Source organism: Perca flavescens, chromosome 11 (assembly GCF_004354835.1).
Source record: "Perca flavescens isolate YP-PL-M2 chromosome 11, PFLA_1.0, whole genome shotgun sequence".
NCBI lineage: Eukaryota > Metazoa > Chordata > Actinopteri > Perciformes > Percidae > Perca > Perca flavescens.
The window spans coordinates 7,515,186-7,587,274 of record NC_041341.1 but is presented as its reverse complement, the minus strand read 5'-3'; the positions used below and the strand labels follow the sequence as shown (position 1 = coordinate 7,587,274).

Here is a 72,089-nt window from a genome sequence, read left to right as displayed (position 1 = left end):
GGAAATGTTCTTCTGAAGATTATTTATGTGTTTCAGTCCCCCGGCTATCTCACCCGCTGCTTCCTCTGTTTATTCCAAACAAAAGCTCTGGAAAACTTCAAGATCTCTTCCTGTAGGACGGAGGATGTTATTCCGGGGATATCGGACTCGTTGATCTGACCCGTGGAGTTCAGAATGTCCAAATGTCATTAACTCGCATTATATCAGATGGTGAAAACAAGATGCATGTAAGTGAAAATGATTCAGATTATGATTTATTATAGTGTATGCCTGCATTCTTAAATGATCCACCCTACAATCTCCGCCTCGGCCCGATCCGGCCTACGGAAAGAGGAGCAGGGTGGGATTTGATTGATTGAAATTTCATTTTGTGTAAAAGAAAACAGAAAGGCTCATACAGAAAATAATATTACAGAAAATAGCAAGCATACTGAGATACGTTTATGTCAAACACTTGAATGAATTGTTTTGAAAAAAGTCATTAGTCAGTAGCAATAATGGAGATGTCATCACTTAACTGCTGTCTGTTCCACTTTCTTCCCCGTCTGCTTCCTGTACACAGCTTTATTGACGCACCGCTCATCACCATGGAATGACAAAGAGACTCTCAGAAAGACTTTAGACGCTCACACACTTAATGCCCACCTGGTCTGTGTATTCTAAAAAAAAAAAAGCCCTGTATGATTACAACAGAGAGATAAGAGGTCTAGACTAGCAGGGTATTACATGCATTAGTCAGTGTGTGTTTGTGTTTGTTTGGTGTGTGTGTCTCCCTGTCTAACAAGCTCAGCTGCTGTGTGAGTCGGTCACATATTTTCTTTTGCAATAGTGGAAAACTCAGCTAAAACTGTATATAGCTGGTGATTCATAACGTGCAACAATTGAAGCAAACTATTTTTGGTTACGTTCGGCTAATGTCATCACATTCCAGTCTGGGACGAAGTGTTTGACAAAGGTGATATAATACTCACACATACGCAACGGAACTTTATTTATATAGCCCTTTTTAATGCAAGCATGGAGCCCAAAACGGCTCACAGAACAAAGTGAAACCACAGATGGAAAAGAAAGCTTAAACAAAACTAAAAATGACTAACATAAGACAATAACATGTTCAAAAATAATAATTAAAATAAACACCAGGGTTAAAATTCTTTTTTATATAAAACCAATCTTTAACTATTTTAAACTAATGCTAATAACATTACTCAGGAATTAAAAGCCAAATAGAAAAAAAAGATAGGTCTTTAATTTACTTTTAAAAATACTGAAAGAGCATGTCATTCTAATATCCAAAGGCAGTTAGTTCCACATTTTAGGGGTGTTAAAAACCGGATGCACTTTCACCGGTACTTGTACATGTATGGGCCACATAAGGAACATTTAAAAAAGAAAAAAAAGCAGTGGAGGACCTTTGTGCTCTGGCTGGAACATAAAATGAAAGAAAATCACTAACCAATGCACATACAGTACTTACTAAGTGTGACTGTCTCGGGTGTTGACTTGGGGCTAAACTCACAGAGGGACACCACAGGAAGAAATTGACCGGCCACTGTGGTCCCCTGTGACTGATCGCTGATCTCGTGGCAACCCAGCAGGACAAACAGGGCACAGTGATTGTCCTAGTGTTTATCTGAACAGTAGAAACAGGAACGTGTGTGTGTGTGCTCGTTTAGCTGGAGCTGGGGGATTGATGCCGGCCTGTCAGCTACTTGCAGGCCTGTATGTTAGAAGTGGGTTCACAGTAGCGGGATTTCACATAATGATGTGGTCAGATGTGAAAATATACTGAAACCGTGTATAACGTCTGATTTACTGAGGTACGCTGTTGCTTGTGTGCGTGCGTGCGTGCATGTAGCCATGCGTGAGTGTTTTTTTGTGGGGTAATGAGCAATAGTAAAATTAGGGGTACAGGAAGCTTTTAAGAAGGAGAATGTAATAATGTCAACCTAATAGCATGCACCCACATGCAAGATTAAGATCAAAAGCCTTTTTAACATCAAGGCCAGGGGGCTACAGATTTAAAATTCTGGCATTTTTAACTCATGTTTAATCACGTATTTACTCATTTGCACTGTCCCCTTGAAATGAACTGAAGATGCAATATAGACGTGAAGGAAAGCGTCACCTCAATACTGTTGTGTAGCATTTAGGGGGTAACTAACTACACACAAACACATCCCTTGTGGTGGAATAGACAAACAGCTGTTGGCAGTCCCAAAGCCTTAGGGCAGATTGATTGGGCAGTAAAACAATGCAGAGTCAACGGTGCTCACTAGAAACATGTGGTTAGTGTGTGTGGCTGTTTTTTCTTTATATCAGTATGTGGAAAGAAAGTGTGTGTGGTAAAAAAATAAATAAAATGCAAAGACTGAGAGAGGCTGGTGTCATCGGGGTGAAAGAAATCCCTCTTGTGTCTGGCAGACAACCACACCTTGGACACACACACACGCACACACACACAGCAAATGACCACCTGACACCTGCCCCCTGTCAAGTCCTAATTGAGTTGCGCGTTGAATCTTGAGAGGAGCCTTATGAGCCGAGCTGATGACAGACCTGAAGGCGGAGCCACCTGACACACAGACATCCTGATACGCAGATGTAGCCCACGGGCAGACAGTCGGGAGTAGTGATGAAAAACAAGCTGCCGTAAAGAGAGGATTACAAGACTATATTTCAGCACATCATCCAAGATCGCCTACATCATGTTGTCCGAACATGGGCTTATGTCTGTGAAAGCTACTTCATTTGAATGTGTTTTTGTCAGCACCATCTGAATGTCTTTCAATTGATCCCAGTGTGGGAGCCAATAAGCACTCAGTTCTAAAAGTAGGAATAGAACTGGTTAGGTGTAGACAGTTTCTGATCACACATGCTGAAGCTGCTTGGTTGGTGCATTATTTACCCTGATTCTGGATGTTACTTTAATATTGGAAACATGTTCGGACTAAGACGTCAACAGGAAAAGTAAATGGACTTTGTGTTCAGCTGGAAAGTTTGACTGATTGACGATATGGTATTCTGTGCGTGGCTTAAAGGACCCAAAAATATGCATATTTTCAGTTTCATACTTGTATTTTGGGTTTCTACTAGAACAAGTTTACATGCTTAATGTTCATACTGTCTGTCTTACTATACCTGTACTCACCCTCTGTCTAAAACGCTCTGTTTATCATTTGGACTCTGTCTTGACTTGGACGCAAACGTTTTTGGACTCGTCTTGACTTGGACTTGAACCTCTTTGGAATTGGTCTTGAACTCGGTCCCGACTAGTCCTGGTCTTTGACTTGTTTTGGACTCGTCAAAGGTGGACTTGACTATAGCCCTCAGTACCTGTCATGACAGCAGCTCCAACGGTGGAGTTGATGTGGTCAAGCTGTAGAAGGGAGCCCTTTGGGCCAGGAAACTCCTGACTCAGCAGAAAAGTATCAGAAAGCCAGTTTCTGCAGCAAAGCAACAAAACTTGACCTACCCAAACTCCTGAGTATGGATTAGGTTTTGGTAGGTCATGGATTGCTTGGTTGGGTTCTTCTGGCAAATCAACCATTTCCTGGTCAAGATGCTGATCTCAGGAACTTTCTGAGGAAATAAGCCTGACAGTGTCGCCCTTTGGAGAGGAGGTAGAGTGGGGTAGCCTTGCCCATCTCTCTGTCGGAGATCACCGAGGCAGTCAAAAAGTAAATTATCACCGATGTCTCTATGTTGACCTCGCTGGACCGTGGCCTCCGTGGAGAGGAAGCTGAGCCCGGAGCAGGGACATCTGGAGCTCAGACTCGAAAGGAACCAGATGAGCGAGTTCTGGCATTTGGATTCGGGTTCACTCCTCGAGGTTTCCCTTCCAGGAGGTACTCAGGACTGTCCAAGTGAGAGGAAACCACGGGACGGAGCCTGAAGATGGCTGGAGGAGTCACATCTCCCACCTGGCCTGGGAACACAAACGTGAAATGAGCATGGACTGAAACTGAAACGACGTCCCCATGTAACCTAAACACGTTTTCTTAGTAGACTACTAAGTGTTGAAGTAGAGTCTTTGCTGTCATGTTTGTAAGTCTGTCTGCGTTTCTCTCTATCAATGCCAGGGCAGTGAAAGTTTCAACAGATTAACACTAGCCTCACTGGAAAAATCATTCTGTCAGCTGAAACCATGTGCTCTGGTTATTGAATAACTCCGTTAAGCCTGGTTGAAGTGGGACATTTGTAATCAAGAGAGTCAATCCAGAGGGCTAACTGATCCGGATAGCTGGATGTGTGTCTGCGTGCGTGCGTGTGTGCGTTTTTAATATCAGGCTAATGAAAACTGAGACACAAGGGCGGGAAACCTTTCCACTTGGTATTACAGCTTACTCGTCGCCACAGACTCCTTTTTAAACTCCTCCCATGTCTGCCTCCACATATCCTCCATTCGAGTCATACTCATAAATATGGTTACTGGAAAATGTAGGGGGGGAAATAAAAATGCAATGAAATTAACAGTAAAAAAAAAAAAAAAAGTGTGAAACTGTCAATTTCTCTAAAGGCCAAATAGTCCCGGCTATCATACACTCCCTGTGAAATGAGCCATCAGAGACAGAGACAAAGCTCCATTACTGATACTTTCTCACAGTCCTGTGATGAGTCTTGCTGAACATCACAGGATCAGAGGATGTGGTTTCGTCACAGCGTTGCTGAGGTCAGCTCTCTGAGCAGATATGATAATGCTGTTGTCCTTGACTACTGGTAAACCGTGTTTTGTTGATGTGCTTGTGACTGTTGAGCTGTTACTTCCACTAGCTGTTTATTCCACAAATGAGGTCATTTTTGAGACCGTCCTTCTCGTCCCCCCTCAAGCAGCAAAACATCTCGTATTCTCAGAGTATCAAGTATTCTCCCAAAATAGTATTATAATTAACAGTATTCTAGACAAAAAAACACTATTTGAATGAGTTAAATGTCAAGAAAGTGCTTGTGTCCTACATGGCAACATTTATAAATGCATTCACAAGAAAAAATACTACAATGTAGGTGCGTGCGTGCGTGCGTGCGTGCGTGCGTGCGTGCGTGCGTGCGTGCGTGTCTGTTAACACATGTTGATTTACGGGCCAGTCGGGGAGGTTTCCCCTCTGACAGGGCCAAGTGTTTGTGGAGCAGAGAGGACACGCCCGGAGCCGCGGAGGAAACGCCACGGCTCAAATGTTCTCCTGCACTGCTGACGTCGTTGCCTTCTGCTGCCGTTGAACTCAAAAATCAATTCAAGTCAAATCATATTTATATTAGCCAAACATCAGAATTCACACTTGACTCAGTCTGCGATGTACACCGTCGGACAGCCTCGATCTCAAGGGCCCTTGATTTTAGAAAAGGAAGAACTCTAAAAGAATCAACTTGGATGTACAAAGGGAGGGTTGATTAAGTATATTATATACTTTTATTTTAAGTAACCTGTTCAATGCAGGCCTTTTACTTGTTTTTACAATGTGGTGTTAGTACTTTAACTTAAAGTTAAGGGTCTGAATACTTCCTCCACCACTGTTGGATACTGACATCCATTTGAATTGGGTTGTATTTATTAGTAGAGCAGTTTTGCATGTGTCCTCAGTGGTTGGTGTGTGTTTGAAGACTCATGTCCCTCCTGTAGTCCCTCCTTGCTTGCTAAAGGTGTGTTCGTCACGGTGTTTGCTTTGGGTCGGATTGTGTGTACACTTTACTTCTCAAAGTCACAGGAGTTGAGGCCAGGCCAGCTCCCAGTCACATGAGAGTATGTTGCATGCTTGCTGGCTGCGTGCTGATGTTGGCGCATGCAGCGCACATCTGGCTTCACCTTCAGCTCCACACGTTTGCCGCTGCTGTTTTGTCCGTTGTTCCGCTTCCTGCACGGCAGTGTGAGTGTGTTACTGGGGAGCTGTGTGTGTGTGTGTGTGTGTGTGTGTGTGTGTGTGTGTGTGTGTGTGTGTGTGTGTGTGTGCACAATACAACCGGCTGCACTGATTTGTTTAGCAGATTTCTGTTTCCCTCTCCTCCCTCTCTTTCTCTCTCTGTCCCTCTTCCACGCTCTCACTCTTTCCTTCCTGCTTCTTTCTCTCACACCACCACGTCAAAACCGAGCTGGTCTGGCAAGACCTTTAACCACCCCCATCTTTCACTCTTTCTGTCTGTCTGTCTGTCTCTCTCTCTCTCTCTCTCTCTTTCTCTCTCTCTCTCTCTCCTCCAGCTGCATTCCAGTGTATGTCAGAGATGATATGCGATAATTCTCACCAGTTCAGACGAATTGAAACAAATGTTCCCTTCAGCATTACTGTCTTGATGAGTGAGTCCGTGTGCATTGTCTTTGTGTGTCAAGTCATCTTTATTTACATGTATATAACATAACATAAGTTGACCCCAAAGTGCTTTACAACCAAGGCAGATGGTTTGAAATCCGCCTCGATACAGATAGACAACATTACATCTATAAAAAGTACATAACAAACAACCACCCCTGTTTCTCTCTGTCTCTCTCTGTCTCTCTCCTCCTGCTGCATTCCTGTGTATTTCAGAGATGATATGCGATAATGCTGCCAGTTCAGACCAATGGAAACAAATGTTCCCTTCAGCATTACTGTTGTGATGAGGGATTAAAAAAAAAAAAAAAAAAAAAATGCATTCATGGTACTTGTACTGTACTTGAGTCTTTTCTCTTTTCATGCCACTTTCTACCTCTACTCCGCTACATTTCAGAGAGAAATATTGTGCTTTTTACTCCGCTACATTCATCTGTTACGGCTTTAGTTACTTTACACGTTAAGATATCTGCATACAAAACACATGCAGCCACTGTTGCACTAAATGCTTGCTCTTGGGGGAATTGTTGGGTCTTTGTAAATTATAGAGTGTGGTCTAGACCTACTCTAGCTGTAGAGGGTCTCGAAATAACTCTTGTTATGATTTGATACTATAAATAAAATTGAATTGAATTGAATTAGTTTATAAAATACGCTGTTTTATTTTAAATCAAACTGCCCAACAATATATTTACAGAACTGTTTGGATCGTTTCCAGTTTCTAAAATGGGAGTTTTTTTTTTTCTGCATTGAGCACTTCAACTTTTAATACTTTAAGTACATTTTCCTGATGATACTTACATACTTTAACTTAAGTAACATTTTCAATGCAGGGCTTTTACTTTGTGGTATTAACACTTTTACTTAAGCAAAGGATCTGATGAATACTTCTTCCGCCACAGCCTGTGTATCTTTGTGTGTGTGTAATTGGGTTTGTGCTTCGTATTTCCGTTCTTCTCTCTTTCTCCCCGCAAGCACAAATCAAGGGTGGAGCTGTAGCCGTTGACCTCAGAACTGCATCGTCCTCCGGTGGCTTGCGAGCTGGAAAAACCAAACTCTAGTCAGGCCAATCACATCGTGTATAGAGTCAGTGGGCGGGGCTTAAGATGGGCTTAAGGACGGTAGAGTTGCGACGGTTCCGTGTGAATTTCATGCTACTTGAAAACAAAGAAGAGCTGCTGCCGGCTAACAGCAGTCTTTGGAATCGGCTTTGGCCGCGACTCTGGAAGACTTGGAGTTCAGCTTTTCTTTGAGAAAAGAACAAAGAACGGCACTGAAGTCATTCTTAAAAAAGGAAGATGTGTTTGGAGTTTTTCCGACCCGATAAGGCAAAAGTTTAATCTACCAACTAGCTCCGCTTCCTTCTTCGTTGCTCTGGTTGGTTGTAGTGCTATCCTATTACGTGCAGAGGGAATTTGAAAGACAACCGTTATCCCGCCCCTCGGATTGAGCTCCGTCAATGGTTAATTCCTCAAAGGAAAACGGGACTAGCCTGACAAGCCAGACCCACACTTTGAGTTACAATAATAAGCAGGGGTGCCTGGCACTAGGGCTGGGTACCGAATTTGAGTATCGAAAAACGCCTCGTCATTCAATACCCAATTTCAAAACCTAACGAGTAAATCTCATCAGCGTCAGTGAGCCAATGAGCATGCAGCATGCTTCTACCGAGTTCTAATAATGTCTGTGATTGGCTGTTTTGTGCTACACGTCATGGAGCACGCAGGAAAAACTCTATGTTACACAGAGACGGGGCTCACGTAGTAGGAGCTGAACCATACACTACAAATTTTTGTTGTAATTTCTTTTTGTTTAATAAAATTGGTATCGAAAACAGTATTGTTTAGGAACCGGTATCAAAAGTCACAGTATTGGTATTGGTACCGGTATCGAACATTTTTGAACAATATCCAGCCCTACCTGGCACCCTTTCAACGTAATTTAAAAAAAAACGTTATGCTACTGCGCTGCATTTTAACATCACTTTGGACCATCTGGTCATCTAGATCACGATGCTGTGATATTCCTAGAGCAGAACTCATTAGCTCACAATAGATTAACACAGACTTAATCTTTATATGTTACAATTATATTCTTTAGGCTAAAATTGCCCCTGGTTTTAAGATAGCCTTTATGCTGCTGTATCGCTGAAAACAACATACAATTTTCCCCACACCTGTACCCACACATGCATTCTTCCAAAGACTACTCTATGTCAGCAATCCTGACCTGTACTCCACTGAGGCCAGCTCTGTTTTGGAAAGACGTCATCACCCGAATGATTGCTACTGATGATCCCCTTCTCATCTAATAATAGTCACTAATATAATTTTTGCTGCCTAATGGGCCAGGAAATGGCACAACGCTGATATGGATTTCCTGCTCTCCCCTCTTTCATTGAATAAATGTTGGCGACCTGCACAAAACATAGAGCAAAAAAAAATAAAAAATGAGAAGAGTGCGCTAACGAGTATAATTAGCGTAGCCACAGTTAGATGAGGACTGTGTGTCTGAGGCTCGATGGGCCTAATTAGCTCTACGGTCAGGAAATGCCTCTCTGAATGAGCTTTCCTGCTCTGCCAGCCAAGGGCGTAGGTTTTGTTTTCAACATTGGAGGGTGCCCATTGTAACCGGGGGTGGGGGGGTCTGGGAGTACTCCCCCACTTACATTTTGAGTGTCAAACACGTGGATGGTTCCATACAACCATTACTCTTCACAGGTAAAATAAGTGATCAGTTCACTACTTTTATTGAATTTGGGTGTTTTATCTAATTTTATAGAATTTGAAGAAAAAAAAAAATGTCAAAAGAACATTGAAAAAAAGTGACAAAAATGTTGGGAAAAGCTTCAAAAACGTGCTGGAAAAAAATCGACAAAAACCTTTGAAAAAATCGCTGAAAGAAATTGTAATGACCACAAATAATGACCAAAAAACTGGAAAGAAAATCAACAAAAACATCGGGGAAAAGTGACAAGTGTCGAACAACTAAAGGTTGAAAAAAAAGTATTCATTTAAAATTTTGACCCAGAAAAAAAACAAAAAGTTGTGCGGGCGACAGGAAGCCAACACAAGGGTTAATGTAAAGAAAATAACTAGTCTCCTGTATTGTTCCAAACCTTCTTCATATTACAAACATCACCCGTGTTTTTTTTTCTAGGATTCATGGAACAACATCTTAACAACAAATCTGGTAGAGAAATGAAACCTCGTTAAAGCCAGACGCTCCAAAGTTTTAATCCACATAAAAGACATTTTATGACGATGTAGCACAAGTAGACATGGTTCTTGTTTTCCAAAGTTTTGAAGGGGACAAATCCACTTCTTCTAAATACTGAGGGGGACATATCCCCTGGATTTTTTTGTATATAAGGATTTTGAGAAATGCTTTTACAGTGCTATAACTAATTATGTCATAATTTGTGGGAAGTTTTACAGGAAAAAAATAAGTAGTTCAGTAGTTTAAAAGTCAGCATCCAGCACTGAACGAATTTCTGTTTGTGCTTTGACTTGTGGTAGCTAAAACAATATTTTTCACCACCAGTCTTTCTCAGTTAAACTCTACTCTACATAATTCACTGTTCATGACAAATATGTTTAATAGAGTTCAGAAAAGAACAGGAAGCGTGCAGTGTCCTGTTTAAGCCTCTTCTGGAACTTTTCTCTGTTTCTTTGTGCTGAGGGAGGACAGGATGATAGATAGAGAGATCTTCGCTTTTACAGGAAAGGGTGATCAGATATTTTGATTTGACAGTAATTCATTATCCTTCCACTAAAAATATTCTGCTGAGTAAAGGTGCCTTTAAAAGGACAAATCCTGGCTACCACTCTTTTGGCGTGTGGTGTGTGATTTATGGCTCACACACACACACACACACACACACACACACACACACACACACACACACACACACACACACACAATCACAAACACACACACACACACACACACACACACTAACCCCTACTGTTCACACACAGAATAAACTTGATCGATGATTTAAACACATGCTCATGCACTTAAAAAAAAAAGCCCACCCCACTTTACATTTTTTGTCTCAGAAAATTGCAACACTAAAAAGAAAACATAAATCAGGGCAAGAATGGACAGGGAGGTGAAAGAATAGGCATCAAACTATCTCTTTTTTCCATTTCTTATCATCTATCAAACACACCAGGCGTGGGGGCAAACCCAAGGGAACCCCCCTTGTCCTTTATCAAAGAGAGGACAGGGTTAGGCCTGTCCTCACTGCCTGTGTTGGCCAGTAATCATTTGGGGCGATTGCACCGATGCCCTGCAGGCGCTGCTGAAAATGAAACACACTCCTTTAGGTTTCACCGTCTCGGGTAAAAACAGCAGAGTTTGCCCTGAGGGGGCAGTTGCAGTAGTAATTCTTCAGGTGCATGCAAAGTGTTGACTTCAATGCTTTGAATAAACTGTGCACTGTATTGCTGGAAGGACGGCTGTCGTCCCAAACTGTGGATGACAAAGTTTTACTAAAGTTGTACCAGTTACATGTAATCAAATGTAATGTAAATGGGGGGGGTGGCCTCTAGCTCACCCAGTAAGAGAGTTCGCCCCATGTTGGCTGAGTCCTGCAGCAGCGCAGGTTGGAATCCGACCTGCTGACCTTTGCTGCGTGTCCTCCCCCATCTCTCTTCCCCTTTCATGTTTATCCACTGTCACTTCATAATAAAGGGAAAAGCCCCTAAAAAATAATCTTTAAAAAAAAAAAGTTTCGTAGCCAATTTTAGCACGTTTTGTGGGACATATATTGTGTGGTTCAGTCTATTAGCCCTCATCATGACTCAACACTCACTGAGTTTGTCCTGGTTTGCCAAACAAATGCATGCTAATTTCAGTCCAGCCCACTCTGCTCATATAATACACAACCTCAGTATGTTTGCTTTCTGCTGCCACTTTGTCTGGTTTTGTAATTGATCAATGATAGCCTGAATAGTTTTCGATCCCTCAGTGGACTACTTTAAAACTCTGTTCTGAATCAGTGTATTACTTCTAATTTAGATTTGAAGAGATTTCAGGAAATAAGGGGAGAGATATTTGGTCCCAGGATGGACTTAAAGCTTTAGTGCGTAACTTTTTGATATTAATGAACATCCGTTACATTCAAGCCTTTGCTAAATGAGTTGCTACAAAGCTAATTAAGACGATCAGCTCCACACAACTCTCGCTGGATTTCTCGGTATGACTATGTTCAGAAGATTGTGGCGTCCGGCGACTTTCACGCGCAGAAACTCAAGTGAAGATAAAGACCTCTTCTGAAGAGTCCATCATGTTTTTCTAAATCCTCTGTGTCCTCCTTGCCTACTAGCAACTGCGTGGAGGAGGGGTGGGGGTGGTGCGAGGTCACAGAAGACTTGTATCATGTGAACACACCGACAGTTTTGTTGTCGTTACTTCATGGAGGAGACAGAAAGTACGCACTATAGCTTTAAACTGGGGACGTTGCAACTTATGGTCAATGCTATAAAACCTTAATAGGTGTATTTTCAGTGTCTGAGTAACTGAAATCTTTAAACTTATACTGGAATCAACAGTTAGTTACATTGACATTAATCTTATATATTTCGCTTTATGTCAACACGTTTTAGGTGAATGATCAGGAACAAATGCATAAGCTTTCAGGGGATGTCCCAAACCCTCTTGTATGGAGCTAAATCTGGACCAAATATTTTTATGAATAAAATTGAAACTGAAAGATCAAATATATGAACTTTTCAGAACTGAATCAAAATCATATGGAACCGGAAAAAAACTTTTCCTACACTTCTTTTTTTTAATATTTTGAATACATTGTATTTTTCAAAGTTCAAGACCAAAACTTGATCTTTCATTGCAATTTCTTTTCTTCAAATGATGAAAACATTTAGCCCTGGATTTCGCTCCATACGCTTGCAGCTTTCTGGAGGGCCTTAAACACGGCTGCTCTTGAAAAAAAAAAAACAGTTGTTGTAAACAGCTGATTTTGTCTCCTTGCTAAATGGATACCTCATTCCAACCCAAAAGTTAGTTATTTAAATATACTAATGAATTCTCTTCTGCACATGTAATAGCTGAGTCCAATCCCAAACACGTGTTCACATTTCCATTTCTACTGTGTGAGTTTGAATGGGTGTTAAACAATAGAGCTGGAACAGTCTAGATCAGGGATCTTCAACACGTGGCCCAGGACCCCTAGGGGTCCTCAGAGTCAATGCAGGTTTTTTTAAAAATTAAAAAGTCCTAAACTGAATCCAACATATTATTAGCAAACATAAATCCCCACTGATGATAGGTTTACTGGCCTGTAGGTAAGGTAGCCATCCACAGATACAGTTCATCCTAAGGATTCACTGTGCCACATGTATGTGTAACATTAAAACATGACTCATAAAATCATGCCAACAATTATTAGGCTATTTTAATATCTTAGTATTCTATGCAAATAACGTATAACAACACATTCTCTCTCCCATCGCTTGGTCAGGAGCCTTTGGCGTTGTTATTGATGCTAAAAGTGTCCTTTAGCATCTAATCTAAACGCGCTTTATCTAAAGGCGCTGTGTTGGGACTATTGGCGTCACTTCTGATCCAGTTAGGTTAAGGAAAAGATGGTGGGTGGGCTTATAAAAGGTACGTTTCCGTGACACACGGTGGGTTTAGGAAAAGAGGAACAGGACAGTTGGGTTTAGGTAAAGAAGAATGGGACGGTTGGGTTTAGGTAAAGAAGAACAGGACAGTTGGGTTTAGGTAAAGAAGAACGGGACGGTTGGGTTTAGGTAAAGAAGAACAGGACAGTTGGGTTTAGGTAAAGAAGAACGGGACAGTTGGGTTTAGGAAAAGAAGAACGGGACGGTTGGGTTTAGGTAAAGAAGAACAGGACAGTTGGGTTTAGGTAAAGAAGAACGGGACGGTTGGGTTTAGGAAACCTAACATGCAGGATATGAACTGCGGTCTCCTGGGTGAAAGTCCTGTATTGTTTGACACTAGCCTGGTCCTACCAGACTCTGGTCCACTAGCCTGGTCCTACTAGACTCTGGTACATTTCATTTGTCCAGAGAGTCTGACCACTCTCCATTGACAAGTGTTAACTTCCTTGAAGGCGGGTACTATGTTGTAGTTTAAAACTATAACCAATCGCTAACGTTTGGTTGTGACGTCGGCTTAGCATCGCTGGTGTTCGCCCTAGCATCACTAGCGTTCATCTTAGCTAACTCCTTCACCACTTACGAAGCGAGCTGGAAAATCAAACTGTTCCCAAACCCCGTGGGGAGGGTATCGTTTGGCAAATCATGGCCACCAACAAACCTCAGCAAAGATTGTTTTTGCTCAGGCTTTAACTTCTGGATATTCAGCAGCATTGCCACAACGGGCCTCAACGACGTTCTCAGCCACTCCCTCTGTTCGCTAGCCTAGAAATCTAGACGCACCCTATCGGCAGCAAATGTAATTTGCAGCTAGGGTCAGTCTAGCAACTCTCTGTTGGCTGGAAAAGCCAAACCCTAGCCGGGCCAATCACATCGTGTATAGAGTCTGCCTGTGAATATGTCGCAAACCCAGACGGATTACTGAAGGAAAATGAAAACTGAGCGGAAGTACGTAGGAGGGTGGAGCCAGGCTACCGCAAACACCCTCCTAACGCTGAAAATGTTCATACTACTCGCTAAAAAAAAATGTTGAAGACCCCTGGTCTAGAAGAAAGTTCCCGCGGTCCGTCCGATAAACTAAGGTGAGGTTGTCCCCTCAGGGTCCAGTTGTCATGGAAAGTCTGGTCACGTGTGAACTCAGCCTTAATGACAGGGTGCTGCTGCTGGTCCAAAACTAAACCCTGAATCAGCGTTCTGACATGGCCACGGGGCAGGCAGCGCTGAGGGGTGGGGGGGGCACTGACAGGGGAGCAGGGGCCGGAGCGGGGGGGGCATCTGGGGCTCCAGTCTTGAATGTTTACAGCACCGAATCTTTGAGGGTTTTAAAATAATTTCTACTTTGTGTCATTTCCCCTCAGTCTCTCTGACCGGACCGACAAATCAATGCAGCAACCCTACCTATGTTATGTAACTCAAAAACTAGAGACATCAGACAGTTTCTGTCTCTCTTTAGGTGTCAGGAGTGAAAATGAGTCATCTTCAACATTTGTTGTATTCTGGTTTCAGAATGAGGAAGACAATCAGAGAACAATAAGATAAAAGATAGGATGTGAAAGAGTGACAAAACCTTGGAAAAAGCTACAAAAATGTTGAAAAAAGTGACAAAAACTGTGAAAATGGCAAAAAACAAATCTCGAAAAAGCGACAGTCTGAACTTTTTTTTTTTCGGAAAGGTGGCAAAAGACCAAAAAGAACAACCTTGAAAGCATCCAGAAAAGCGACAAAAACATATAAAAAAGCATCAAAAACAAATATGTTGGAAAAAATGACACAAACGTTAACAAAACTGACCAATAAAAGCTAAACAAATCGAAAAAGTGACAAAAATGGTGACAAAAAAATTTGAATGTTACAACCATCATGTTTTTCCAAATTGATGTACAGATGTTTAGGCATTCTTTTATCAAACGGCTAGAAAATGACTACATTTATATCTATCTGTTTATAAGCTTCAAGGTCTGGCTCTGCCCCTGCAGGGGAGTAAAGCCAATCTCCTCCTAAATGCCACAGGCCGTGTTCAGGGTGAGAAGAAAGACAGAGAAAGGTATAAAAGACAATAGACGGGGACAAGTTTAGATGTGAAAAGGAGACATGCACAGATAAAGGAAGAGGGTGGAGAAGAATACAGTATCTTGGCAGGGTGGAGGAGGGGAAGAGGATGGGGGGGGGTAGAGAGCTAAAACAGGAGGATGGGAGGAGAAGTGAAAGCAGGAGGAGGGATTACAGAAGGCAGCATCTGTTGGAACTTAATTATTAACAATGGCCTTTGTCTGCTAAAATAATGTTTAGTTAAGTTAAGTTATTAGGATTTACACAACAGATGTGGATTCATATTTAATGATAATGCATTTGGGACGCTGAAACATGTAACAGCATATTATTTATTATTTATTATTAGGCCATTAGACATGAAAGTGGGAGAAGTACTGAGAAGTACATCCATTTTTTCAAAATAACCACTGGTGATAACTTCAAGCTTTTGAAAAAATTATGAAATTAACAAATAAGCACTTAACAATTCATATGATGAAGGTAAGTTTCGAATGTATGCAAGCTGATTTGTACACCGCGTTTCACGCCAGCATGAACAGAAACCAGCGGCTCCGTGGAAAAACAAAAAGGAAATCAATCCAAATTGAATTTGGAAAATGTGCAGTGGTGTGAACATATATCCAGATTAGATGATGACCTCGGCCATGTTTGGTCGTTTAATGCTTCAAGCAGCGTGACACTGCATTTCACTTGACAGATTCTCCTCTGCTCTTCCCTTTCTCGTTTCTCTCCTGAAGAAAAGAAGACTCAGGGCCTTATTTTAACGATCTAAGCGCCTGGTGCAGGTGTGTTTAGGGCGTGTCCAAATCCACTTTTGCTAGTTTGACGGCGGAAAAAAAGGTCCCGTGCGCCGGGCGCATGGTTCTAAAGGGTTGTACTTGGTGTCTTCACTAATTCATAGGTGTGTTTTGGCCGTAACATGCAATAAACCAATCAGAGATCATCTCCCATTCCCTTTAAAAGCCAGGTGCGTTTGGACCTTGGCGCATTGCTATTATGATGGAGGATTTACACCGTAATATTTTTATTTGTAATCTTTTGCATGTGTGTGTGCTGCTGCGCTTCCCTGTGTGTGTAACAAGCATAGTGTGTGCTCTGTGCATAAGCATAGGTGCATTTTACTAATTTGCTGTTAAAATAACAATGAAATGCTGCGCTATTGACTTTAGACCAGGTTTTTGTTGGTCAATGGCGCAATCACTTTTCCGCTGTGGGCGCACAGATGGGCGCAGGTGCATTTGCTATTTAAACGGCGTGGGAGCTGGATGGGAAATTGACAACTCCGTAGGTCCTAAACTAGCTTTGCGTCGGTCTTTGCGCTGCACTGCGCCGGCATTGACATGTATAAAATGGACCAACAGATCCCGTCCTCTGGACGGAGACCAGCGAAGGATATTAGAAGCACTTTTCCAGTCATGGCTGAGCGTTACTGAGCAGCTGCAAACTGAGCTTGAAGACGTAGCTGTGACGTGAGCAACCTGTCTGACAGTTGGAAGTCTTCTGGTAGCCAAGAGAAATCTCAATCATTCCCAATCTTACAGAGACGGAGAGCGTAGGTATATGTAAGGAGATAACATCACAAAGTAATGGAGCCTTTTACACATTGTCGTGTTTCTTTAGAAATAAACAATGGACAAATAAAGTCTTTAAACGCTTCAAGTTATTCGCTGTCAAAGTGGCTCCACAATGAATGGGAGTCAATGGGATGCTAACGGGGGGGTGATGGTTTGTTGGCATCAAAATGGCGCCGTATGAGCTACGTGTTCTGAGAAGATGCTTACCCCCTTGTACGGTGGGTGCAAGATAGGGCCCTGAGGCTACATCTACACTACTACGTTTTTGTTTAAAAACAAATATACTTTGCTACGTTAACGCCTCGCGCCCACACCACTCTGGGATGTTCCCTCTGTGTGTGGTTTTGGAGTCGTTAAACAGATAGCTGTAGAGGGCAGCTTGTCTTTCACTGCCTCAGCAGTACATTACAACCTCACACCCCCTAAACCCCCCTAAAATAGAAAGGTACTGATTCAATTTACTAATTTATTGCAGACCCTGTCGTTGCTGTTCAAACTGGTAAACTTACTGCACACAGTAACAGGGAGATTCCATCTTTCCTCTCCTGCTCTATAGCTTTTCCACTCTCCCCCTTTCTCTCTCTCTCTCTCTCTCTCTCTCTCTCTCTCTCTCCTTTTCTGTTTAATCCGCCTTTTGGCAACCACTGGAACAGATAAGTGTGCACCACAGAGAGGTCCATTGAGAGAAGAGAGGGTTCATTGTGGCTGAACTGGGGGCCATTTAGGAATTAAGAGGGGACAAATTGCATCGCTGCATAACATTCTTTGAGAGAGACACAGAGTGTAAAACTCTCTGATGTGCTACAATATAACCCTCTTCGACTTTATCAAGTGTTCATATTACATCTCTCTCTCTCTCTGATGTGAAGCTAACGACTTTTATCTGAATACCTTTTCGAGTATATCGCTTCCTTTCTGTCCCTCTTCCTTTAAATCATACATGGGTCTTATTTTTCTAGCTTTGGTTAACTAGTAGCTGTTAGAATAAAAATCACTCAAGTGATTGCTGAGACATGGAAATATAGCGACATCACAGTTTAGCCAGATTTCTTGCCTGTCATACCCCTCTCTCCATCTCCCAGTTTCCTAGATACAGAAAGTTACCTATCTATATCTCTACTGTCATTATCAAAAATAAAATGCAAAAAACTAGGGTTGGGTACCGAAAAGCGGTGCCAATAGGGCACCGGTTCCGACGTAAACGGTAGTAACGAGACCGAATAAGAAGGAAAATTTGAGTGCCTCATTTCAGAGCCTGACTCTTTTTTTTTTTTTTCAGAAGCATCGCTGCACGGGACGCTATGTTACCGTTAGCTAGTAGCTGGATTAAACACAATGGTTAAAATGCTGACAGCTAACGTTAAACGGTGTAAAGTGTGATTGTATTTCCCTGTAGGGGACACCGTTTTAAAAGTATCGTTTTAGCACTGGTATCGGAAAAAAAACAAAAACGATACCCAACCCTAAATATACTGTTATAAAGAATAAATCCTGTATAAATGAGATCCAAGTTTTAATGATTTGGAATTATCTTTAACTCTTGCGTCGTTTTTTTTCGGTGCTTTTGACACTTTTTAAAACGTTTTTGTGACTTTTTTTTCATACCTTAATTTTTTTGTTTAATAAAAACACAGAAATTATCAATTATTTGGACTAATAGTTAAGATCAGAGGATGTTGAGTGGATCACAGTTTATGTCAAAGTTTAGTAAAACCATTTCATTTTTTTTTTATGCTATAAAATTGAATAAAACATCCAACATTCAATGGGAGGTATGATTAATTTTACCTGCGAAGAATGTTTTATGGCTTCCATACAACGTACATCCATGCATCCATGTTATTTTGGGGCAATTTGGTTGAAATTAACCCATATTTCTATATCTTTTTTTTTAAAGTTGGACAACCTTGGCTTGAATGGCATTCTTATCTATGCAACTCACAGCTCTGAGACAGATTAAGTTGTACAAGTGGAATGTCCCCAGGTATAGCGCGGAGGATCAGTGCTTTACTCTTCTTTAAATAATAAAAGTGACAGAAAGGGGGAGACGAAGAGGGAGGGGAGAGGTGCAGAGATAGAGGGATGCGTGTGTTGAATACTGTACATTAGGATGCATACAATGCAGATGCAGAGAGACAGACGGATAAATGGGAGGAAATGGAGAGAGCAAAAGATGGGAGCCAGACAGCCCAGTCTGACAATAAGGAGGAGGACCATGACAGCACGGAGCCATCTGGGATCAGCCTGTTGCTACACACACACACACACACACACACACACACACATACAGATTTTTTTTTTATTACATTACATTTCATTTAGCAGATGCTTTTATCCAAAGTGACTTCCAATAAGTGCACTTTTGCTTTGTTTTTACAAATGTGAGAACAATATGTCTCGCAAATGAACTTGAAGGTATCTACATAAGAGTGACATGACACTGTCAGGAACATGTCATGAAACATTACAAACAAGTCATAAACGTTTTTGACGTAACGCTTCTTTTAGTGTCATTCCGATAGGGTTAGGGTTAGAGTTAGGGTTCATGTGTCATGACAGTGTCATGTGTTCATGCCAGTGTCATGTCACTCTTATGTAGATACCTTCAAGTAAAGTGTTACCACTGACACATTGAATGCAGTCACCACAGTTTCCTCTTGGGGTTACCACTGCTCCCAGTGACTCATCATCAGTTTGGAAATAAAGGCTCACTCTCCCTTGGTACTAATGGACGGTATCCACTCTGACTCAGAGTCTGACTGCCAACTGGTCACTCTGCCACGTAGACGTCCTGCATGATTCATAAGAATCAAGACGATCTGGTGTTGATTTACCAGAGCTAACAGCGGGTGTAAACATGCTCAGGCTGCTCCTAATGCTAAATACATTAGTTAAATGGCATTTCTTTTTGTTTTCTGTGATCTGTACTTGCTTTCTCTCTCTCTGTATTTCTCTCCCTGTCTTCTTCAGGTGTTTCTGTCTACTATTGACTGTCCAAGACAGAAGAAATGCCAACATTTTCTAACAGAAAGTTGTACTAGAGGATACCAGTGTCCCCATTTCTCCCCCGTTTGAACCCCTCCAGCTTCCTTGACTCAGAGGAAGTGCAGGCTGAGGTAAGTGTAGCCGAGGGACACAGCTGTGTCTGAGCACTGGCTGGGAAGTCAGCCGGCTCAAAGCCCGGTGATATCACCAGCTCTCTTCACAAGAGCATTTGCCAACATCTTCCCATCTCATGTCCCCATCTGTTATGATGCGCTGCAGACACATGGAAAAAGCTGCAATGCTACTTTATCAACTAAATTCCATCCAATCAAGGTAATTAAACCTACCTACAGTACAAATGCACATGCACTGCAGCCCTGATCCCCAGAGGAGCTGTGTGTGAGGACAAATGTCTCAATCAGTTGGGGCGGACAACTGTCTTTATTCTGCCACCCCCCGAGTACACGACCCCTTAAGTTAAGGAAAAGGTTGTGGGTGGGCTTACGTTTCCATGACACGCGGGGACAACAACGGGACGGTTGGGTTTAGGTAAAGAAGAACGGGACGGTTGGGTTTAGTAAAAGAAGAACGGGACGGTTGGGTTTAGTTAAAGAAGAACGGGACAGTTGGGTTTAGTAAAAGAAGAACGGGACGGTTGGGTTTAGGTAAAGAGGAACGGGACGGTTGGGTTTAATAAAAGAAGAACGGGACAGTTGGGTTTAGATAAAGAAGAACGGGACGGTTGGGTTTAGGTAAAGAAGAACGGGACGGTTGGGTTTAGGAAAAGAAGAACGGGACGGTTGGGTTTAGGAAACGTGACACGCGGGACACGATCCCTGGTCTCCTGGGTGATAGTCCTGTGTTGTTCCACCCCCCCAACCAACCTCCCTATGCAGATTTTCGGGCTTTCATACTCGCTACCGTAGTGGCTCTTAATGCTACGTGATCTTCTCATTGACTTTACATCGGCATTGTTTTCCGTGGTGGCCACACAGAATTTTCACACATTGGTGCCACCACCACGTAATGCGCCGTTAACAGTTTGTGATCATTTCACGGACTTCTGCGAGACCAGGCTGGTTCAAAAGTTCTTTTAGTTGTGAACAGAAAACTCAGATTGGACAGATAGTCTAGCTAGCTGTCTGGATTTACCCTGCAGAGAGCTGAGGAGCAGTTAATAACCATAGTCCTCATAAATCCACCGGAGGTTAGAACGGCAACACAAAAAAAGCGGAAGGTAACGGACATCCGGCCGAAAAGAATGAAATCTGGTAGAATTTCCTGCGGCAACGGAGCAATCCTGGAAGAAGAATGTCGTGGATATGGACTACAGTGTATATACCCTCAGGAACATGTTTCAGGTTTCACACAGACTGATCTAACCAAATGCAAGTGGAACAGAGGAGAAGTTGCACAACTTCCTACTGTAGCATGATTTAATCTATTTTCAAAATGCTGTTGTCATAGCACCGTGTGTTATGTGTTTTGCTCAGTTTTGAAATGCTAATTTTTGTAGTGTACACATTGGACATTGTTTCTTAGTTACCAAACAAGCCAAAAAGTCACGTGTCACATTTTCCCCTGAAGTAATGAGTCTTTAGAAAACCATCTAGCACCTGCTACTGAGCTTTCAGTTCAGCTGCATGGACTTCCTCAGCAGTAAATTCACTGCTCTGTCAGCTGCAACACACCCACACATTGTTCAGACTTCCCAGCGGCCGCAGTCACTGGACCCTGTGTGTGTGTATAAAATTCCCAAGATGGAAAAAAATGCATAAAAATGTTGTGCGTTGAATACTGTACATTAGGAGAAGTGGAGATGCAGAAAGACAGACGGATAAATGGGAGGAAATGGAGAGAGCAAAAGATGGGAGCCAGACAGCCCAGTCTGACAATAAGGAGGAGGACCATGACAGCACGGAGCCATCTGGGATCAGCCTGTATCTACACACACACACACACACACACACACACACACACATACACGCATGCATGCACGCACACACACATACACACACAGATTGTTTTTATTACATTGAATCGCAATACTTCAAAATGGGAATAAAATCGCAATACAAATCAAACCAGCACCCATGTATCGTGAAAGAACCCAATCGGGACAAAAGCATATCGTCCCAGCCCTACTATATTTCATCATCACTTAATTTTAGTCTTTATTAGCAGTAACAAGCATTACCATCCAGTACTTCATCCTCCAGTGTTTTTACATTTAAAGACAGAGAAATTATCACGGGTCAAGGTAATACAGCTGCTTAAGTGCAGAATTAGAGAGTCAGTCAGGTCGTAGAAAACACAATCTGATAGTGATGATGGAGAGCATAATGGACGTGCAATTTGAGGGACTGCATGAGATCAGGGTCAGGGAGAGGCAATAATAATTACCTCCCTGACAGCCAAACCTGCCCGTCAATCATCATTTAAATGAGTCTTGACTCTGTCATAATTGCGAGGGAATGAGTTTAGACGTCCTTGGCGCTGGCTGCTGTCTGTGCATATGAAGCATTTACACTTACTCAGCATACTCTTCTTTTTTTTAAACATTCAAACTGTACTCAGTTTAGTGTTTATTATTAATATGCTGTTTCCACTGAGGTAGTGCCCTCTGCCTTTCAAACTGCCATTATTAAAGGTCCCGTGACATGGTGCTTTTTGGATGCTTTTATATAGGCCTTAGTGGTCCCCTAATACTGTATCTGAAGTCTCTTTTATATAAACCTTAGTGGTCCCCTAATACTGTATCTGAAGTCTCTTTTATATAGGCCTTAGTGGTCCCCTAATACTGTATCTGAAGTCTCTTTTATATAGACCTTAGTGGTCCCCTAATACTGTATCTAAAGTCTCTTTTATATAGACCTTAGTGGTCCCCTAATACTGTATCTGAAATCTCTTTTATATAGACCTTAGTGGTCCCCTAATACTGTATCTGAAGTCTCTTTTATATAGACCTTAGTGGTCCCCTAATACTGTATCCGAAGTGTCTTTTATATAGGCCTTAGTGGTCCCGTAATACTGTATCCGAAGTCTTTTTTATATAGACCTTAGTGGTCCCCTAATACTGTATCTGAAGTCTCTTTTATATAGACCTTAGTGGTCCCCTAATACTGTATCTGAAGTCTCTTTTATATAGACCCCTTAGTGGTCCCCTAATACTGTATCTGAAGTCTCTTTTATATAGACCTTAGTGGTCCCCTAATACTGTATCTGAAGTCTTTTTTATATAGGCCTTAGTGGTCCCCTAATACTGTATCTGAAGTCTCTTTTATATAGACCTTAGTGGTCCCTTAATACTGTATCTGAAGTCTCTTTTATATAGACCTTAGTGGTCCCCTAATACTGTATCTGAAGTCTCTTTTATATAGGCCTTAGTGGTCCCCTAATACTGTATCTGAAGTCTCTTTTATATAGACCTTAGTGGTCCCCTAATACTGTATCTAAAGTCTCTTTTATATAGACCTTAGTGGTCCCCTAATACTGTATCTGAAATCTCTTTTATATAGACCTTAGTGGTCCCCTAATACTGTATCTGAAGTCTCTTTTATATAGACCTTAGTGGTCCCCTAATACTGTATCCGAAGTGTCTTTTATATAGGCCTTAGTGGTCCCGTAATACTGTATCCGAAGTCTTTTTTATATAGACCTTAGTGGTCCCCTAATACTGTATCTGAAGTCTCTTTTATATAGACCTTAGTGGTCCCCTAATACTGTATCTGAAGTCTCTTTTATATAGACCTTAGTGGTCCCCTAATACTGTATCTGAAGTCTCTTTTATATAGACCTTAGTGGTCCCCTAATACTGTATCTGAAGTCTTTTTTATATAGGCCTTAGTGGTCCCCTAATACTGTATCTGAAGTCTCTTTTATATAGACCTTAGTGGTCCCTTAATACTGTATCTGAAGTCTCTTTTATATAGGCCTTAGTGGTCCCCTAATACTGTATCTGAAGTCTCTTTCCTGAAATTCAGCCTTGGTGCAGAATTACCAAATTACCAAATGGGCCAAATTCTCTGGGCGGGCAAAGCAGAGAAAGGGGAGGTAACCTTGCCCCTTATGACCTCATAAGGAGAAGATTCCAGATTGACCCATCTGACCTTTCATTTTCTCAAAGGCAGAGCAGGATACCCAGGGCTCGGTTTACACCTATCACCATTTCTAGCCACTGGGGGACCATAGGCAAAATCCTTGAACTTTTAGTATGCGACAAATTACTAGAGCGGCATGCTTTGAACAACCTTTTTGAGACAAGGACTATTATTCACACAAAGCCTATGTGCAAATGAAATCTCCAGTCCACTTGACTTTCCTGTCTCTGGACTGTGGGAGGAAATCAGAACACGTAAAGGAAAACCTCTTGAACCCAAGAAGAACATGCAAACCCAACCCCGAAAAAGCAAAGTGAAACCTGGGACCTTCCTTTTGAGAGGCAACAGTGCAAACAACAAGGTGAGCAGAAAGGCTCAGACACACACACACACACACACACACACACACACACACACACACACACACACACACACACACACACACACACACACACACACACACACACAGCACTCTTTATGCCTCATTACACACTAAGATGTATGTATACTGTAAATCATGTGCACACATTTGAAGAGAGTAACATACAGTGAATACATGCTCATCATTAATGTGGCCCTCTCCTTGCTCTGCACCAGGGACATCTGAACACCAGTGATGTGAAGACCCGGTGGAAAGCCGAACCTGATATTTGGCTCTGCGTGTTTCTGTCTCTTTGTGATGTGGACATACATCTGGGTGTCTCTGCCCAGCCTATTCATAGAACGACCACTTCAGCAGTCTTGAGGGGCCTCCCATCGAGACTGACACATGGTTACAGGATTTAGCGTGCTCCTCTTTCTCCGTCCATTTCTCCATCTATCCGCCCATTCCTTCATTCACCTTAGCTTTCTATATTTGAAAGCCTTTCTATTCACTTACTGTAACTTCCAAACTAACCTGAGTCTCCTGCTTTCCCACACTTTGTTGCCAGATCTATCTCTACAGCGCTGTGGAGTAAGGTCTGCCTCCAATGCTAAAACGCTCTTGGTTGTTTGCATTTCTTTAAACCAATCACAATCGCCTTGGGCGGTGCTAAGCTCCGGACACAGCGACGGTGGCTCTGCAAAGTAGTCTTGGTGTGTGTCTTGTTGTGGTGGAACATTTGCACCCCGCAAAAGAAAACGCCAAAAACAATATTAAATTAAGTTAACTGTACAGTAACATGAGCTATTTAAATTAGCTGATAAATGGTTCAACCTCATTAGCTCTTACCAGTGTATCTACGTGTGTACTTGGTCCACAGCAATCCCACCAATCGGTCCCAAAACGTCCCAGTTAGAGAGGAAATGCCCTAAACATATTCTTTGTAAATCTTTACAATCGTTCCCTGAAAGAACCAAGCAGGCCGGCTTGATGCACAATCCAAATTTTCATCATTTTTTTCTTCTACTTTCCATTTTCAGTGAGTAGCTTGCTAGCTCAAAGTTTGTGTTGTTTACCGTAACTTTTTACGGATTTTGAGAATGGCAACACACCGAGCAGAAGGTGAGAGGAAAATGTACTTCCGTTGATCCAGACTAGTATACGGACTGACCCCTTGCTGCCGAAAAGATGCCCACCTTTGCCAAGTGGGAAATTTGTTATAGAAGAAAGGTCAACCCACCCGCTGCCCTTGTGGGATCATGTGTTGTGTCAACATTGTCTCTCAGATCAGTGCCAGCTGATCTGTGGTGCAGAACAGTGCAGATAGGTGGACTCACAGAGGGAGAGTGCCCACAGCTTTTCCTCTGCCAACTGTAGAGAAGAAACAACACAGAGACGGGTGTCTGCATGCCAGCTTCCTGCCATCAGATTAACCCAGTCTGGCATGCACTGATAGGCTGGGCTGGATCCACTGAATGTGAACAGCAGCCGTGCACAGCTGTTAGCGACTCTCAGCTTGTGGGCTCATTTGAGGTCTCATTTGAGACCTTCAAAACATGAGACTTCATAGGAAATCAAATCAAAGGCTGCAACACAAATCAGTTCAGATGCAATCAGCAACTGGCTGAAGGAAAGGAGGGGCGTGATGTCTTCCTTTACAAAAGTTAGTGGTATGTTAACAGTAAACATAGTCTCGCATTGCCAGACCTTTCTGCACAGCTCTACGGAGGAAGGTCTGGCTAGTCCACACACCATTCCTGGATGGGAGAAAAAAGTGCTCTGGTTTATTGGCATTTCTTTAAACCAATGACAATCGTCGTGGGCGGTGCTAAGCCTCGGACGGAGCCACGGTGCCGCTGCAAAATAGCCTCGGGAAGGAACTTGTTTTGGTTTGGAGAAAACTCTGATTGGACAGATAGTCTAGCTAGCTGTCTGGATTTACCCTGCAGAGATCTGAGGAGAAGTTAACCATAGTCCTCATAAATCCCCCGGAGGTTAGAATTACAACACAAAGAAAGAGGAAGGTAACGGACATCCGGCCTAAAATGAAGGACACCCGGCCAAATTTCTGGCGGCAACTGAACAATCCCATTGTCGATATAGACTAAAGAAATCAACAAAGTATTAAAGGGGCCAACCACTGATTTCACACATCAGTTTTACTGGCTATTAGCAGAACAAAACAAAATCTGCAGATTTTTTGATGATGATGATCCAGAATTAATTTGACTGTTTTTTTCTGAGGAATCTTTCGTTCCCAGATTCCATGTGGGTGATTAGAAGTACTGTTAAGCCTATGCAAACTTGTGCAATGTCTTTTGTGGCTCTGGAAGGAGCTGTCTAAAGTCTGGGAAAATAACCCTGATGATTTCATAGTGATGTAAGTAGGGTTGTCTTGATGTGGAGACTAAGGTGTGATTTATGGTTCTGTGTTGAATCTATGCCGTAGGTGTGCGTAGATACAGTCCCTACGCCTTAGCGCTACCCTTCCAGAAATGTAACTTCACGTACTGGCTCTGCTTCTCTTAAAGAGATTCGCTAACTCTAGAAAGCAAGACCAGCACACAAGTATAAATTCTCACAACGACACAGGCCACTGGGGGCCTTGGGGGAATTACTGGAATTGTTGGGTCTTTGTAATTATAGAGTGTGGTCTAGACCTACTCTATCTGTAAAGCGTCTTGAGATAACTCTTGTTATGATTTGATGCTATAAATTAAACTGAATTGAATTGAATTGGTATCCAAACCTTTTTACATCTAGGACGCCTCCACTGACACTAATTAGTCCACGTATCCCCATTTGATAAGATTTTCTCCCAGGGTCTAACACCCCCTGGAAGCCCCTTCTCACCCCAGGGGGGTCCCGGCCCCCATTTTCGGAACCATTGACGTAGGCCACGGCATAGGACACTTACGTAACTGGCACTACCATAAATCAGCCTTAAGAATGTGTAACAGGGGACAACCTCTATCTCACCCACTTTGCAGGGGCCCAGGTTCGAATCCGACCTGCATATAGTCTAGGCACTAAAAGTCAGAATATGTTGGCTTCTTTTGCACAAATTTTTACCATAGCTTTTTTCAATCTGTCTTGCAAGTACCGAAACTTTATGAAACAGTAATGCTTAATTGTTGCAGTATTCTTTTAAGTACATCAAACAGAGTAGAACTCATTCGGTTGCACCTGCTGCACTGCTACCATGGAACCAGTGTCGAAGTGTATCTGCCCATAGTTAGTGACCTTTGACCCATGGTGGTCAACAGATGGAGGGGTGCCTCTGACACAAGATTACTTCAGCCACACCTGCTGCTGGGCCACGAAGGGTCGCACCCTCCTGTCTCCCTCCACCTCTGGAAATAGACCCTGTTTCTACAGAAGTTACGTAAGTCCCTGCTTTGTTGAGTGCTAGACTAATGAGCACAGAAGGTAAGAGACAAGTAATAGCTATTTCTGTGCATGTATATTTCTCAGTGAATGGCCCACCTTTTCCTTCATGCAATCTAGTTTGGTGAGTCTTTCTCCGTGGTGGACTATAGTGCATAACTGCATCCCCATTCCAAGAAAGTCATTGTTTAATGTAGATCCCATTTGGTTTGCCTGCCTGTTTGCAGCACTGTGTTGGCCGAGTTAAGGCTACGTCTAAACAGCTACGCTTTCATTTTTAGGCGGCGTTTTGAGACAAAAACGATCTCCGTCCACACAAGAGTTTTTTCTCCAGTGGCAGAACTAATCTTTGTGCATATTAACACGTCTTTCAAACCACTAGTATTTCCAAATGTCTCCGTTTTAGGGGCTCAGAAATGCCGGAGTAGTGTGGACACAAGGCGTAAACGTACTAAAAGATATTTTTTTTAAACCATTGTAGAAGTGTGGATGTAGCTTAAGCCAAACAATTTGGAAGGAGATCAGCATTAATACACACAGGGGCCAAGAGAAGGAAACACCAGAAAAGTGGTGTTGGAGGGTTAAGAAAGTGCTGAGATGTAGAGGAGCCAGCTGTCATTCAAAGATCCCCACTGTGTTACTGCTCCAATTCAGCCAGTCAGCAGCTCCACAGGCTCTGGACGAAATAAATACCTTCTTGTGTGATTTGATTTGAGCATAGATATAAGGACTAAAAAGAGAGATGGGAATTACTACAGCACATATAAAGCTAAACAGAAGTGCACATTAAATTCAGATTATTGAAAGAACGTGACAGAAGTGCAGAGAAGCACGTGATGTTTCAATGAAGAGAGGAGGCATGTGTTACTAAAAGAACAATATTCCATACTTTAATATCATCTCTGACAGGCATTAACTGTATTAAATAGACATATATTGCTTTCCAGTTTTCAGTTCACATTTAAGCATGTAACTTTATTCCAGTCAACGAGCGTCAAAACAATCATAATCTGACTGTCCTGTTAATACCAAGGCAAACAGAATGGGAAGCCATTATTATTTACATGAGATACAAAAATATATTTCCCCAAAAAAAAGAAGCTCTATAAAATTACAAATATATTTCAATTATAAAAAGCCATTTTTTAAATACTCTTTCAGCTCAAGTTTGGGATGAGGGAGTGTAGCCTGGCCTGTGTGGTGGTTTTGTGAATCTGACAATACATTTCCCCAGTGACTTTTTGCAGGATATACTGTATATCGCCACATTTTCATTCCTCACAACATTTCATGGAGTCCATTACATCATGGCTACTGAAGTTTTCTTGTCCTCAGGTTCCCTAGAACTATTTTTGACCCTTCTTGCAGTCCTTATAGCCCAGGAGCCAGGTGGCCTGGAGTTAGTAGAGCTGGGTTAACTTTAGGAGAGTGCTGGGCTAGACCTGAAGCCGTGGTGGAGCCACTTTGGAAGTTTGCTGTGCCATCCAGCTGTATCCTGTTGGGTGGTTTTTCTGTGTGGGGGGGGGCCGAGCGCATGCAAGCCGTTGACGGGGGTCCAGACATGCACTCCCTCATGGCTACGCTCCAAAATGACTGTGAGCCTCCGTGTCACATGCCTAAGAAGAGACAGAGACAGACATGATTAGAACTGGACTGCCTGGCTCCTTTGCTTGCCAACTCTATTCTCAGAGCAGCGGACATTCTGGTTTACGGGCTGGTCATCGTAAACACCGGTGGCCCTAATAAACACACCATTCTCCGGGGCTAACAGGGGGCTGGCTGACTGCATGTCCAGATTTACAGAGCGACTGGACGCCTGCGAGCTCTGAAGACGGACATTCAGTGGCCAAAACACAGAACAGAGCCGGGCGGTTGAAGGAATATAAAAAATAAAATAAAAATGGAAATAAAGAAAGCGTTTCAACTCCTACTTCTGTCTCATTCCAGTCCTGACATTTACAGTTGGAATTTCAGCCCAGGTTTGCACCAGCGCACATTCCTAATACTTGGATGCAAGTTCAAACACTCATAAGCCTCGTAGTAGAGAAAGAAAAAGGTCCAACACAAATTAACCATGTACGTCTATTACAACGCCCCTTTTGCATTCTTAAGTTACACGGCTCAAGGAGAAAAGGACGGCATCAAATTGAAAAACCCAGAGTTCACAGATTGCATGGTGTTGGTTGCAGCACTTTCTGGTGTAAAGGGATACGCTGCCTTTCTCTCCAGCGTAACCCCAGAGGCCTCACGGTCCACATAACATGCCCCGGCTCCGCCACAGTCCCGACACATCCTCGTTTCTTAGAAACCTAAGGGGAGTGCCTCCTGTGTCACTTTATGAGTGGTCGTTAGCATAGCTGACATAGGGAACAGACGCTGCCGCTAATCCCCAAGTAGCGGGCAGCGCCAGCACATGGGCTAATTCATCAGGGGTTCTGACAGCTAGCTTGCATTAGCACTTACCCTCTAATGTCCTGTCAAGGTCTGCAATGAAGTCCTCCAGTTCCTTAGTGTCGCCCAGTTTGGCTGAAAGGGAGACAAAGAGATTTAGACTGCACACTGCAAACCTCTGATGTACATTTACAGCTTAAATCTCACAGTATCTGTCTGTTTTAATGTTATACAGGATCATACTGTAAATGGCAATGAATTCTGGGAGAAAATATTAATATTACATGGCTATCTGCGAATGTTACAGATTACAGGTATTTACTGTTAATAACAATGCATCTTGGGAAAATAAAGGAAAAGGCGGGAATTAGACAGCAGCCAGTATATTACTGTAAATTTCCGGTGAAAGGTTTACGGTGTAGGAGCCAAAGTTAACTAAAAATAGGGTTGAGTTGGGACTATATGACTATATTATTGCAGTTATTGTCTGTTAACGTACGGGTCAGCAGTTGCAGAGTTTTTTTTTTTACCGTAACGTAATGTAACATAAAAGAAAAGTTGGGAATTTAGAACAACAGGTTAGATATTTTCAATTAGGAAAGAAGTTTGGGAAAACGTTTGGATGAAAATAAAAGACTTGGCTGTATGGGAAAGTTTGCTAATAATAATAATAATAATAATAATAATTAGAGACGCGAGCAAAACCCAAGATAAAAATCTGGGTGGGGAAAGTGAAAGAGCAGCGCTGGTCCCTCCCTCATTACCACCACTGAGGTGCCCTTGAGCAAGGCTCTTAACCTCCAGCCACTCCAGTGGAGCTGCTCAGTGGCCAGCAGATCAGACTGTGGTTGGACTGATCAGCTTCCAGGTATGGATGTGGAACTGTGTGAATGTGATCAGGGCGTTACCGTAAAAGAGAGGCTGCCTCTCAGTGAACCTTCCCTGAATAAATGAAGGTTAAAAAAATAATAATCAAAAAACGCAACAAGCTAATGTGCCGTTTACGGATTAGCAGGATTAGGGCCACTTGAAAAATCTATTTGAGTTCTGAGTTTCGAGTCAGAATTCTGAGACTAAAATCTTTAATCTCTTTAGGTTTCTTAATTAAGTTTTCAGACTCACTACAAAATCTCACATACTGGGCGCCTGGGAAGTTCACCTGGTAGAATGGGCGCCCTAATACAGAGGCTCAGTCCTTGCCGCAGCGGCCGTGTGTTCGGTTCCGACCTGCGGCCCTTTGCTGCATGTCATTCGCCCTCTCTCTCCCCTTTCATGTCTATCCTGTCCTGTCAAATAAAGGCCTAAAATGCCACAAAAAAAATCTCCCATACTGTTTTAGCCTACTAAATTGGAATTTCACACGCAGCCTTAAAAAAAAAAAAAAAAATCTGAATACTGACTTTAATCCACAGTCTGTTCTTTAATCTCACAATTCTGAATTTAAACCCAGAGACTTCATTCTCAGCATTCTGACTTTTAACTCAGAACTCAAATACATTTTTCATATGTAGCCCTAATCCTCTTTTGTAGACGTCTATTCTCTGGTTCCGCGAATGCAAACTAATAAACGAAAGAAGTGGAAATAAATGGGGTGAATGAGTCAAGACCAATCCTGCCTACTGCTAACATTCTCACGTGGATTTAAGTTTAATTTTGCCACATCATAAGACAGCAAATAAAACTGTGAGATTGATGGTTCTGCATGCTTTACATTATATGATTTATGCTTTGTAATACAGAGTAATTACAGAGATTTGAATCTGTCTGCGGCGCCGGGCTTTGCCACAGTAAATAAACCTATATTTATTTCATTATTTTTATTTTTTTTGCAATGCAACAAGTCACAGTTGTGTGTGTGCGTCCAAGCATAACGGGATGTAGCTCACGTTTTGGTGACATAAGAGGAGGTGAGCTGGTGGCAGGGGAGAGCACGGTGGGGGAGTTCAGCCTCTCATCGCTGAAGCTGAAGCTGTTTCTGTTGAGAGACTCTGCACCTGTCAGTAAAAAAAAAAAATGAGAGAGAGAGAAAACAAAATTTGATTAGGTGAGCGTTCACTTTTCGGGGGTACCCCCTCACGTAACACACGCAAATGTGATCTGTGTCAGTGGAGCAGCTTCAGGGTGTAGCATTCTCCTCTAATGACAGCCTTCCTCTATGGCCTGTCACACACATGCATGTGCTTGTATTTGGACACACAGGGGTGTGTATACCAGCGGTGGAAGAAGTATCCAGATCCTTTACTTAAGGAAAAGTACTAATACCACACTGTGAAAAAAATACTCTTTACAAGTAAAAGGCATGCAGTGAAAATGTTACTTAAGTAAAAGTATGTGAGTAGTGTAACTTGAACTCAGCGACTAAATCTCACTTGTGGCACTTAGTGACAGCAATATAAGAGGTTGTCCTGGGCGGAGAGCTCTCTGAAGCCGTGCAACTCTTCCCTCCGACACGTTTAGACCCTGATACCCGAGCAGGGCACGTCTTGTTCGGTCTCCAACATACCACCCAAACTCTAAACGCATGGTTACATAAATGACATAATGGCCACTTGGATTCTGCCAGATCCATATTTCAAGCCACCACATAACAACACATTTTGTCTGGCTGTCTGGTAAGAAATAGAGGAAGAGAAAAGTAGGGCTGCAACTAAGGATTATTTTCGTTGTCAATCAATCTGTCGATTACTATAAAATGTCAGAAAATGGTGAAAAATGTCGATCAGTGTTTCCCAAAAAGCCCGAGATGACGTCCTCAAATGTCTTGTTTTGTCCACAACTCAAATATATTCCGTTTACTGTCACAGAGGAGAGAAGGATCTAGAACATTTTCACATTTAAGAAGCTGGAATCAGAGAATTTTGATTTGACTTTTTTTCATAAAGAAATTACTCAAACCGTATAATCCATTATCAAATAATTGTATAGTTGACAACTCACGGATTGATCGAGAAGGAAGTGGAGACTCTTTCTGCAGCTAGACTTGTACGACAGGATAGAATTGGGCTTGTCTATCTGACTTCATTCATTAAAAAAAAACTGTCGAATGAATTCAGTGGTGTAGTCTAATGTATTGTAGTGGGTATACTTTACTGTATATAAATATATTGGGCTATATACAGTATATACTATGGGCCAGAATCTGCCTTTGGGGGAGGGGGGGCCATATCATAGTGGGGGGTTTGGCTGTCCTCCCGCAGGGTTATTTTGAGCATCAAATACTTAATTTCCTGCATTCAGATACACTTTTATGCACCAATTTGCGGTGGAAATCCCTTTATTTAGCCTATACAAAGCAGAAAAGCACAGATGACAATTCAAAATATATCAAAAATATAATGGAAAGTACGTTGTTGTGTGTCATTGGGCATTTTTAAGTGGACATATGGAAATCCTGGAGCTTTCTAAGTGGGTATACTGCGTACACCTGTGTATCACGTAGACTACACCACTGGATGAATTGTAGATTCTCTGTGAGTGTGAAGTTTGTGTGACATAACGAAAGATTAGGGAGCACTTAAAGCTGTCCTTGTCTATCCCGCTGTGCTCTGTGCAGATTTCTGGCGGACGTTAACAGTGTCTCAGATGTCGACCACTTACTCCCCCCCTACACACACACACACACACACACACACACACACTCTGGGATCTGTACCACTCCCACCACTCAACACTGTGAACACACAGCGGGAGATAGGAGACGCCACACACAACGGTCCGGCCTCACACACACACACACACACACACACACACACACACACACACACACACCAAAATGTACGTGTTTGTCCTCTAGAAAGTTTGTTTAATGGATAAGATATTCTATGGTAGCTTATTGCTACAAAGCCTTTGGATAAATCAACAGTTAGTGACTCCACTATCAAGTACTTCATGTGTAGCCAAAGTCTGATATAGCTTTGAGCTATAGCTTCATGAGCCATTACGTTGCACTGAGTAACATGTTCCTACATTATGGTGAACAATGGGCTGTCTTAAACTCAAATGTGTATGAGTCTGCAGCTGAAAATAGTCCCCGTCAGATTAACTCCTTTTTGAGTAATATTTGCCAAAGAAAACAACAGTGCCCAGCTGTTTTGGTAAATTACTGAGCCTTTAAAAAGATTTAATTATGCATTTGTGAGCCATTTTTAAAGCTTTACAGCTGTATTAGGAGACAAATGGGCTGAGAGCACACACATGCGCGCGCACGCACGGACACACACACACACACACACACACACACACACACACACATGCACAGAGCTGTGGCCTTAACATAGACTTTTGACTTGGTCATGAATCCCTCTCATTTCTCAGTTTTTATTTCTGCTCATATATTCTGTTTTGTTATTCACACTCTCGCTCTTCTGCCGTCTTTCTGAGTCCCTGCCCCTCGCTCAAACATGGACGCTCTAGCGTGGACCTATAAGACCCTCTGTCATTTATCTGCACGTTCGCCAGTCTGTCCATCCATCACGCTGCAACACAATAGGTTGTCCCTGCGTGGGACAGGTCCCTCTTCATTAGACTGCCATGGAGAGGGCAGAGCTCATGCAGGAATCTGATCCCCAGAGCAAATCAGCAAGCTCATTAGCACCACAGACACAGGTTCCAAAAACTTCCCCTGCTATTATTACATAATGGTCCTCATTGGCAATGTGGTAACAACATAAATGCATAATAACTGAGGTCCCAGTGGGTTTGTGAGAGCGTCATCAGTGCCCACGATGTTTTTTATAGAGCGGCAACGATGAGTTTTTTTGTTTCTTCTCTCCTCTGTGACAGCTAACTGGATATCTTTTGAGTTGTGGACAAAACAAGACATTTTGGGCTTTGGGGAAACCCTGATCCACATTTTTTTTACCATTTTCTGACATTTTATAGATTTTATCGATTAATGGAGAAAGAAATCGACAGATTTATCGACACTGAAAATAATCGTTAGACGCAACCCTGGTTTAGAAATGACCAAAATTAGTGTGTGAATCTCTCTGGAATGTGACTAAAAGGCAGTCTGCATTTCCCCCGGAAATGCCTTTCCAGAAAACTAAAGACCTTAAAGATCTTTCCACATCTTCCCCATGGACGTCCCAACCCACTCAACACGTGTCTGTCTGGGAAACTCTCTTTGCTCATGGGGGGAGCTGAAGCATATTTTTCTCTCAGCATATCAGCATATGATCACATTTTGGGTAAGAGGCTGCCCGAGGCCAGCTCTCCAGCTGGGGAAGCACACTTTAAAAAAAAAAAAAAAAAAAAAGACTGTTAGAGAAATAAAGTAACGCATGACAGTAAAACTTTAGAGAAGCAGCCACAATGTGGGGCCAGTAAGCCAAGATATGCAGCGGTAGCTTAATCTGACGCCCAAATCTCTGGACTTTGATCACGGATCTCTCTCTCTCTCTCTCTCTCTCTCTCTCTCTCTCTCTCTCTCTCTCTCTCTCTCTCTCTGTGTTTGTTCATGTGTGAGAGCATGCATGGATGGAAAGAAAGAAAGAAGTTATAAGACTTCTAGAAAAACATTCTTGCGACAGTATCTCACGTCAAAGATGGGAAATCTCCCCCTCAGACTGACAACCATAAGTGACTAGATGCAGAAAACAAAACCATAACTACAACATGTCAGGGCCTGATCTCCATTCTGGAGTCGCAGTTTGTGAAAAATCAGAGACTTTTTTTTATTGGACAATTGTAAGCTACAGTCTGGAACCATCCCTGGTTTTAAGACTCCTAGATGTATCCCCATGACTTTTATTGATCCATGATAGAGATCATAGGGAGTTTATCAGTTTTATTTTTTTATTCTAATGATTTGTATGGTTTGAAACATTTTACATTTTACAGTTTTTTTTCTTGATTTTTATCTATCAATATTGCTTAGTCTTAGTGTGCATTAGTCCACTTTTTTAATCTTTTTTTTTGGCCTGCTGTTTTACAATCACTCTGCAGCACTTTGAATTGAATGTCGTTATCGCTATCAGTGGTGTAGTCTACGTGATACGCAGGTATACACAGTATACCCACTGAGAAAGCTCCAGGATGTCCATATACCCCACTGAAAAATGCACGCAACAACATACTTTCCATTATAATTTTGACATATTCTGAATTGTCATCTGTGTTTTTCTTCTTCACATAGTCAAAATAAAGGGAATTCCACTGTAAAGTGGTGCATAAAAGTGTATCTGAATACAGGTAATGAAGTTGTTGATGCTCAAAACTTCCCTGGGGGAGGACACCCAGACCTCCCCACTATGATATGCCCCCCCCCCCCAACACACACACACACACACCCTAAATGCAAATTCTGGCCAATACTGTATACAGAACAGTTAGACTACACCACTGGGTGCTATGTAAATTAAGCTCGATTGAAGTGCCCCATTTGTCATTGCATGATCCAAGGACAATATTTTGACAGTATTTTTGTTGTCGCGCCCAGGAGAGCTTTATGGACAACATGATGCTCCCTAAATCTGCTGAATATACATTTTGATAATTTGGTCACCAACTCACTCTCAGAGTCGCTGATGCCGCTGTCGCTGACGCTCGCGCTGCTCCTCCTCTTCATGGTCTTGAGGTGCTCGTCGTACCGAAAGTGGCGCTTCTCCACCGGGGACGTGAAGTCCTCCATCACCGCGTCGAACTCGCACAGCACGTCGCTCAGGTCCTCCTCGTCCGTCAGCTTCGCTGCAAGGAAAAAAAAAGGGACATTTAAGAGAGGCATTTTTTGGATTTAACTTTTCTATGGTCCTAATTATGTGGCTATGTGGATCTATAGTGAAAAGTATTGCGATAGCCTACAAATAGGCAAAAAAAATTTTTTTAATTTTATTGTAATAAAATATTCCTACATAAATGTTATTGGAGCTGTAGAGTCTCATAGGCTGCCAATTAAAAAACAACTCATGTTTGGGATGGCTATAAGATTATATGACTCGAGAAGTAGTAGTGGTGAAAAGTATTGCGATATAATAATAAAAAACAAAATGCATAATAAAATATTTCCTACTGGAATATTGTAATTGAATATCCCTACAGGGATGTTATTGGAGTATGGAGTGACAAATAACAGCAAGCAATTCTTATTAGGCTACAAATAAAGATATTTTGAGAACAAACTCATATTTACCCTGAGGTTTCAGCTTTGGAGACTTCATTATTCCAGTAATTAGGTTGGAGATGATCCGAAATCTGTTATATATATTATATATATAATAATGTACTTAATAATGTCCGTCAGTGTAAAGTCCCACTAGGTCCGGCTGTGTGTACAACTCCTGCAGGTCCTGAACTAACCCTCGAGCCCGAGGACTGCCGCCTTATATGAGCCCTACTCAGAGTGGGCGGGGCGTGTGTGTGTGTGTGTGTGTGTGTTGTGTGTGTGTGTGTGTGTGTGTGTGTGTGTGTCATGCGTGTGTGTGCATGTCTGTGTGTGTGTGTGTGTGTGTGTGTTTGTGTGTGTTGTATGTGTGTATGTGTGTTTGTGTTGTATGTGTGTGTGTGTGTGTGTGTGTGTGCGCCCGTGTTTGTGTGCCCGTGTGTGCCCGTGTAAGTTTACGTGCGTGTTTGCGTGCACGCGCGGAGTGACCAATAAACGTTGTCCTGGTATCAGTTACACCCCTCTGACGTCTCCCTCATAAACGTATGTTTGTAAACAAGTCGTGTGCCGCCTGCCAGGCAGAGCTGACAGATCCAGAGATATTAATAATCATGACCCAGTGCTTGTCATGTTGTATCACCAGGCAGATCATGCCAGGGCGAGACCAAACTGGGACTGATGACAGACACATCATTTAGGAACCAACCGTTTCTTCACTATTGATTGTTTTTTTATTGATATGTAAGTTATGTAACTAAACTAACTGAATGTTCTCTATGTAGCTGTGGTGGAGTGTAAAACACAGCGCTCGTCCTAATAACCATTTTAAGTTGCCAGTACAATCATGTTACTTCATATCAGAAGCAAACATTGTTCTTCTCTTATACTCTTAAGCTGTGGTAGAATGTAACTGAGTACATTTACTCAAGTACTGTACTTAAGTACAAATGTCGAGGTACTTGTACTTTACTTGAGTCTTTTTCGTTTCATGCCACTTTCTTCTTCAACTCCGCTACATTTCAGAGAGAAATATTGTACTATTTACTCCAATACATTCATCTGTTACAGCTTTAGTTACTTTACACATTAAGAATTGTTCACACGAAACACATGAAGTTTAAAAAATATGATGTTTTTTTATAATTTAAACTACCCAACAATATAACGGCCAGCTGAAGTGATTAGACCATTAATCACATATGTCAGGATTTTTCTGCAATGGGTACTTTTACTTGTAATACTTTAACTACACTGTCCTGACGATACTTACATACTTTTACTTAAAGGTCCAGTGTGTAACTTTAGTTGTTCATTCTCAAAATCGGTGTTGCCCGTTCACAAACTTTTCCTTTTTCATGAATATTTACCTCCACCATCAATTCCAAGTATTCCTTTTGGCTTGACATTTTACATTTGCGTTTGCATGAACAGGGGTAGACGCATTGACATATATATATAATGGACTAATAGACCCCGTTGCTCTGGACGGAGACCAGTGAACGATATTAGAAGCACTTTTCCGGTGATCTCTTCCTTTACTGCGCAGCCTCCAACTGACAGAGACAACGTAGATGTGACGTGAACAAATGTCTGAAAGTTGTAAGTCTTCTGGTAGCTGTGCCAAGAGAAATCTCAATCATTCCCAATCTTACAGAGACGGAGAGTGTAGGTATATGTAAGGAGATAACATAAGCACAGGCTAATTATTGCTAACTAACATGCTAGTTAAGATTAGTAATTAAACTTAAACAGCTAATGTAAGTCGAAACTGCCTGCGAGCTTCTCCTGTACTATACGGTAATTCCTCTACTGTGCGACAGTAAGTCACTTGGTTATGACACAATCGTTAGCCTATTTTTACAAAAGCGTCTGCTACGGAGCCATAACGTGAGGTACAAGGTAATGGAGCCTTTTATACACTGTCGTGTTTCTTTAGAAATAAACAACGGACAAAAAGAGTCTTTAAACGCTTCAGATGTAAAGTTATTCGCTGTCAAAGTGCCGCCAAAATGTATGCTAGTCAGTGAAATGCTAACGGGAGGTGATCTCTTTGAAGCGTCAAAATGGCGCCATAGGAGGTTCGAGTTCTGAAGCGAAGCTTACCCCCTTGGGTAGACGCTCCATATTCATGCGCCATCTTGAAATACGTTAGCTGGTAAGGACATATACAGGACATACTGCTCCGCTGTTCGCGTTTTTTGCTGTCACATGATAAACTCACAGCTGCTTCTAATGCTGCTAATGGGTATCGTAGCTTCCCGGCCCCCGGCAAGTTTGAAGAAGGAAACATGGAGGACCACACGTATTCAAAATCCAAATTTCAGGAACAGGAGTCTTCTTCTTCTTCGCCCAGAAAAAAGAAAAAGGATAATGAAAAGAGCAAGAGACCGGCTTGTTGAAGCGTGAAGGCTACCGTAGCTGTAATACGTATTTTTAACTGCGTGGGGCCTTTAAGTAACATTTTCAATGCAGGACTTTTACTTATAGCAGAGTATTTTTACAGTGTGGTATTAGTAGGCTACTTTTACTAAAGTAAAGGATTTGAATAATCCTTCCACAACTGTTTATATCAAAAGCACCTTCTCTGAGTAAAAGAACAGCAACATGTGCTCATCAGCCAAAAGGTAAAAGCAGGGGCGGAGCCAGACGTTGTAAACATCAGGGGGACCCACCCCGGGGAGGGGGTTTCTTTCCCATTCACAGCAGCTATATGCACATTTTTAAAGCCATTTGAGATAGTAGAATGCCTAACAATCTGTAAATTGTTTCAGAAAACCATGACAGCTGCAACGGGAAAAACAACCCTACATCCTGTTTTATATCTAATTGTTCTCCAACTGTCTTCTTCATTCTGAAACCAGAACACAACAACTGTTGCCACCTAAAGAGAGGCAAACATTATGGGATGTTACTATTTTTAAGCTACATACTGTAACATCAGTGGGGTAGGAATTTTGCGTAAAGAGCATTACTAATCTTGAACCCTATTTTTGTTACACTATGCTGGATTAGAGCTCGGTTCACACAACACCATGAATGTTAAACTGACAAATCAGCTGGATCCATCCCATGATAATCTGGGCTGCTTTAATTGTAAATCAAGGATCCCCCAAAAGAACACCATATTAGATTTTTTAATTGCATAATAGTAATGTGGAACAGGTGAGAGAATTTTGAAACCCTAAAGAACCTGATCGTCTGCAAAGGCGAAGTCAGAGAGACATCTGGTGGTGATCTGCCACAATCGCATCTGATGTTTTCAGCCTTTGGATTTCTTTGTCGAGTGGTGGAGTGGAATGATTTTTATTTCGCAAAAATGCTCGGAAAAACTAATAGTTTAATAGACAAAACAATTTCAACTCATTCACTTGTTCTGGAGCTTTCGACCGTATCAAACATACAGTGGTAAGGTCTGAAACAAGTGGGTACGTGGACCTGGAGTTGATGAACTGTTTTCATGGGCTGTTTTGGCTTAAAGACAGCTCTTAAACTCTCCTGAAGCAAACATTTACAGCATGCCCTTTCCTCTTCCATAAAATTTCTTCATCCTACTATGGATGTAATTTAACTCTGGTACAGCTAAGAATTTAAAAATTTTAAATCTATACTACACACAACAAAACACTACACAATGCTAAAAGAATACACACACAGACATGCTCAGGTCCTCAGGAGTGGGCTGCGACTGCTGAACAAGAGCACCTTGGCAGTACCCAGGAAGTGAACTACCATCTCTCCAGCTACCAGTCCACAATTCGTACTTCGGTCCGTATGGGGACTTGAACCATAAGTCAAGCAATAAAAAAAAAAAAAAAAAAAAAGTTACATTGCAGATTTAGATTATTATTACAACATGTAAATCAACTAATACATTCTGATGTATTAATATAGTTTAAGCTACCCATGAGTATAAAAAGAAGTTAGAATGAGCTCCACCTTTACCAGCTGCAATATTAAACAGATGAACACATTCATTCATCACTTTAATTCAGTGATATGTGCTTCTTAAACTTTTTTTTCAAATAATGTAACACCTTTGAACTATTTTTCATCCAAGTACCCCCTGACCTGCACAAATTTTTTTTTGGTAGAAATCAAAAGCCTCAGTCTATATCACATATTTGTCTGATTTACAAAACAACAATATTGTAACTGAAAAACACTTAAATGCTACATTGTAAATGTGTAGAATCACTAAATGTATAAATATTATTTTAGGAATTATGCATGATGTTTTTTTTAAATAAAAAAATCTCACATACCCCCTGCAGTACTCCATAGTACCCCCTATTTGAGAAACACGGATATAATACAGTATATATGATTCTGAAACGGGCCATTCTGCATGATGAGTACTTTTGTTTTCAGTTCTTTTAAGTATATTGTCATGCTAATACTTTTGTACTTAGATTATAGTAAGATTTTGAATACAAAATTATTTTTAAATTTTTGCGACTTTTACTAAAGTAAAAGATCTGATTACTTCTTCCACCACTGATTTGCTTTGATGTAGTTGTACTCCCTTCAAACCATCACTTTAAGTAAAAGTACTAATACCATAGCCTGGTCCTACCAGACTCACGTGCATTTCATTTGTCCAGAGAGTCTGGCCTCTCTCCATTGACAAGTGTTAACTTCCTTGAAGGCGGGTACTCTGTTGAAGTTTAAAACTATTGGATCTGCCCAGAGCCCCTCTGGTAGCCTGGCTCCGCCCTCCTACGTACTGTCTGGTAGGACCAGGCTAACAAGAGGGGAGACGACAACAAGTATCGGCTTAGCATCGCTAGCGTTAGTCTTAGCCAACTCCTTCACCACTAACGGAGCGATCTGGAAAATCAAACTGTTCCCTGGATATTCAGGAGCGTTGCCACAACGGACCGCATCTTTCTCCGCCGCCATTACGGAACTACAACTCACAACTACAACTAGTCCACGTCACAACCTCAACGTCATCGTTCTCAGCCTCTCCCTCTGTTTGCTGATTGGACTGCCAAATATTTGGCCGGAGAAAACCCAAGAATATACCGCAAACCCAGACGCAGTACAGAAGAAAAATGAAAATTGAACGGAAGTACGTGGGAGGGCGGAGCCAGGCTACTAATACCACACTGTAAGAAAAAAGTCCTGAATTGAAAATGTCACTTAAGTAAAAGTATGTAAGTATCATCAGGAAAATGTACTTAAAGTATTAAAAGTAAAAGAACTCAATGCAGAAATATCCACACATTTTAGGAACTGGAAATAAAACAAAAAAAAGAAGAAGCTTCAAACGCATCAGAAAAAGTATTAAAAGCGCATTTACAGAAATGTTGATTAATGTGCATTGTCCTTTATGAATTAAATAATTGAAATGAAATGAAATTTCCCCCTTTAGGACCACCATATGGTATTTTGTAGCTTATCGGCTTGTTTCTCAGACGTGAATCGACACCAGTCGTCCAATGCAGCTACCTGGGAGTGGATTTGCCTTCCCAGATCAGCAGCACGCAAGGCAGCCATGCTGAGACTTTCACACCTCCGGTGCCCAGTTTCACATGATCAGCATATGGATAAACACACCATGTGTTTGCAGCTGCACGTGTCTGTTGACTCAGGAGGCCCCAAGGTGCTGCTTAACGAGGGGCCTCGGCCTCAGCAGAGGTGCTAAAAGTGACACCTTCGAGACACCATGAGAAGATATCAGTCAGTGCGTTCACATGCACAGCAGTAATCGGGATATGGTCTTACAGTGCGTTCCATTTGTACTCGGAAGTCGGATTTTTACGTCAAAGTCGGAAACACACGCCCTGACCTCGGATTTCCAAGCTCGGAACTTGGTGTCAGTGTCACTAACCAATGTGAGTCGAGTGGCGATTGTGTGAGTCGCCCATGCTCAGATTTAAACAGTTTACTGCATAACGTGTCATACCCGATGTTAGCCGAGGCAGACCGGCTCTGGTCGAGTGCAGATGTGAGTCGCGCATGCTCAGATTTAAACGGTTTACGGCATAACGTGTTCATACTGAAATTTGTGAAATCCGTAAAATACATACATACAATAACAAAAGATGGAAATCATTTACATTTTTTTTAGCTATCTATGGTTGTTTGATTGCTAATGTTAGCTCAAAACGCCTTTAGCATCTAGTAGGCTACTTGATTGCTAACGTTAGCTCAAAACGCCATTAGAATCTTAGCTAGCAGTCATTTCAAAAAGGTTTTAGCTATCTATGATTGTTTGATTGCTAACGTTAGCTCAAAACGGCGTTAGCATCTTGTAGGCTACTTGTCGCAAAGTGACGCATGCGCAACTCACATCTGCACTTGACTCACATCGGGTAGTGTTAGCAATGGCAGTTTATAACAACGCATTACGCTGTTTTATGTGCATACAAACAGCATAACATGTCCACAGATGGAAGTTGGACAGGACTGTGTACGACTGATTTAGCGAGACACAAATAACACAGAAGTGCTCATAACTGTATGTTACTACAGCTTTCACAACTGTTGATGCACGGAGCAGCCATGTTGGATTTTGAGCTCGGGGTAGTCTATTCGTGGTTGCCCGAGTTTCGAGCTCGGAAATCCAAGGTCAGGGGGCACGTTTCCAACTTTGACCTCGGATCTTGGAGGCCGAAGCTGGGAGTGACGTCACACCCGAGTTGAATGTGTTCCATTTACATGTCGTATTTTCATTAGCTCTAGCCAGGTTAGCCATTGTTAGCAATGCCAGTTTATAACAATGCATTACGCTGTTTTTTTATGCATATAAATAGCGTAACATGTCCACAGAGAGACGATGGACAGCACTGCGTGTACGACTGATTTAGTGAGAAACAAATAACACAGAAGTGCTTATAACTGTATGTTACTACAGCTTTCCCAACTGTTGACTGTTTTGAGCTCAGGTTACAACAGTGAAAATCTGACTTGTAAATGGAATGCATTCAAGTTGGGTGTGACTTTAAGAAACAACATCTTTGATTTCTCGTGCTGTGTTCTTTAACCCCTTAAATGTAGCACAAGTAGACACAGTTCTTCTTTTCTGTACATGTTTCAAACCCCCTGAAAAGTTATTGTTACCTCTTTTTGGGAGTGGGTTGACTTTCGTATTTTTTGAGAGGGGTCAAACATATCCCCTGCATCCCCCCCAAAATCTACGCATTTGTCCGGTACAGAAGATGGCACTCTTTCAACACAAAACAGGGTTTTTCTTCCGGTTAACCAATGTCAAAATTACACAGACCGGCTACTAAATTACAAAAGATTTTACAACCTAATGTTTCATTCACACTCATTTCACAGCATAGAAAGCACAGTGCTCTGAACAGATGACTGACACCTTTGTTTGGCTCGTTATCTTTAACCAGTGTAGCCCAGTGCCGGGTGGAATTAGCAAGCTAACGTTAGCTAACTAACGTTAACGTTAGCCAGTTCTCACATTCATACTTTGGATACCGAGACAAACAGAATCAAAAATGAATTCATGTACCCATACATCACTAAGCTGAACACTTAAATAGTAAGAATGGTAATTATTTTTTATTAAAAAATAAATTACATCTGTACTTACATATTTACATTCATTTATAGTCATTTCTGATGTCATATATCAGCTTAAAAATGCAACTAGTATTTCAAAAACACATACAACTGTCGACAAAAGGGTTAAACTCATGCATACTGCACTTACCACTGAGTTTTATAACTAATTTAACTGGGCATATATTTGTATAATAAAAGCACTTTGAACATAGGATGAGTTTGACATGACTGAGAAATAAATGTATATTTGCGTTTGCCTGCACAAAAGGGCTCTGATTTATAGGGATGTGACAAAGCATCGTGAATTGGTTAAATCGTTATAAATGTGTAAAGATTACAACCGGTTGAGATAAAAAAAAATACAGTTTTAGTGTCACTTTTAAGAGGACATGTTACTTACACTACATGAGTAATGTTTTAGTCTGCATGTGCATGGTCATGATTTCGTATAGGTGTGTGTCTGTGTGTGTGTGTGTGTGTGCCTGTGTGTGTGTGTGTGTGTGTGTGTGTGTGTGTGTGTCACTCAAAGTCACAGCCTAGTAGTTCTATTCTCATAGTGATGGAGTTCATCCAGCTTATTGGGATGATTCGGACGAAGCGGGAGAAAATAGGAGGGTAGATGTAGTTTTTCACGTGGTCGTTGTTATTGGTATTTCCCAAAAAAGTCTGGATTTGGTGAGAGAGAGAGAGAGAGAGAGAGAGAGAGAGAGAGAGAGAGAGAGAGAGAGAGAGAGAGAGAGAGAGAGAAAGACATTGGTTAGAATCACTTCTCTTGTCCAATCACACAGTCTATACCCTTGACATTGCACTTCCGGGATTGCTCCGGTACCGCAGGAAATAATAATGAAATGCATTTCCCATGGGGTTTAGCCACCGCTCACCTTGGAAGGGATGCTCTCATCATCTGTGTACTGCTTCCAGTGGATCCCATTGTTGCTGTACTGCAGAGCGTAGGACATGACGTACATCTCTTTCCCCAGAGACTTGGCTCCTTGCGTCATGATACCTGTGATCTTCTTAATTGTGGGAAGCTCCACCTGAAGCCACTGGTTCATGTTCCCATGCTGCGGAAGATACAGAGAGAGAGAGAGAGAGAGAGAGAGAGAGAGAGAGAGAGAGAGAGAGAGAAGGTTTGACTTGTAGGATGCCTTTATGACCAACTGAAGAAATTTGTGTAATATTTAATTTACTGGGGCTGCTCTACTATATAACAACCATTTCTTGTTTGACTTTTGGAAAGATGATTTAAATGTTGCCTGACTGAGTTTAGCCTTCGGGAGGAGGAAGTGAGCGTGTCATTCAGAACACAAGACAAAATAAGAGTTTACTTGCTGAACTGTAGTGTAATTGTTAAGGAGGGTTCAGTTTTAGAGGTTGACTGCCATCGTCATGGGACATCGGTCAGCATGCATGAGTAAGCCGCAGAGAAGTTCAGTCCATTCAATGAAGATGTATTTAGCAAAAGGGGGTGAGGCAAATGATAACGGATAACAGAACAGACACACATGTGTTGGAGAATCAGCTGCCGCCCCATGTGAAGGTGTAGAAAAGACTGACTGAGAGGGAGTGCAGTCTTTAAATAAGGAGTGACCAGGTGAACTCAATCAGGTAATTAGGGTGGAAACAAAAGCCAATCAGTGGCGATGACAGGGGAGGAAAGGAAGTGAGGTAGGTGTGGAAAGCAAGTGCCAAAATAGGGATCTTTAGTACAGTAATGAAGTACGTTTTTTTTCTGATCGTTCGGAGCGGAAATCAAAATCCTGAGCAAAATTTGATCAACTGCACAGGCATACAATTAACACATTTTCAAGGGTTTTTAGGGGCTGCTGGGTGTGGGTGTACTGCTAGCAGGTCACTCAGATCCTGTGTTACAGGAACATAACGTTCTACCTGATGCTTACTATGAATTTAAATTCATTCATTTTGACCTGTCATGTCAGTTTTAGGATTTGTACCTTGGCCTGCCATGCATTGATGGTTCCCTGTGTGTTGAGGCGTGCCAGAGAGGGTCTCCAGGGTCCAGAGTACCAGCTGGTAGCTGTGGAGCTGGCTGTGATTCGATGGTCTTCTATCAGTCTGCTCTCCATCCCCAGAGGCACAGAGCAACCTGACACAGGAGATTAGAAAGCTCACATTTACAGAAACCCCAACCCTGTGACACTACTGGAGTACATACTGTGTGTACGCTAGGGCTGGGTATCAGAACTCAGTACCTTTAAGGCAGTAGTGTCAAGCTAAACCTCACTGGAAAATGAGAATCACATCAAGGGCCGTAAGTCAAATATCTTTGAGTCTTCACACTTCTCCCTAAAAATGTCCTTAAATTCTTTAGCCATCATAGAAAAAAGTAGCAAAAAAGGTCGAAAAAAAGCAACAACAAAAAACGTTGGCAGAAAAGTGGGAAAAATCTGCAAAAGCGTCGGCAAAAGTGACAGAAAAAAATGGATATATTTATTGTGACCCTAAATTGATATGCAGGCCTGATCAGAATCTGCGAGGGGTCTTGAGTTTGACACATGTGCTTTAAGGCAGTGTTTCTCAAATGGGGGTACGTGTACCCCTAGGGGTACTTTGGAGGACTGCAGGGGGTACGGGAGATATTTGACAAAATGTTTAATTTCAATTTTATTTATAAGGGACAATGTACAATTAAAACATAAATGTGACCATTTGATGCATTGCACCAGAGTTAGCCTTTGGCTAACTTACATCTGCAGTCCCTCGAGGCTGTTGTCCAGAACATTGTTCCTCTTTATGTAGAATTTGTTTTTTTTTCCTAAAATGTGACATTTGTGTCGCCTTCTTTGGACCTAATCTATCCTTCCTTCCTTCTACTGTCCTTCTACTTTTTACAAGTTTCTCGCTTTTTTCTTCTTATGTCACTGTTTTTAAAGTTTTTGATACTATTTTGACCTATTCTTACTTCCTTACTTCTTTCTACCATATTTTTCTAAGTTTTTGTCTTTTTTACAGTTTTTGTCTCTTTTTCTCATCAGCACTTTTCAGGTCCAAGGCTGTTGTTTAGTAAATCTATCGCTGACAGCGCTGTACTGTTCCTCTTTATATACACCCTTTTTTTCTACTGAAAATGATTAGCACTGGTCAGGGGGTACTTGGCTTAAAGAAACTATTCAAAAAGGGGTACCTTATTGAAAAAAGTTTGAGAACCACTGCTTTAAGGTATCGACCAAAATAACCCAGTACCAAGTTGTATCAAAACTTCTCCAGTCAAACAATGCCTGCATTTGTTAACTTTTGTACCCAAGTCTAGAAAAAAATGCAGACAATCACTGCAAGCATTCTTTGATTGAATGCGACGTGTGATTGGCCCACTACAGCAGCAGCTGCAACCCATACAGTGTGGTGTGGTGAAGTCGAGCGCGACAGTATTTGACTGAGTATCAGTTCAACAGGCCGAGATGCCACCAAAACGTTTGAAAAGTATGGCTTTACTACACGTTTGTCTGTGGCCTCTGATAAAAATAGTTTATTTTCAAATTTCAAATAAAGTATTCTTATTGGTATCTGTGTCACTAGGGGTGTAAGAAAAAAAACAATACACTTGAGTATCGCAATATTTTATTTTGCAATACTGTATCAATTTTCAAAAAGTCAATAGCGATTTTTGCAGCTGTAGCTATGGCTGAACTTTGGCCTACTTTAGTATATAAACATTAGCTCACTAAGAACCTGTGAACCACAATCCCAAACTGGCAGTTTGATTTTCTGTGTACTGAATTGTTTACCTAAAGTAAACTTCTTGGACTTTTATGAAAGTCATGTCTAGTTTTTCTAAAATTATACTTTAAAAAAATCCCAATATATCGCCTTACGCACAGTATCGAAATATATTGCAATATATTGAATCGCGACCCATGTATCGTGATACGTATTGTATCGCCAAATTCTTGCCAATACACCACCCTATGTGTCACTTTAAAGGAGAATTCCAGTCAATTTCAACACGTAGCTCTGTTGTTTGTAAATTTGGAGTGCTGTCAGTAGCGAGAAAAACGAAAACAATCGGTGTTGCCTACACCGTGTTATCCTCCTGTTAGCCTAGCGTTCGCACCCAGAAGGCTGAAACGGGGCAAGTTTTAAACGTGCTTTTAGCCTCTCAACATGTTCGAAATGTCATTACAAGTGCCTACCCATGTGAAGTGATTCCTTTCAAGTGAACGCAGTGAATCTGACTGCAGTAGATGTGAAAGAAATGCATAAAAGTTGTGCTGGGTTTCAGCTGTTTAGTTCCAGTGTTGAGACGGCAAGACGAGTGCTTAGGGACCGTCTACAAACTACAACACCGAAAAGAGATAAAAAAAAATAAAAAAAAAATAGGCATATGCTTTTTTTTGTTAAAGTAAGTGTTGTAGTACAACTAGCAAGTTATAATTGAGGTAATTTTGGAGACACTACCTTATTTAATCATTAAATTAACAAATATTTTTTTTGTGTTTTCGGTGTAGTGTGTTTGTAGAAGGTCCCGAAGCACTCGTCTTGCCGTCTCCACACCGGAACTAAACAGAGCTGAATTAGCAGAAATTGTATGCATATGCAGTCAGATTCACTGTGTTGACTCGGAAGGAATCACTTCACATGGGTAGGCGCTTATAATGACATTTCGAGGCTAAAAGCACGTTTAAAACTTGCCCGGTTTCAGCCTACTGGGTGCTAATGCTAACAGGAGGATAACACTTTGTAGGCAACAACAATTGTTTTCGTTTTTCTCGCTACTGACAGCACTCCACACTTACAAACAACAAAGCTACGTGTTGAAATCGACCGGAATTTTCCTTTAAGGGTTTCCGGTCCTTGTACATTCTTTAAAATTTTGCCTAAGAGCTGGAGCACACCGTGCGTGTAAGTGTTGCGTAGCGTAAATACGTGCCTGATCTTGTGCCTGGCCATTCATACCGGACGTGTATTTCTACGTGCCGGTCACAATGTCACAATGTTTAAAATTGCAATAATATCGTATCGTGACGTGAGTATCGTGATGTTATCGTATTGTGAGGCCTCTGGTGATTTCCACTCCCAGTGGCTGGTGAACAATTTACAAAACCAAGAATGTGTTAAATGAAATACTGAGGTTCCGGATAATATTTGACACCAATTTTGCCACTCTGTGCCAAAAAAACACAGAGTCGAATCCAAAAGCGGATTATGCATATTTCGTGAATTTGAAAAAAACGAATTCCACGGCACGCACGTGCACAGTAACATCTTACCGTCGAGCTCACAGCCGTAGAACTCCATGCGGACTGTGGCTTCACTGTACCATTCGATGGGATGGAGCCTGATAAAGCGACCAACCACAGGAGGAATAAAGGTGTTTTTCTTTTCCTCGTAGGCTCCCTGGTTCCCAGAGAATATCTGGTGAAAGAGTGAAAGGCAGACAAATGGTGATCACACACTTCTTTCTTAGTTTCTATCTGTTGGCGTCGGCCAAAAGTAATCAAATCAAACTTCTCCCACCTTCCTGAGGTCCCTGCTGTCGCCCTTATAGAAGAGCCACTTCTGGCGGTCGGTGCTGTAGGAGATAGCGTACTTGACCACATATTGGGAAGATAACATCTCCCTGGCTCCCTGCGTGGCCACCTGGCTGATTACAACTGGCCGCTGGAAGTCCACCTGTGCAGGGGGAAGTCCACAGGTAGCAGAATGTTTTATTATATATATATATATATACATCCATTGAACAAACAAACATCTTAATGCAAACACCAAATTTCAAGTCCTGAATAAAAAGGAGCAGAAAGAGCATTAATCTTATATAATCTGCCCCCTTCTTTCCCAAAACATACAGTACCAGTGAAAAGTTTGGACAAGCTTTCCAGTTCAAGTGAATGAGAACGCGTTTTGACTGGTACTGTAACAGAACACTTATTGTTAACACAATTAACAAAACAAATAATTAAATAGTTGAACTCTTCACTTCCCCCTCCCTCCCTTACAAATATATTTATATAGAAAGCAAGTGCACTTATGAAAATTTAATCAAGCACGCACGCACGCACGCACGCACGCACGCACACGCACACACACTTCCAACATTGACATCACATACCTGAATCCAGCTCTTGTTCTGCTCTGTGCTCCATGCGTTGAATTTACCCCGATTGTTCAATCTGGCAAGATGGGGCTTCCAATATCCTTCAAAGATGGAAATATTTGTCATTCCTCCTGTGACATATTGCATATAGACATTTATAGCAATAATTCATTGTCAACTATTAAATTAAACGCCAACTATTTTGATAATCGAATAGACGGTTTCAGACATTTTTATGGAGAAAAAAAGAGTTTAAATTCTCTGATTCTAGCTTCTTAAATGTGAATATGTTCTAGTGCCTTCTCTCCTCTGTGACAGTAAACTGAATATCTTTGAGTTGTGGACAAAACGAGACATTTGAGGATGTCATCTCGGGCTTTTCGGGAAACACGGATGGACATTTTTCGCCATTTCCTGACATTTTATAGACCAAACAATAAATAATAATCGACAGATTAATCGACAACGAACATAATCGTTAGCTGCATCCCTATACAATGATTACAAAAGTCATTGTGATTGCAGTAGGACCACAGATGGGTGCGTTGCTACTGTACCTCTAGTGTTGATCGCTGTGATCTGGTTGTCTTTCACACTGCCTGATTCCAAACCCAGCGGACGGTAGCACTCTTGGAGGAAACATGATATAATATCTCAATATAAAAGCACAACATAACAGTATGTCTAAATGCTGCAGGGTGTTTGTACCATTATCTAGGACCAGAAAGAGGGTCTGCATGCCCTTCTGTTGGTTGAAACCAACTTCCGTCTCCAGCTGCCACAGGCCAGGTTTGGATGGAAACATCTCCAGAGTAGCGAAGCTCCCTGAAAGACAGTTTGTAACATAAATTACGTTGAAACACACTGTGTCTGCTACGTTTGTTGACATCGAATATAGCCGGTGCATTCAGTGGTGGAATGTAACTCAGACGTTTACTCAAGTACTGTACTTAAGTACAAATGTTGAGGTACTTGTACTTTACTAGGGTCTTTTATTTTTAATGCCACTTTCTACTCCGTTAAATTTCAGAGAGAAATATTTTACTTTTTACTCCACTACATTCATCTGACAACTTTAGTTACTAGTTACAAGTCCAGCTGACATGACTAGACCATTAAACACATGACAGAACAGTTTTGATTGTTTCCAGTTTCTAAAATGTGAGGATTTTTCTGCATTTTAATTTGATTAAGTAAATTTTCCTGATGAAACGTACATACTTTCACGTAAGTAACATATTCAATGCAGGACTTTTACTTGTAACGGAGTACTTTTACAGTGTTGTATTAGTACTTTTACTAAAGTTAAGGATCTGAATACTTCTGCATTATAGTTTTGAGCTATTGTCGATTAAAATACTGTACACCTCTTGTGCTGAATTCCCTGAAATGCTCCATGAGACAGCCTTCAAATATCCCTCTGAGTTGAAAGCAGTATGGCCGTTTGGTCAGTAGGGGGAGCTGTTGACTGTGCAGTTGCTTCATCACCACATGGTAATTAAAGGTGTAGCAAGTGATGTTAATCCAATGCATTTTTTTGTCAAAATCAGTGAATATCTCCTCACGGTCACCTAGCTCTCTGTTTTTTGTGTGCGTTACAAAAAAATAATAATCCAGTGTTAATACACAGCCCTGGCTGTATAAATTGAAAACAAACAGAAAGGAGTGCACGAGCCACAAAACAATATTCCAGCCAATCGGCAACAGGCAGCGACAGTTGATGGCGGGGGAGGCAGTATTTGAATGTGCTGGCCAGTAGTTCTCTGTCTGTGTGCGTTCATGAAGAGTGTAACTAGGGCTGGGCAATATATGAATATATATTGATATTGTGATATGAGGTTAGATATCGTCTTTGATATTGTATATCGTAATATTGTAATATGACATAAGTGTTGTGTTTTTCTGGTTTTAAAGGCTGCATTACAGTCAAGTGATGTGTGATTTTCTTAACTTACCAAACTGTTCTAGCCGTTCTGTTATTTGCCTTTACCCACTTAGACATCGTATCCATCCAAATTACTGATGATTATTTATCACAAATCTCATTGTGTAAATATTTTGCGAAAGCACCAATTGTCAACCCTACAATATCTCCGCAATATCGTTATCGAGGTATTTGGTCAAAAATATTGGGATGTCTGATTTTCTCCATATCGCCCAGCCCTAACTGTAAGCTATATTTTCATTGTTCTTCACTTCTATGAGACATTAACATGTTTATTTTATATTTTAATGGTTTGTTGTATATTTGCATGTTCACCAACTTTTTCCCTGTAGTAGGCTACCGACCGCATGGCTCATTAAGCAAACCTGCTACATTGTATGTTTGACAAAAAAGAGAGGTCTGTTTTCATATGTATATTATGTATATATTTTTTTACAAGAGTTCCACTACGGATGAAGTTCCAGAGCAGTTTGAATACCTCTATTCAAAACTTGAAAGCACTAAAGCAACAGAAGATGTTATTCTGAATTTAGCAAACAGACGTGGTGTTGCTCACCAGGCAGCAGCGGGAAGACGGCCTGTCTGTAGTTGGTGGTCTTCTTGTGGAGGAACGTCTGTCCGTGGAAGTGGACGCTCTGGAAGTCGTTGGGAGAACCCATGTTGATCAGGTACCAGCACACCAGCTGCTTGGTGTACATCCTCAGGCCCTTCAGGTTGTATGTAATGCCATTAATGGCTTGGGAAACAACAGACAAAAAGATAGTTTTATCAGTTTTGGTCCGTTTTTTCTGTTCTGTAACTGATTAATCTTGAATGCATGGAAGAAAAAATATTGCAGCTCAGTTATACCTACAACAATGATATATTACCAAAAGTGTACGCACATACTCTGTGCGTTTAAATTTTCATGTGATATAATCCTAGGTTATCAAAAGATTTTGGGTGGAGGATCATTTAAAGCAGGCTAGTTGGAGGTACATAATGCATTACTGTGGAACTTGAGGTTCTCATTGGGGTTGGTATCCATAAATCTCCTTCGGCTTCTCCTCTGTATCATCTCGTGGTTCTCCTTGTAGTACCAACTCTGCGACTCATCGAAGGTCATGAAAAGCAGCGTGAACTCCCTCATGTCAGTTAACTTCCTGTCCAGGGTGCCCTCTCGACACACCAGCAAAGGCCCAATCAAGCCAGAGTTGATGTCTCTTTCCTAAGAGACAGATCATACGCTAGGTTAAATATTGGCTTAAAAACTAAATGTGAATACCTTCCACTTTGCTCAACCCAAACACATCTGGGTTTGTAGAGCAATTTTACAATCCTGGTGAAAATTGATACAGTTACTTTCAGCCGAGTCTTGCTCGCTCGGCTCACTACAGTGCTGCGGAGTAAGGTCTGGCTCTTTCACACATACAGTACGTCATTAGCTCTTACCAGTCTATCGCCGTGTGTATTTTGTCCATAGCAAATCCCTGCCACTGGTACCAAAGAGTCCCAGTTAGATAATAAATGCCGTAAACATATTCTTTGTAAATCTTTACCATCATTGTTTTAATTTAATTATATTTGCCTTTTTAACTGTAAGGTGTCCTTGCATGCTATAAAATGTGCCCATAAATAAAATGTATTATTATTATTATTATTATTATTCCCTGAAAGAACCAAGCAGGCCTGCCTTGTTGCACAATCCAAATTTTCTTAATAAATTGCCATTTTCAGCAAATAGCTTGCTAACTCGAAGTTTGTTGTTGTTTCCCAAAACAAACCCAGTTCTGCAAGGCGAGGGACATCCGCCAGAAGATCCCGCCAGATGTTAGTAAATTCATTTTCGGCGATCCAGACTACTTTCAGTCCATTCATCTGTGTCCCACAGTGGGTTGTGTATGCCGCCGCTAGAGGGTGCCACATTCAGAAACTCATTCTATACACAGTGGCTTTAATTTGTATTTGTAAATAGCATTTATTTAATGCCTGTCATACTAAACAATTGTCTACAAAGGACATATTACTCACAGGATTAACGCCCGAATAGTAGGCCCAGGTCCGACAGTGAGACTCGTCTGGCATTGGCCCAACCATAGAATTGACCTTCCATAAATATGTGAAGGTGGTATTGGGTTTAACCTCGTTGTCATATTTAAACCAGTACTTAGAGCCGTCTTCATAGGACAGACCCTCTGTCTGCTTGGTATAGGAAACCCCGTTTGGATGTAAGGAGTACGAACGGTTGGCTTTGTTCATGAACACCACCTACAAGACAAAAAGACACATTTATTCATTTTCCTGACGAGAGGTATAGATGAAAAGATCAATCTTGGTAAATACAGAAAATACAATATGAAAATGTGAGATCCCAGGAGAGTTATACAGATTGTGGCTTTGCAGTCGATGCTGACAGTCTTACCATGATGCTTTGCCCAACCTCGGCCTTGATGACAGGTCCCAGGATGCCGAGGTGCTCATTGAGCTCTCCACGGACGTCAGGTGTGCTAAAGCTACTGTCCATGTAACCTCGGAAAACTGCCTTGGTGAACTTAGTTTCTCTGCTGTTTGGTTGCAATTCGTCCGGCCTCCTGTTGCGATAACAGGACAATATTTCATCATTGCACGTGTATAGCTGTGTACCTGATAGGGCTGCACGATAAATAAAAGGCACCACTAAAAAATAGAGTCAGTTACATTTTAAAGTGCAGTTTTCTATTGATATTTTCTTTCAACTAACAAAAAATTGGAGTGTCTTTCGCAATATGTTCGCAGCCTTTTGGGATGTGTATGTTAAGGCGCAAGTTGATATTGACGATAAAAGAAACGACCTAGAGCCCTAGAACCTGCTGTGAAGTTTTCCAATAAAGCTATAACTAACTATGTGGCCGGGTTAGCTCAGTTGGTAGAGCAGGCGCACATATACAGAGGTTTACTCCTTGACACAGTGTCAGTGCCCTTTGGAGTGTGTCATTCCCCCTCTCGCCCCCCTTTCATGTCTTCATCTGTCCTGTGGAAATAAAAGCCTAAAATAATCTTAAAAAACTAACTTAATTGTATCTCTGAGCTTACCTCTGTCCGTAGCCAGTATAGTCCCACTCAACCTCCTCTGCAGCGATAAAATAAGTCTTGACATTCGGGCCTGATAACTTTAAGTAGTATTTGGCGGTCTCATCCAGGTTGAGATTCTTGATGTCTTCACCACCCTTGTAGGGGTCTATGTGTGACACATACTCGTATTCATCTGCCTTCACATTTTCCTCTAATCCTATGTGATCTGGGTTATCTCCAGGAACATACAGCTCGTAGTCACTGAAATCAGGCCGGGGCACACCGATGACCACAGGCTCGTTAATGAACTCCTCATCAGAGACAGGCTGTGATGAAAGCGGTCGCGCCCCACGTGGGGTTATGCCTGGATTGAACCCCCGGGGGGAGAATGGTAAGCCACTCTTGGCCTGAGGCTTGTATTCCTTCCTCCTCTTTGTTTTCATGCCTTGGCCCTTCTGAGGCCTCTGTCGGAGTTGCACCTTCTTGATCTTTTTTGGAGTTGGCGTCGTTTTAGGGGTTTCTGTCCCAAAATATTTCATCATGTAGTCAGGGATCTCCACCGATTCCATTTGGTGAGTTCCCTCATAGGTCCAGTTGTGACCCTGCGTTTTGACGTTGGTGGTTTTAATCACGTGCGTTTTGTTTTCTGTGAGGTAGATTAGTACTTCTTCGATGCTGTCTAAAGTGCTTAGCTCCTCAGAATTACTCTTACTTACTGCATTGCTCGAGAGGTACAGCCCATTCTCACTGGATAAATGTTTTGCAGGAGATGTGTGGTTCAACTCACCAGGAAGTGCTGTGACATTCTCCCAAATCTCTGAACTAATCTCCTCTGATAAATTTGATCTTAATGTATTCTCTGTTACATTCTGTAAGGGCCCGGTTTTAAGCAAAACATGTGTTACATCTTCAAGGCTGGAATTGGCTAAAATAGGTACACTTTCAGCGGAATTCATTTGAAGTCCATACTCTGGAGCTGCAGCGGTAACCAGGGAGTCATTGTCACTCTCCACCTCCAACTCAAAGATGGTCAAGTTGCTTCTCTCTGTGCTGTTGATGCTAACCTCTACAACATCAGCCATTGGAATAGATGGCTCTGCTGTGGTGATTAGGGAGTCATTATCACTGGTTGTGTTGTCTGTGGCCTCCACTTCTAAATCTAAGATGGTCAAGTTGCTTCTCTCTATGCTGATGATGTTAACCTCTTCAACATCAGCCATTGGAATAGATGGCTCTGCTGTGGTGATTAGGGAGTCATTATCACTGGTTGTGTTGTCTGTGGCCTCCACTTCTAAATCTAAGATGGTCAAGTTGCTTCTCTCTATGCTGATGATGTTAACCTCTTCAACATCAGCCATTGGAATAGATGGCTCTGCTGTGGTGATTAGGGAGTCATTATCACTGGTTGTGTTGTCTGTGGCCTCCACTTCTAAATCTAAGATGGTCAAGTTGCTTCTCTCTCTGCTGATGATGTTAACCTCTTCAACATCAGCCATTGGAATAGATGGCTCTGCTGTGGTGATTAGGGAGTCATTATCACTGGTTGTGTTGTCTGTGGCCTCCACTTCTAAATCTAAGATGGTCAAGTTGCTTCTCTCTATGCTGATGATGTTAACCTCTTCAACATCAGCCATTGGAACAAACGACTTGGCTGCGATGATCAGAGAGTCATTGTCATTGGTTTCTTTGTCTGTGGCCTCCACTTCTAAATCTAAGATGATGATGTTAACTTCTTCAACCTCGGCCATTGGAATAGGCAATGGAGGGTCTGTTCCGTCTGCTGACACGTTAACATGGTTAGCTGCTGTGTTATTCTCATCTTCCTTTTTTACACTGCGTGACAGAGAGGTGGCGTTGCTCTCTGGTGTATTGTGGAGATTGTTTAGGCTGGAATTGGATAGAGGCACAGAGTAAGAAAACACATCCCCTCTGGTGAGTCTCTCCTCAGAGTCCTCCGCCAAGGCCAAGACCACGCCCACGGAAGTCAGGTTGTCACCAGTCAGGGTTATATGCACTTTTTCAGTCTCCAAGATGGAACTTGAGTCTCCTCTTAAAGCTACACTAAGATTGGTAGTTTCTTGTAATGTTGCAGTATGATTCGTAATCTCTGCGGATACATTTTGAACCATTGATAAAACTGTAGCATTGTGAACGGTTGTGTTCCCAGACACTGAAACATTATCAAGATTTGATACAGAAGCACTGCTATCTGTAGTTATGGTGTCATTCTTTAATAATATATTTGGGCTATAAAACATGGTTGTGTTCTCTGTTTTATAAACCGATGAATTGTCAAAAGCTGATGGAGCACTACTGTTCTGCATATGTGTTGTATTCTCGCTCATGCTTTGGTTTAGCAAATTAACCGCTGTAAGGTTCACTTTATCCACCTCTTCCCAATTTGAAATCAATGTCTCATTTAGTGTATTTGGCTTTGGAATAGAGGTCTCACTTTTATTCTTCGTCTCCTTGAAATTATGGGTGATATTCGTATCTCCGTCGGGCACATCAACAGCATCATAGTCAAGGATAGAGAGGTCCAGCTGCTCCACACTCGAGGCCCTCGATTGGTTCTTCAGAGACCTGAGACCTAATTCATCTGCAAACATCTCTGTGTAACTGTCTGGCTCATCTGGTTTCATAGGTTTGGGCTTCTCCTCATCCTTCTTGATTTGATCCAAGCTCAGAGGGTTCCACGCAATAAAGTCCACTGATTCGTCACTGTACTCGTACAGGTTGTCACGAAAGCACTCGACATCCTGAAACTTTACGCGCATTGCTTTGGTTGTCTCATGGGAATTTAGGGAAGCCATGAGCCAGACACCTGGTTCAAGAAAGACACATAAAAACCATCCATGAAAAAACTAAGCAACTTTGCACATGCAAAACTTTAAGATGACGGCATTAAAGCTACAGGGTGCAACTATTCTATATTAAGGAACTTCAGTTACAATTAAGCCATTGGCAAATTAATTGATACAAAGCTCATTAAGCCTATCAGCTCCACAAAACTATCTCTGTATTCCTCAGTATGGCTATGTTTACAAAATGGTGTAATCTGGCGACATCAGCGCGCAGCAGCATTTTAAGCCACTTCTGAGAAAGGACAACAGCAGCGTTTAGCGTTGGAAACGAGGAGGAAATAAAAATTACAAGATAATTGCCTCCTTTAAAGAGTCCGATCAGCTTTCTTTGTTTGGCGTTCTAAACTCTGGTAGATTTCTGAGAACAATGGGTTAACTGCTCGTCAGGTCTCTGCAGGGTAAATCCAGACAGCTACCTAGACAATCTGTCCAATCTGAGTTTTCTGTTGCACGACAAAAACAACCTTTGAACGTACACGTTTCACCAAAACAAGTTCCTTCCTGAGGCTATTTTGCAGAGGCACCGTTGCTCTGTCCGGCGCTTAGACGATTGTGATTGGTTTAAAGAAATGCCAATAAACCAGAGCATGTTTTTCTCCCATTCCAGAATGCTGTGTGGACTAGCCAGACCCTCCTCCGCAGCACTGTGGAGGAAGGTCTGGCAATGCGATACTAGCGTCATGTGGATGTGCCAACAGTGCTGTTGCCATTAGTCAGAATTCCTCATGGGGGTGCTGAAACTAAGCAATATAGTAACTTAGATATAACTACTATATACTATTTAACAATTAACTTTTTGCTGTAACAATATTTTCTTAAAGTAAAAGTAACCCTACAGATGAAATATTGGATACATAATCTGACATAAAAGCAGGCATTGTAAGCCCTGACTGACCAGTGTTGTCCATGTTCATAGTGATGGTCTCGCCAGTCATAGGGTAGAGGCTGAGGAAGTCCTCCGTCCGCCCATTCACCTCAAATGTATGGCCGTAGAAAGTAGCTGTCTGGATGTAGTCCTGTGCTCCAATGCTGGACACGTGCCATGTTGCAATCTCGCCATTGCAGAAGCCCAAGAGCGGACCGCTCTCAAACACATAACCGTTAATTGCTGTGAGGACATACACATGAATATTAGTTGTTGGACAGGCAGTTCAAGCCATTGCAGTCAGATGTATAACCAAATAATGGAGTGAATATAGTATATCTTTTTAGGATGAGCTTTTATTAGCTTCAATCCGATTGTGGTAAAAACTTACAGTGCATGACATTAGACTTGTAAAAGTCTGGGTCTGCCTTGTTGACTTTGGATCGATCGCAATATTGGCGAATGTTTTCATCCAGGTACCAGCTCTTGTTCTCATCAAATACAGCCAACATAGCATGCTGCTCCTTGTCTGCTTTCAGCTGTAGAAACAAACCAAAAGTAAAACTTTGACTCTGACTTTTAATCTAACTAAAATTAAAGGAGTCTCTGTCTCTTTTGATTTTCTCAACAACCGTTTATCTGATTGACACTGCATCTGGCGGGTGTATGTAAATGTCTTGGATCTACCAAATGTGTGGATGGACCAACTGATCGACAGAAAGACTAACACATAAAAATTAATGTACGTAGAATCCTCTTACCTGCACCCCCCTGATATTTAGGGACCGATACTTGCAGATGAGGATTTGTCCTATCAGCCCTGAGGCGATGTCGCGCACTGTGTCCACTGCACTGTGGTACAGTCGTGTCAGACATCGAGAGTCTCCTTCGAGAGGCTCGTCCTCCTCAACCACTCTCCATATGTAGGTGTGTGTCTCACCTGGCTGAACACCATGAGACTGGTTGCCTGGCAAACACATTGGGATATACATCTTCAAGTTAATTGTAATCCTTTTATTTAATAAAACCAGAGTAGATACCAATGCCCAAGTGTTACTGTGAGGAGATATTTAGTACCTCCTGCTGGGTAGTTTACTCCCTCGTGTGACTTCTCTATTGTCAACCCATGTGGATAGATGCTGTAGGGCCTGGAGGCCATGTTCTTAAAAACAATCTTTAAGAAAGGACAGGAGGATGTGAGAAGACATGCCGTATATCGACAGTGATAAATACTGGATGATTATGCTGGATGAGCTGAAGGCCAAAAAGAAAGTATTAGAGTAACACATGATTTTTGAGTTGGCTCTGTGATCACAGTCATTGTTTTAAAATACCACTGACAACGAGGCTTCTGGGTGTTATTCTATGCTTATGCAGAACCTGCGGGATTGAGCCTGCACAGCCCTCAAGAAGACATGGGAAAGGGATTTGAGTAATACACTGGATGATGAGGAGTGGGACACAATTTGTAGGAATATTAAAACGTCAAGTGATGTGAGGGTGCACCTCACGATTCAAGTTTAAGATTATGCATTGATTCTATTGGACTCCCTCTAGATTGTTTAGACTTGGTTTGAAAGAGGCACCAAATTGTTGGAAATGTAAGACAGAGGATGGTCAATTACTTCATGTCCTATGGTCCTGTAATAAGGTCCAGGAATTTTGGACCGGGATATAAGATAACCTTTGTCGGATTGCAGCAACCCAGGTTTCATTCAGCCCAAGTTTATTTGTTCTGGGAAATGGGTCAATCCTAAATGGGATGGATAAGCACATGAAGCTGGGTCCAGACTTGTTTAATCAGAATCAGAATCAGAAAAGCTTTATTGCCAAGTACGTTTACACACACAAGGAATGTGTCTTGGTATCGTAGGTGCATGTCACATTAAGCAACATGCACAGACACACCGAATGATAGCCAGATAGATTATTTTAAGGGGATGGAAGAATGAAGGGGTGAGTCCAGGAGTGGGCTTGTGAGATGGCTAGGGTGGCAGTGTTTGAGAAAATGTCATATAAATGTTTTTTCCAGACTGGATGTCTATACTAGGAAATGGAGAAAGAACCTGAGCTTTCTGGAGGGCTCCTATGAAGCTTCATGCTGGGGAGAAACTTTTATAATGGGCTTATGGCGTCTGTCCACAGGTTTAAACCAAACAGCTCTTTTAGCTTAGCATTTACAGTGCAGCTCTTTTTTGTTGTTGTCTTACTCTCTTATTGTTTCTCTGGTGTTCTGTAATAAAGTGTGTTATGTCATGTTATTATTTTGCAGAGAAAGTGCTATAACTTAGATTCATTTAAACGTGATCTCACCTTGATGACATCTCGGATTTGCGCTTTGATCACTGGGCCCAAGATCCCAAGCTCATTTTTCCTTTGCTTGGGCTCCAACCTTTCAGTGAATGACTCATTTTTGAACAGCCTATACACTGCCTTCTTGTACTTCCCACCTATGCGTGTTAGTGACTGTTTCAGGTACTGCAAGGTGAAGTCCCTACACAAAAGGATTAAAGGATTTATATAATTTATGAGACGTTGATATATAACTTCTGTGAAATAACATGTTTGAGCTATGTTACTGGTTACTGGTTGCACAGCATTTGTCGTTCGACTGGTCATGACTGTTTCCCAGGATGGCGCACGCATGTTTACATGAACGCTACTGTCTTTATAATCTATCTTTTTAATAAACTGTCTGTACACTTGCGAAATTCTCAATGCTTCGGTTTACATGTAGGGACCCTCATTATGCTACCGTTGAAGTGTGGTGCTATTTTGAGCCTTGTTAGTGGTGTAGAAATAGCGATTTACCCTCTGCCCCGAAGGCTAGCGTTAGAAGCTAGCGCTAGCGTGTTCAAGCTAGAGATACATTCGATTAACATGAAAACATATCCCAGAGAACGGTCAACTAGGTACACATATGTTATTAACCCCTAGGTTCATTTTGCGCCGGAATTTTCCTTTAAATTAATCATAAACATAAAGGATACATGTTGCTACAGACGGATGTCTGATTAGTTTGCATGTGCACCTTTAGAAATGCTATGAAATATTTAAAATGGGTCCGTAAAAGCTGCTTACTCGTCGATGTGTTCGGGCATATTAGGTGCATAGTCCCAGACGATTTCCTCTGCAGCTATGTAGTACGTCCACGTCGTACTGTAGCGTTTTTGTTCGGTGGTCATCCTTCGCTGGGGTGCTTCAAAATTGTCACACTTTTTCACATCCACGAAACCATGCATGCCAGCTGTAATTGCAGAAAGACATACATTTAGTTATCTATGTCGGATGATGGGTCTATTTATCTTATAACTATGGCTGGGTATCGTTCAAAAAATGTCGATACCAATACCAATACCGTGAGTTTGATGCCGGTTCTAAACAATACTTTTTTTTGATACCAATTTTATAAAACAAAAAGAAATAACAAAATTAGGGCACAAATGTTTTTATTTATTTTTCGGCTCCTACTACATAGAGTTTTTCCTGCACGTCTCTACGACGTGTAGCGTTACACAGCCAATCACTAACATTATTCGATCTTGGTAGAAGCATGCTGCATGCTTATTGGCTCACTGTCACTGATTAGGTTTACTCCTTAGGTATTGAAATTGGGTATTGAATGACGATGCATTTGCAGCTACTCATTACTTTAGAGGCAAAGTATTGAATCCAGTACCCAGCCCTACTTATGAGTGCAGAACCACATACCCTCCATGTGCTTGATGGTGTGTGAGGAGAGCAGCCAGTGGCCCGTGTGCAGAGCCACCATGCTGGCAGTGGCCGAGGAGCCGCTGATCAGGCCCACTGATGACACTTTGTGACCGGCCTGCTGCAGCACCTGCCCGTTCATATGCACCGAGAACACCTCGGGCTCTGAGCTCATACCCACCAGATGAAGGCTCACAGAGGCGTAGGCACACACACTGACATCTGGACACAAAAGAGAAAAATTGTTGGCAACTTGTGTGTGTTTTTTCTTTGAATTGTTTTGCAGGACATTTGGTGAACTACTGCAATACATCACTAAAGATCTAAAAGTATTATGATTCAAATGTAAGTTTAAAGAGTAAAGTTTCATCCCCAAGAGTTGCCCTGTTAATGTTTTGATGGATAAACTAAGTTATGTTGATGTACACAATGAAGTGTTCTGATATACAAAGATAAAGCACAATTTGGAGGCAAAGATTGCCAGTATGTTTCATATCAGTGCGTTATTCCATTTATACAGTGAGCGTGTATCAAGTGCTAAAACAATTATTTGATTAGTCACATAATAGAAAAGTAATTAAATCTTAATAAAAAAAATGTAATCAGCAAAAATGGCAAGAAAGTCTCTAAGTTGTCCAAAGAATTGATCTAATAAATGTTTAATGATAAAACTTGTGATTTACACACCTAATGGCTACTTGCTGTTAAATATACTTTCTGCACTGACTAGAACAGATGTTTCTCTATTGATCAGAACTCAGTCTGACGTGTCCTGATGTTTTAACAAAATGACTGGACAGACTAACCAGGTAGCGATCCCATTGTATATCCATTGATGGTGTATTTCACATGGTTGGCATGGTCTTTTGGCTTGTATTTGCTCACATTCTCATCAAAAACCCCAAAGAGGAACACGTACTCCTGGTAGACGCCAACCTGCTTCCCCGACTCATCCAGACTGCCTGAGAGAGAGAGAGAGAGAGAGAGAGAGAGAGAGAGAGAGAGAGGAGAAATCCACTTAATGACCAGGTCATTTCAGATTCACAGATTCCGATTCAGATAGTTTATTGTCATGTAAGCATATTACAAACAATAAGGGACTACATTTGTTACTCAGACTTAGCAGCGTACACAGTAGTCTATATCGACAACGTTTCATTTCAGGGATTGTTCAGGTGCCGCCGAAAATGTCACCAAATTATTCATTTTAAATTGAAAATGTCTTAACATGAATCCAACATATTATTAGCAAATATAAATCAGCCTATTTGTGAAAAAAACAGTGATGATAGGCTTACTGGCCATACAGTTAATGCCAAAGGATTCACTGTGAAACATGTATGTTTAATATTATGACATGATTTATAAAATCATACCAACAATTATTACTTTAGTTGCAGTTTTCATTCTATGTACTAAAAAGGTATGTATAAAGGCTTTACGCCACCCTACATCTTATTGTAGACCCAGTTTAATATGAAACTTAATTTTATACAATATATATATATATATTTAGTAGGGGATCCCTGCTAGATCTCTCTGAAAGTTACGGTGTCCTTGGCTTAAAAAATGTTGAAGACCCATAGTTTAAAGAAATGCCAATAAACCAGAGCATGTTTTTCTCCCATCTCGGAATGCTGTGTGGACTAGCCACACCCTCCTCTGCTGCGCTGTGGAGGAAGGTCTGGCGACGCAAGACTCACAGTAACACACGGCAACTGCCATTTTGAACCACAAGTCGCTTTTCGCCGCTTACCAGGCTTGCAGACGAGTAAAGCACCAATGAGGCCTGAGTTGTAGTCCTCGACAACATTTGTGTGGGAGATGTAGGTGTAGGTGAGACAGGTAGGGTCGCTTGGCTGCGGAGAAACCTCTTTCGTCACCTCCCAGTAGTAAACGTGTTGACAGTTTGGCAGCACGACGTCATCCTCTTTCTCTTTCTGGGACGTGTTGTCAAAGTAGTTGGCTCCTGCAAAATCAAACAAAGCAGAGCAAAAAAACTGTCTTCGTTATGGACAAATACGGAGTCATGATGGAACGATCGACTTAATTGGATCCCATTGCCAGGCAATCTGAGGACACTACTGACTATCCTGACAAACTTTGTGAGATGACGTTCCTCTCTGTTCCCAAAAAGAATGAAGACTTCAATTAAGAAGGGTTTCCTGGGCACCTGGTTAGCTCACCTGGTAGAGCATGCACACATATACAGAGACTCAGTCCTCAACGCCAGGGGCAGGGGGTTCAGTTCTGACCTGTTGCCCTTTGCTGCATGTCATTCCCCCTCAATATCCTATCTAATAAAGGCCTAAAATGGCCAAAATATAATCTTATAAAAAGAAGAAAAAAGATGTTTAATTTTGAAGTTCTTGGCACTCTGACTTTTGCATTAAGAGCGAAATTAAGGAGCACTAAGTCTTCATTTCCTACATTAACGACAGCAGTAATGTCCTGTTATTTCTCTCTACTGGACACAGACGGTGGTTTCCTCAGGCTTAGCAACGCTTCCTGTGGACTTCAGTACCGTCTACTTTGATAATCTGTCCGTCCTGGTTAATATTTTAGGAAAAGACAAACAATGTTTGTGTGTTTTGGCCAATCTTGTGTAATAATTGAAATGAGTAACATCAGGAGCATCCACAATGACAGCCTGTGCTGCAGAGTTGTACTGTTACTGTCTTTGGGTTTGAAAGTGAGAAAACAATTGTCGCACACTCTGGCTCAAAATGCATTTCTTGATGTTAATTAGACTGCAAAACAATTCAATTCAATTGGGACTATGCAAATACAATAACATTTTTAAAATTTTTAAACATGAACTGTAAAGAAAGACAACACAAGCAGAGCAGAACTTAGCACAAAAGAGCGACAAAGCAGAACAGGTTACACGATAAAACAACAATCAACCAAGGATTGTTGGTTTTGAAAAAGGCCTAAGGGTCCGAAACGTCGTCGAAATAAAACAGAGAAATGCATTTGGACCCAGAGCGGGGGCGTGACTATGTTCCCACAGCCCTATGTTCCCAAATTTCTGAATTTCTTTCCAAAATTAGGCCATATGTTCCCACTTTTCCTTTTTCATGAATTTGTATCAGATTTTATCCCCCTAACCCTAACCCTAAAAATCTTTGTGGGAGGATAGGGCTTAAATTGAAGGGAAATGATGGAACACAAGACCTAATTTTGAAAATGTCCTAGAAATGTGGGAACATAGAGCTGTGGGAACATAGGGCCTAATTTTCAGTGAACAAAAAAATTCTTACGAATGTGGGAACATAGGGCTGACCCTGAGTTTCTAACTTTCAAGTCTACTTCCAGTGATCGGCACCTCATGACAGCCTTAAAAATAATAGCATTATTTGTATGGCACTTTTGAAAGTGAAGTGCTGTACAGTAAAAACAATTTAAAAAAAACACAAGATCCATAATTAACCCTCATATTGTCTTTCTGTCGACCATATTTTGACAATTTCTAGACTTTTTTTTGTCGCTTTTGACTTTGTTTTGAACAGATTTTTTTTTTGACGGTTTCAACGCTTTGGAGGCTTTATTTGACACTTTCAACGCATGTGTTGTACTTACCTGCTGCCCTTCTCTCGTTTGTGAAGCAAAAGGTTTTAATTATTACCCAATTCTGTGTTACATCCAGGCTTCTAGCTGAGTCCCCCTAAAGGTCTGATCCTAGAACCGCCCCTGGCCACAGCTGTGACATTCATCATTCATGCAGCATGGGGTTAACGGCCTCTCTCACCCTCGGACTGTTTCCCGTAAGCGATGCCGTGTGGGTGGATGCTGTACGGTACAGTGGCCAGGTTTCTGAAAGTGACCACAATCGTCTCGCCCTCCTGAGCCCTCAGTGTGGGTCCAAGCAGACCTGAGGGAGGAAGACAAGCTCGAGTTTATTTGGAATCCCCAGCCCTTGTATACTTTGGTAAATCATCCTGTGACATACCGACTCATCTGACCAACAAATATAAATTCACCATCGGCCCATATAACGTAGGTAATACTTTCCTAAGAAGGAATTAATATGTTAATTGTAATTCTTTTGTAAATTTACATCAAAGATTTACAGTGTACTAATACCAAACGCAAACTGCATTTCGTCATCTTTGTACTTGTACTCTGCACAATGATAATAAAGTTGAATCTAATGAAGACCATAATATAATTCACATCATATTAATACACATCATTCAGTGAACCCTTGTGCCTGAAGCATCTGCATTTGTTTTTATTTCTACTGTACACTCATTCATTCAGGTTTTTCCTTTAGTTTCTCACCCCGCTGTAAAATCTAGATTATTTTGTTTTACTTTGATTTACAAAATGAAAGGAATCAGCAGGTACTTACTAAGTGAACACGTCTCTATTTCCCCTTACTGTTTAATATGTTTGTTTGTTTACCTACTGTATGCACCTTTCACCAAGGCAAATTCCACATAATGTACTGTGTGGCAGTGAAACCTTTTCTGATTCTGATTCTAAGCTCATCTGAATAGTCTTGACTCGCACTCTGTTGTTGAAGTTGTATTGTGTAAAAACAGTGCAGTCTGTCTTTGTTTCATTTCTCTGGCAGCATGTTCTTCCTCCTATAGCATCAGCGTTTCTCTAAACACACACTTAGACACACACTGGGTCACACACATTAGTTGCAACATGTAGGAAAAACGTCATATCTTGGAGTCCATATTTTGGAGTCCATATCTTGGTATGCTGTGCTTGTGTGTACGACATGTGTGTTCTTGTGTGCTGAGTCATGTTTTGTATTTTTCCTTTTACTCCTTAGGTTTGGGCCCACCTATAAGAAAGTGGTCTTTCGGGAGTATGATGTGTTTTTGGTTACACTTTACTTGAAGGTATCTACATAAGATGACACATGACACTGTCATGAACGGGTCATAAACATTATGACATAACGCTTCTGTTATTGTCATTCGGTTTTTGTCATAACAAGTAGGGTTAGGGTTAGAGTTATGGTTAGGGTTAGGGTTCATGTGTTCATGACAGTGTCATATCACTATGTAAAGTGTTACCGTTTTTTTTCTACAAAAATTAAAATGTCTTAACATGAATTCAACATATTATCAAATATAAATTAGCCTATTTGTGAAAAAAACAAACATTGATGATATGATTAGTGGCCTATAGTTAAGGAAATGACTTAGGTAGCCATACACAGATACAGTTAATAAGGATTAACTCTGCCACATGTATTTTTAACATTATAACATAATTAATAAAATCATGCCAACACATATTTTAACAGCTTAGTATTCTATGCACTATAAAGGTATGTATAAAGGCTTATTATGTATAAATGCTATTGTAGTCTCAATTTAATATGCAACTTAATTATATATAATATGTAGTAGGGGGTCCCTGCTCCGTCTCACTCTCAGTTAAGGGGTCTTTGGCTTAAAAAACGTTGAAGAACCCTGCTCTGACACACACTTAGGCTACGTTCAGACTGTCAAGTCAAGTGACCAGGTCAGGCTTATTCAGAAGTAGTAACCTCCCTAACTTTAGTGCAACGCAAATGTGTCTCTCTTTCTCTTCAGTCTTCTCCTCCTCAGCACCTGCATGGCTGCCATTACACGTCTGATGTCATTAACTTTAGTGCAACATTGTCTGATTCATTTTATTGTTCTTTTGCGCATGCGGGTCAGTTCAAAACCGCAAACAGTTCACACTGGAATCTGATACAGGCCACATTTTAAAAGGTAATGTGAACAGCCAAACAAAAAATCGGATCTGAGCAAAAAATCAGAATCAGGCATTAAGACTTGCAGTGTGAACGTAGCCTAAGACACACACCGTGTCACACACTTTAGTTTGCAACATGTAGGATAAACGTCATTTAAATTAGGACCAAAGTACACAGTTCTTTTTAAAAAAAAACATGTGAAATAAGTATTATGTACGTATGAATTCCTTTCTGGGAAATGATAAGGAAAAAAGAAGTTGTACAGAAATTAGAGCCAGACAGTCTGCGTGTTCATGGTTTACCTAACCAGGACGGATGAGGCTTAGGCTGTCGGAAGTCTTTGTCATCATACTCCCGAAAGACCACTTTCTTATAGGTGGGCCCAAACCTAAGGAGTAAAAGGAAAAACACAAAACACGACTCAGCACACAAGAACACACATGTCGTACACACCAGCACAGCATACCAAGATATGGACTCCAAGATATGGACTCCAAGAGCTTAGAATCAGAATCAGAAAAGGTTTCACTGCCACAATAAGTACACATATGTGGAATTTGCCTTGGTGAAATGATTTTGTTTAGATGTGCCAAGTTGTACTGTATGCACCATACAGTACAACTTGGCACATCTAAACAAAATCATATCATCATATGCTTTAAGACCTTAGTTAATTTTAGCAATTAATTGCGGTTAAACCAAGAAGCCGCGATTATGTTTAAAAAGAAATTGACAGTTAGACAAGTACGTCATAACTGCTACAGGCCTATCATCAACACCTGTTGCATGTCTATTTGTTTTCATTGAATATCACATATCCTCCTACCCGTCTGTGTCATTTCCAGCGTAGTCCCAGTCTATCTCAACAGCAGCGATGTAATAGTGTCTCTTATTGGGTTGCTGCTGGTCTGCTTTGACGTGGAGGACAGACAGAAGAGCCAGGACAGGCAGGAGACGCCAAGCTCCAGCAGCCCGGCCACAGAGCCTCATAGCTGGGATCGGTCCTCCAGGTGAAACCGGTCTGCTCTACAAGTGAAGAAGCTGTGATCTGACAGAGAGGTCCGCTCTGTGCTTTATCTGTCACTGACACACACACACACACACACACACACACACACACGCTCTCGTTTAAACATTATGTCCCAGGGCAATGAACTGTCTCGGCATATTTTTTTTTCCCCCACCCTCCTGTGATTGAAACCTCCTGTGTTTTGCTGTGAGTCATCCCCGAGGGGTGTGCTTATTCCCATCGTCTCGGAAAAAGCAAAGTGGGGATGAGTGTTGACAATTACACACAAAAAATGTCCCTGACCTCACAATGTCCCAGGAATATCATCCCACGAAAACACGTTGTAAATCATGTGTGAACAGCTCAGTGTACATTTTTCATCATGAGCGCCTATCAAACTGTTGTAGGTTATCTGGGTGTTTTTAACAATAACTGCACTTGCCATAAACTAAACAACAAAATAACTATGTTAGCAATAACTCTCTTTCATTCTGAACTATTGCTAAATGTGAGAACTCAACCACTCTCGTCTTGCGATCCTCGTTGTGGAGTCAGCAGTCAGCCTTATCTTAGCTGCAGTTCATCCAAAATACAGGCCAAAAAATCTGAAAACTGATACCAGGAGGAGACAGTGTACTAGTGGCCTCCTCCACATGCTCCGGGAAGGTGCAAATTCTGTGGAAGCTTATCAACTGGGACTTAATGAGGCCTCTGTACGTGTGTTTAGGGTGATAGCTGGGCTTATGGAGAAGGGCATGGCTTGAAATAAACTTTGGTGGCTAGTGTTTTCGTCTGGTCGCCGGAGCTGCGGAAGAAGACCCGTGTGTCCAGGAACTCCACTGTGACGGGTTGTAGGGTATGTTTGAGTTTTCTTTTAGGGTGATGTGAGTTGAGGATGTCCAGAAAAGTCAAAAAAGCCTGTTCGGTGTTATCCCAGAGGCCGAAGATGTCGTCCAAGTACCGGAAATAAAGCAGAGGTTTGATGGTGAGTTTATGGAACGCTGTTTCCTCCCAATGGGCCGGGTAGATGTCAGCGTATGGTGGTGAGTACTTCCGGCCCATTGCACACCCGCAAAGCTGGAGATCGTGTATAAGGAGTCTATATCTATTGAAAAGAGGAGAGTGTGACCGGGTACTTGAAATATAAATCTTCCCTGTTGTGGCCTCCTGTCACATGTTATCAGTGAAATATAAAATTTATATTTAAAGAACTTTTTTTAGGGGGAATTTTGGGCCTTTATTTTTAGGACAACTGAAAACATGGAAGGGAAGAGAGAGGGGGAATGACATGCAGCAAAGGGCCGCATGTGAACCTCTACATGGGCACTACCAGGTGAGTTACCCAGGTGAACTAGAGGCCGCCTGAGCTACCCAGGTGCCCTTAAAGAACTGTTTTAGCCATTCATCATTGTAGTCATATATAGTAAAGGGCTGAGTATCGGTAATGATTTCTAGAATCGATTTTGATTAGGGTTAAAACAAAGCTTCTCAGAGAACTTCTGCTGCAAAAAGAAACCCTCAAATATTTTTCCTAGAGCTGGGACTTTAACGCGTTAATTAAGATTAATTAATTACAGACTTTAACGCGTTAATTAATTAATTACACAAAAAATAACACGTTAAACATTTTTTACGCATTTTAATCACACTTATTTTTGCACCGCGGGACGTTTCTCACTGGATGAGTTTCGGCGGACCGATTATACTGGAGCACCAACTAGCGTTCATGGCTTCAGACCTTTTATATATGTCAATGCTTCAGACAACAACAAACCACAGTGAACATGAACGAAGAAGCTGACGAGACCTATTTGGTTGGCCCTGTGGTTGGGAAATTTTGTTATAAAAACAAACGGATGGAAGCGTTGATAAGAGCATGGTTGTGTGCAAGCTATGCAACAAGGAATTCGCATATCACCGCAGCACATCGAGCCTCAAGTATCACCTCGACGCAAAACATTTAGCAGCTAGCGTGGACGTTAGCCCGACTCCGAGTACAAGGACCCACACCCAACCCACACTCCATCAGATGACTGGTTTAAGGACCAGGGTAACTAAGTCCACGTCTGAAAAAATAACCAACGGCCTACAGATTGCGTCGTCTGACACAACATACGAGCTGCCATGCAGAAAGACAGTGATAAAAAGAGTCCAGCAGCTTTATGAAAATGAAAAGGAAGTTCAGGGTTTCCAATGTTCTGAATGTACTTGAAAGTTTTGTGTTTTACTTAAAAAAAAATAGTTTACAGAAGGTCTACCTACCTATAGGCTACCTGAATTTCTGAAATGTACTATATTTCTAAATATGCTATTGCTACACTTAATGGCAAAAATTGCACTGGTCTGCTGGACTTGGTTGAACAAAAATAAACTATTTTGTTGCTTAAGCTTATGTATTCAGTCATTATTCAATGGTATACTAAAAATCCATGTGAAAAAAATTACTCTTCACTGTTCTCAAGTCAAATATTTATGCAATTA

General features: G+C 41.6%; 2 protein-coding genes across 2 annotated transcripts; both read right to left on the bottom strand.

The window, feature by feature from the left end:
* Window positions 1–28,272: 28,272 nt before the first annotated feature.
* Window positions 28,273–37,079, bottom strand: rgcc (regulator of cell cycle). Its single transcript, XM_028591179.1, has 5 exons — window positions 36,929–37,079; window positions 36,313–36,486; window positions 31,686–31,793; window positions 29,872–29,934; window positions 28,273–29,024 (listed from the first exon to the last, which is right to left on the bottom strand). Exons 1-5 carry the CDS (start codon window positions 36,954–36,956, stop codon window positions 29,017–29,019), a joined length of 381 nt encoding a protein of 126 aa, XP_028446980.1. The 5' UTR covers window positions 36,957–37,079; the 3' UTR covers window positions 28,273–29,016.
* A 7,321-nt stretch (window positions 37,080–44,400) lies between these two features.
* Window positions 44,401–69,751, bottom strand: f5 (coagulation factor V). The gene is made up of 25 exons (XM_028590738.1): window positions 69,426–69,751; window positions 68,902–68,987; window positions 66,644–66,766; window positions 64,649–64,861; window positions 63,699–63,854; window positions 62,893–63,114; window positions 62,263–62,428; window positions 61,495–61,675; window positions 60,259–60,355; window positions 59,943–60,148; window positions 59,573–59,720; window positions 59,212–59,424; window positions 55,474–58,276; window positions 54,824–54,992; window positions 54,433–54,669; window positions 53,413–53,629; window positions 52,979–53,158; window positions 51,186–51,302; window positions 51,035–51,106; window positions 50,493–50,578; window positions 49,901–50,056; window positions 49,654–49,798; window positions 46,381–46,532; window positions 45,307–45,489; window positions 44,401–45,091 (listed from the first exon to the last, which is right to left on the bottom strand). The coding sequence occupies exons 1-25, from the start codon at window positions 69,587–69,589 to the stop codon at window positions 44,945–44,947; spliced, it is 6,639 nt and encodes a 2,212-aa protein (XP_028446539.1). The 5' UTR covers window positions 69,590–69,751; the 3' UTR covers window positions 44,401–44,944.
* Window positions 69,752–72,089: the final 2,338 nt, after the last annotated feature.

Coding starts and splice junctions, on each gene's coding strand:
- rgcc (XM_028591179.1), bottom strand. CDS start 36,956: ATGAAGTCTCCAAAGCTGAAACCTCAGG. Junction 36,487..36,928: donor TCCAAAGCTGAAACCTCAGG/GTAAATATGAGT, acceptor TTTTCCTTGCAG/CGAAGCTGACGGACGAGGAG. Junction 31,794..36,312: donor CGGCATCAGCGACTCTGAGA/GTGAGTTGGTGA, acceptor TTTTACTGACAG/GTGCAGAGTCTCTCAACAGA.
- f5 (XM_028590738.1), bottom strand. CDS start 69,589: ATGAGGCTCTGTGGCCGGGCTGCTGGAGCTTGGCGTCTCCTGCCTGTC. Junction 53,630..54,432: donor ACTATTCGGGCGTTAATCCT/GTGAGTAATATG, acceptor TCTGTCTCTTAG/GAAAGAGACATCAACTCTGG. Junction 53,159..53,412: donor TGAGAACCTCAAGTTCCACA/GTAATGCATTAT, acceptor TTGTTTCCCAAG/CCATTAATGGCATTACATAC.